Raw genomic sequence first — 72,089 nt, forward strand, 5'->3', positions numbered from 1 at the left:
GCCTATAGTCTCACTTTGCTTCGCAGGTGAGACAAAAACTATATCATCAAATTCTGCAAAAAATCTCAATGCTCATTAATTTATGCATAAAATCTTAAGTTTGCTCTAATTGATAAAATAATGCCCCTAAAATGCTAATTTTTGTTTCACATACTCTAGATAGACATCTGATCAATTTCATTTCAACATCACATTTATTTTCTTATGTATTCTATTGTTTTCTAAATTTCTTATGTATTTGTTTTTCGACTTTTTGCTTTTCATAGTTTTTCCAATGGAAATCGTCAGGGACTTTATTTTGACTATAAAAAAGATTAATTGATTTTAAGCAGTAAAAGGAAAAATAATGATACATTTATGAATTTTGGCTAAAAACACCATTTGCATTGGATTTGTACACAAATTCATGATTTTGAGTAATTTGGGGTCTGCATGCACTTACAAAATGTTGTGTATTTTCGGAACTGCGCACCGGGGGATCAAAATTCTGGTCTCATAAGTTGCAAGAGACTTGAACGTAAAAAGTCATTGAGTGACGCGGTCAAAAAATTTCGCGCGGCGGATTTATCGCGAAAAATGTTGAGGGGGGGGGGCTGCAATCAGCCCCCCCCCCCCAGTCTTCTTAGGGTTGAACTATATCCGACATGCACTCAAATATTTGAGGACTTGTTGCTCTCAGAAAAGAAGGCATTATTGGTGATGGACTGTGAGGTTGTAATCTGTTTACATATTCTATAGATATGTAGATATGTTTATAAACACATCAATACATTTTGATGACATTTGAAGTTGGACACAAAAGTGAAACAATTTTTCAGCTACTTAATCCGTTTTATAGTAATATCTATACAATGTTTGACTTCTCTGCATTGTTGAATTTTCAATAGATATTTGACTACATAGACAACTTGGCAACAATATTTCAGTGAAACATCTGCAGTAATATAAACCAGTTTCGACTGAGCTCAAACTATGTTAAATACATATATGTTTAACCTATCAATTATGAATTAAGGCCCCGTTGATACGTTTTTCCTTGTTCATAACCCTTAAATTTTGATGTATTCTCTTTTCATTGAAAACAGCCAATTTTAATGGGAGAAGTGATAAATCAAAAGCTTCATGACTGTTACAACTTGAAGAGGATCACAGGCAATTTGCATGAGAAAATTTCATATAAGCCAAAAATATAACAAGAGCTGGAAAGTAAAAAGGCAGTCCCCATCTCAAAGTCCTTGATTGATCCAGATGTGACATAACCAATAACTCTCACATTTAGCTATCATATTCCATTTAACTTTCATCCATAAACAATGTAAACATTTGCAAAAATATAAATAAACAATACCAGGTTGTTTGTATGTGTCAACACATATGTTGCAATTTAGTCCAGATATCCATCCAGATGAGTTTTTGTCATTTTCACATTGATACTCTGTCATGGTTTGAAAAAAGGAAGTGACAGCTTTCTCAAAACTTTTGTTAATATTTTTTTTTTACTTTACGAGACGTACTTGACATGTGAGCAACAAAAGTAATATTTCTTGACTTTTGAATTATGAAATACTGTTTAGTCAAAAGGATGCAAGTGACAAATTATAATGGGAACAGATAATTCAATGTATCTGCAGAACCTGATCCCCCCCCCCCCATAATTTGGGAGTGCTCATTTTGTGAAGCAAAACAGAGTAATGACACCTGGCTTTTGAATTATGAGCATTTGTGTTCCGTACCCCCAAATGCTCATTTTGTGAAACAAAACTTGCTTTTCTGTCTTAAGTAGCTTATAAGCTTTCAAATGGTATATGATTTGTCCATTTCAGTTTTGGTTACGGTCTAAGTCTTTAATCATTAACAAGGAGAACCAAGAGAAATCGCCTATTTAATACAAAACTACTGTTACTTGCTTCCTTAGTACTGAATGCTGCCTATTCAGACTAAAATTCCTTCTTGATGTTGCCCAGCAAAGTTCAAAAGCTGAGCAGGACAACACCACTCAAAGCACCGGGAGGCAATTCATACACCAATTGCTGGAGCATATTTGCCATGCAGGAGAACACTGGGTGTGGTAGTCAACATCCAGCACATAGGTTAACTTAAAGCAGACGTCTATAGCTTGCATGATGGAAGTACATGTACACTGGACGGTGTTACGCTCGACAATGACAAAACCTGGCTCGGTTTCCACCGGGTGCCTCCAAGGATCAACAAGAAAGGCTGTGGTTGATCCTTTGCATCAAGATAGGCCAAATAATATTCAATGGATGTTCCTTCCTGTATTGAACAGATGAGATTCAAGGGAAAGTTATAAGTGCAGGCAATTTACTCTGTCATGATCAAAATGTTCTTGCTTTCATAAAATAATATATTTTCAGCTTCTCAATAAATGACACATGAGATTAAATCAACATTTTACGAACACAGAAAAGAAAATATGTCATATTGGATTGCACCCCCAATGGGTGGTTTAGTTACATTTTGTGCTTGAATTCGAAGTAAACTATTTTTTCCTTGTTAACAGTACTATTGAAACTACCATGACATGTTTAGTATCATATTGCAACTGTGTTGGCAAGCTATTAGCCTGCAATGTTTCAATAATGTAAGTCACATTGCCCCCCCACCACAAAAAAAATAAAATAAAGTTGTAAATATATAAATGAATACATAAATTTTAAAAATAAATATCTTGGCCCCTAAACAAGTTGTAGCCAAAATATGATCTCGGGGGAAAAAGCTTGGGGGGAAAAATACCCTAAACACGTTTGGCTAGTCTTAAAAAAAAGCCTTGGGGAAAAACATACCCTGAATATGTTTGACCCTGCGATTGACCTTTAACCAGTCTTTCAAAACCACCCTTTTTCTTGAAAATCTGTGTTTTTTATACCCTTAGCAAGTCCACGCGTGGACCGCGTCCAAAACTGAAAAAAAAACCCCTTTAAACGCGTTTTTTGGTCACGCGTGTGTACAGCAATATGTTTGACTGCCCCCCACCCCGGGATCGGGTAAAGGGTTTTCTTTTTTTTTGTCAACAGGAATTTGGCTGATTAGGTAGTAAGTTTTGAACACATCACCGGACAGGAAATTGACCCCCCCCAAATTAAGGGTTAAATTTTAAGTTAAAAGACAGTATTTATCCATTTATTGTTGTTAAAAATGAATTCCTTGTCCAAATTAACATAGAAATTGACACAACATTGTTTTTCGGACGGTCACCCTTCAATATTTTACTGCAATGCTAAGTTATAATGTGATAGGATGTCAAGATAAACAAAATGTGCCTTGCACACCATTTGATTTTTAGAGATTATAAATAATTCAAGGATTCTGGAAGGGTTGCTCTCCGGTCCACAGTAGTCAACAATTCTGCCATTAATCTCCTCTTCACCCTAAAAGGCCACGGTGCGGGGGGGGGGCCTCCACTGCCTTTTCCGTGGTAATTCCACTACCCGAAATTTTTTGACCGTGCCGCTCACAGAGATTATACTTTCAAGTCTCTAGCATCTTTTGAGACCAAATTAAAAGTTCAACTAGTGCATTGTTTTACATCAAAGGGCTATTGTTTCGAGCTGATTTTCTTATGTTTGCTATCCTTGCATCCACAGCACCCCAAAACAAGAATACAAGATACTTACATACCCTGTGATTCCGTTGATGTCCTTCAAAATTTTGAATTGATCCACAAGGCTGTGCGCAAGGCTTTCCTTCACTTGTGATGGTGGGCTTTCAAAAAAATAGGTGTAAAATAGATTGAATATACAAAACAAGATTTGATTTGATTAAAAATGCAAAAGATGAAATTTGCCAAAAATATTAATAACATGTACTGAAAATATGATCAGAAGTACAATAGAATAAAGAGGTAAAGTCATATTAAGAGGTAGAGATAATGAACTGTATCCCCATTTAAACAATATGTTTAAACTTGAAAAATTGGGCTGGTTTGGACTTTTTGAGACTACATGTAAGTGGGTGGGCCTAGCTTCCAATCTCGTCTGCCAAAATCACAATCATGCTGATATCCGGCACTTGCATTTCATACGTGAACTACAAGTGTGAATTGAAGTTTGTAAGAAATAATTATTAAACAAATTTAACCATGCAAATTTCTACACAAAAATCTCCATATAAACAAGTCCACCCAAATAAAAAGTTGATTGGAATAAATAGAGAAAAATTATACAAGCATAATACTGAAAGTTTAATCAAAATCAGATGTAAAATAAGAAAATTTCAAAGTTTCACTTAATTTCACAAAACAATTACCTACATTATATGCACATCCTGGTAGATATACAAATTAGGCAACTGATGATGTAGGCCACTCACTATTTCTTTTGCATTTTGTTACATGCAATATGGAATATTTTAATTTTCTCCTCATTGTCATGATAAACAAAGTTTTATTCCTTCCTGAACAAGTGGAACTGCCAGTGTTTTAACGTTTTGTGGCTCAACCAAAAGGGGCCTTATTGTAAAATCTGTGAAAATTGAAATATTACATTATTCATACAATAAAATAAAAAGAAATAGTGACATCATCAACTCTCTCATTTGCATATCACTGAGTTGTGCTGTTTTGTGAAAAATAAGCAAAACTAAAATGCCAAAGTACTTCCTTATTTTACAACAGATTTTGATGAAATTTTCAGTTTTATTCTTGTTTGATTTTTTTCTATTGATTTTGAATCTGGGGATTTTTTCTGGGATGGACTAGCCCTTTAATTTCACTTGGCGCATTTCAGGATAATCAAGCAAAAGTCTGGTGTGCCAGATGAACTGCTATTTCTAATCACTTGAGTGAGGTTATTTCATGTTGATGGCAAGGCATGAGTGAAGGTTCCCTTCTTTTTAATCTGAGCTTCAAACAGGTGAGAAAAAACAGAATTTTGAGCGTGCAGCAATCTATAGGGGACGTAATGACTGATCGAAGAGATATGCAGAGGAAATAGGCGCAAATTCAACCCCCAAATTTCACTTACTTCCATCAATGCTCTTCAATTAGATGGCTAACCAACACTCAGTTGAGTTGAATTTTGAGTTGAATCTCTCGCTGTTGTTTAGAATTTTGAGTTGAATCTCTCGCTGTTGTTTAGAACCCATCCTCGAGTTAATGCCTCCAGCAAGCCCCTTCCGTTTCTACCTTTCAACATCCTGAATAGAAATCAGTTTCATAAATCTATTATGATTATCATCATTTTGATTGTTATAGCTCAGCCAAACAGCCCTCTATGACCCATATAACATCAATGGGGCAAGATCTATAAACAAGTATGGTCAGTTCCCCCATATCTGCGCGGTCTCCCAAGTCTGCGCACCCACCTATCTGCACGATTCTAGTAAAAGAAGATACACAAGCATGAACTTTACACATGCAATACATAGACAGGTATTAATAAAAAATTCCTGAATCGTGTGCAAAGTGAAAGAGTGGGCAGTCATGGGGTTGTACCATTTTTTTTTCAATCAGAAAATGACTGCCCGAGGTTTTTTCAAGAAAATTCGATATTTTCTTTCATTTTTCAATGAGAAATTGGGTACACTTACTCTTTATAATATAAGGAACATTACTAACCAAAATATTTTGTGAAATAAGAGAAAATTTATGTTATAAATCTTAACTCAAATTGTTAGGTACGCCGACTTGGGCCCACCATCATGTTTTACCGTAGGCTTAACCATTAAAACAATTTAAAAATAGTCAAAGCAATCAATCAATTGAATCATGTACATGGAATGATTTAGCTACAAACGGTATACATGTAGATCTAACACCCCACATTCATATTTATAGTCTTACAAATACTTACAAATTCATAGGGGCATCTGACCCTCTTTCTTGGTTTTGGTGTCGTTTTATCTTGCAAAACTGGATCCTCATCCTCACTCAGCTCCATAGGCCTCTGAAATTACAAAGTACAAAAATCACTTTAAAAGACATTTCACAGCTAAAGTGAGATCCATGCCATTTTCACCAAATTATGACAAGTAACAAAATATATTGCCACATATTTAAGTTTCCTACTTTATTCATCTTTAACTGTAACTCTAACGTTAGAGTAAAACAAATTTATCAAGAGATGTTGCAATGTGGGAGCGAACGGCCGCTGCAACTTCTGGGTTGCACATCGCATGCGGTGCAATTCAGCAGCACGCATTGACCTTAATTTGAATGTCGAATGAAAGGCGGGGGATGTCGAATGATGGGCGTAAAACAGGGCGATTCATTTCAAGATTTTATTACCTATTGAGATAGAATTATAAAATGACCATTGCAATTAAAAATAGACAAATATATTTAACAAATATTGCTGCAAACATCATTTTCTGAAAAGAAATTTTAGAACAAAAAATATTGCATAAAAGCCTAACTTGATCTAGAAAAAACATCCAACTTAGGCGGCACATGTCGAATTTTGGCGAATCTTTAATGCTTGAAATTGAAGCCTTGATTGTTTCTACACTTGACTAGTAATAGTATCACGGTTTCAATCTAAGTTAGATTGGAACTGAGTGACAGTGATAGAATTAGAAACAATTAAGGCTTCAACTTCAAGCATAGATCTAGAGTCTATCCCCCCAAAACAAGAGAAAATATGCCAAGCCGCTTAGGCCTACCCACATTATTTCACCACACAGGGGTTACTAATAGGCTCGGTCAAATTTGCTCTACGGCGGCCGTACGGCGAGTCAAAAACAGCCGTTTTATTCATTTTTATTCAAACCACCTACGGTACCGGTATATTTAGCTGGTACAAAAATGTTAAAACGACTGTTTTCGACTCGCCGTACGGCCGCCGTAAAACAAATGTGACCATGGTATAACTCAGGACAAAGTTATTCATAACCTTGTAGTACACCGGATAAGTGGTTCGTTCAACCATGCGGTAGGTAGCTAGAATACCGCACCGCTGAATTCGCATCGCCGACCAGCTGCGGACTGAGAAGGCCAGGTACCGGTACGGCGCCAGAATACGCGGTAGCCAATCAATCGCACACACGCTCCACTCGCACTCAGTCATGCACTGTCGATCCAACTCACTGCTCTCTAACGTTAGATTTGTAGCTAAAGCAAGCTTACTTAATTCCACATTCGACCACACTCGGATCCATCACAATCTACATTACACTTTCTTAATAAAAATACTTCCAAAAATCACACTTACCCTCAAAATTTTGACGGCTGACGTGACTCGAACCCTCAATCGCAAAGCAATTCCTTGGCACTCTCCATTTTGGATATCAAAAGTTTGCGTACAAACTTTTATGACGGCTGATTGGCTGTCTCAAGTCACGTGGTAAATTCATGTACACAACTGTTGTGAAACGGGGTGCTTGGCGGGAATTGACGTGAAATCGTAACCTCTTATTGAAGAAACTCTTTACGCAACCAATATTTAACGTAACTCGGGTAAGATTACGCAGGGTTGTGAAAAAAAAATACACAACCGTTCGTACACAGCACCGATTTTACACAGCGGTCTAACAGTGTAGCTTCAGTGGGAAGGGAACTTCATGAATCAGTGAAAAAGGGGAATTTCCCTGAATTATATCAGTTGATATTTCCACCTAAAATTCATTTTCAGATTTTTTCTCATTTCCAACAGAAAGAGTACATATTCCATTTAGGTATTATGAACATAAACAAATAAAAAAGAAATTATGGATTTGAATTTTGAAACTGTGATTCGATACAAACTGCAACAAATTTTGGTATTTAATTATCAATGTTTAGTTGGAAATGGAGAGGTCCACGAATGAGATGAGCTTGTATTAAATCATGGGTCCCTCATTTAATAATTTCAGATCAACAGTTGATCGGGATTTATGATGCAGAACTTGAATAGTAATTTTTTTTGGTTGTATTACATTATACAGTGCGTATCAAAAAAAGTCTACACTTTGAAAAATCCCTGGGAATTAAAAAATATACAACATGTGGGTAAGTTTTTCACATATAATCTTGGGTTTGGGTCTCATCTATCCAATGAAATTAAAAGTTTTGTCAGAATGTTACACATGAGTAAGCACTGTCCATTTTTGTAAAGCTCGCAGAAATCAGTTTTGCGCAGAAATGCTTGTTTTCACGCTGTGTTAAGGGGAAACAGCGAAATCAAACTTACCCTGCGAAACATTTCTCATACATTTCCCTTGCACTTTTAGTCAGTTGAAATAAGACGGATACATTCAAGCATTTTGTAACGATTTTGCCACCCAAATTGAAATTTCGACACTTAGTAAGCACAACCTTTACCCTTTTTGTGCCAGCTGGATCTGAGGACATAACTGAATCTGAACAAAAGTTTATATCAGACATCTCCAGCATTATTTCACTAAATTTTTATCATTGAAAGTGGGTTTACATTTCATTTTTCATTTAATACTTGTTTCTCCACACTTTTCCCAAGCTTGGCAACGATTAACAAAATGAAAATCAAGCTTAAGCCATTCCATGTAAATCACAGCTCAGTGTAAAGCAAATATCGTCACGATGGCCTCGGTATGTGGGGGAGAGGGGTGGGGTGAAATGCTCTCTTCGAAGTGTTTTGGGCAAGGAAACAAGTCAAAAAAGGTAAAAGATATCTTCAAATCAATTCTAATAGCTGAATTATACATGTTCTTCATGATTAAGGTCTACTTTTATTCGCATAACTATTTCAAAGTTCTGCGCAAATCATTTTTCACTAACTTTTCAAAAGTAAGTGGTGCTCACTCAAGCGGAAATATTTTTCGACATTTATATCGTCATTTGATTAAATGGATCTGTACCAATGTTAAAATGTGGAAAAATCTTCAGGATATTACAAATGTATAATTTTATAGGATTTTTTCAAAGTGTAAACTTTTTTTTGATACGCACTGTATAGTAACTCTCAATTTATGTGATAATTGACTTATCTTAAGGTTTATGCAAGTATTGCATGAAGACCCCCCCCCCTCCTATTATGAATAGCAGACCTTATGAGTGTGGTCCTTTAATCTCCTTATGACTTTTCAAAAGTGACTCCCTTTGCCGTCTACAAGCATGAATATTTATGTCTAGCGCACCTGTGCATAGCACATGATATAGAATAATGGTCCTTATGACTTCTGGCTTGCCCCTCCTTCTGTACCTTCATGCATATAAAGTAATGCCAACTGAAAATCAGTCTATTAAAGTTTGGTATTATATCGTTACTGTAGACATGTGGATATTTATTAAAATGGGATTAAAATACAGAAACAACAACTGTAAAGCAAAGAAAATACAATCATTGTAATAAGCATGAATTTGAATATTCTACAAATTTGGTACAAAGTGAACACTATTTCAAGTGGAATGAATGTTTTCTTTTTAGCTGGTACATTTCCTGAATAGATTGATTTTAGAACATGTTTATTAAACTGTTGAATTTTCAGCATAATAGACAAAACGTTGCTAATGATTATGAAGCAGTCACCATGTAAAATCCTGTTACCGCATTCTTGAGGATTGGGCGTGAGTCATGACTCATTTCATACCCAGCAATCAGGATGTAAATAAAAAAAAATCAGGAATTCAGGATGATGTAAAATATTTACATGTACGTAAAAGGCAAACACTACATGTACATGTAGGGTTTTGAAAACAAATATCCTTTTGGTATATTTAGTGCATAAGTTGTATTTTAATTGAGAATTGTATGCAGGACTTTCGAAATGTGATAGCAGATTAGTAGGTATGGATCACATTCAGGAATATGTTTACTCATTTTCCATGGTAAGTCAGCATTTTAGGATGGTGGGGCGCAAAGGCGTACCATAAAAAGATTGAACAAACAATAAACACACATCTTAAAGAACTTTTTTAGGAGAGGAGATGCTAAGCAGTAAAAGAAATAATGAAGTGGGGGTATGATAGTTTTTCAAGAGAATTTTGGAGAGGGGCATGTGTGTGTGTGTGGGGGGGCGATGTGCTGGCCTGCTGCCCTTTGTTCTAATCATCAAATTCGTAAAAATTGAAAGATTGTATAATTCAAACAATAAAAAAAAAACTAATAGTGAGTGAGTGACATTATCGACTCTCTCATTTGGATGTAACTGGCTCGTTCATATCACTATTTTGTTAGAAATAAGCAAAACTTTGAAATGTCATAACTTTCTTATTTTACATCCGATTTTGATGAAATTTTCAGCATTGTGCTTGTCTGATTTTTTCTCTATTGATTCAAATCAACATTTTTCTGAGGTGGACTTGACCTTTAACTATTTTTTTCCAGATTGGTCACAAACTAGTCATTATTTCCTTGTTTCGAGTAAGAATCATGAGCAGAAATTTTTGAAATTTTGCAGTCTCAGTGTTTTTTAATTGGAAACTTTATAATAATGCTTTAAAAATTCAAAACTATTCAAACAATTCAAACAAAATATCCAATAACATCATTTACACTGTATACCTGGTAATATCAAGTATCAAGTGAAAAAATATAATAAAAATGAATTAGTAGTTGATCTGCATTTTTATTAAGCTCTTCTATGAAGTGCAGAGGTTTCTATTGGAAATGAAGGCCTTTTGTCTTTTCAGTAATTGGTAATTTTCCAGTGAAACCGTGGTTGCATTTGCCGCCCCACGGAAATGAAAAACTAGAGACATTTTCCTTGTCCATCCCACAGTCTAATATAGTACTATGGTCCTTATGACTTCTGGCTTGCCCCTCCTTCTGTACCTTCATGCATATAAAGTAATGCCAACTGAAAATCAGTCTATTAAAGTTTGGTATTATATCGTTACTGTAGACATGTGGATATTTATTCAAATGGGATTAAAATACAGAAACAACAACTGTAAAGCAAAGAAAATACAATCATTGTAATAAGCATGAATTTGAATATTCTACAAATTTGGTACAAAGTGAACACTATTTCAAGTGGAATGAATGTTTTCTTTTTAGCTGGTACATTTCCTGAATAGATTGATTTTAGAACATGTTTATTAAACTGTTGAATTTTCAGCATAATAGACAAAACGTTGCTAATGATTATGAAGCAGTCACCATGTAAAATCCTGTTACCGCATTCTTGAGGATTGGGCGTGAGTCATGACTCATTTCATACCCAGCAATCAGGATGTAAATAAAAAAAAATCAGGAATTCAGGATGATGTAAAATATTTACATGTACGTAAAAGGCAAACACTACATGTACATGTAGGGTTTTGAAAACAAATATCCTTTTGGTATATTTAGTGCATGTTGTATTTTAATTGAGAATTGTATGCAGGACTTTCGAAATGTGATAGCAGATTAGTAGGTATGGATCACATTCAGGAATATATTTTCTCATTTTCCATGGTAAGTCGGCATTTTAGGATGGTGGGGCGCAAAGGCGTACCATAAAAAGATTGAACAAACAATAAACACATCTTAAAGAACTTTTTTAGGAGAGGAAATGCTAAGCAGTAAAAGAAATAATGAAGTGTTTTTTAATTGGAAACTTTATAATAATGCTTTAAAAATTTAAAACTATTCAAACAATTCAAACAAAATATCCAATAACATCATTTACACTGTATACCTGGTAATATCAAGTATCAAGTGAAAAAATATAATAAAAATGAATTAGTAGTTGATCTGCATTTTTATTAAGCTCTTCTATGAAGTGCAGAGGTTTCTATTGGAAATGAAGGCCTTTTGTCTTTTCAGTAATTGGTAATTTTCCAGTGAAATTTGCAATTTTGGTTTCAATGTCCATTAGTGTGAAAGGTCCAATAGACATGCACCAGTTCATCCACAAACTAGACATGCATGGATTTTTTAGCCCAAGACAAGCAACTTTCACGCCTGTCTGCTAACAAAAACACTGCACCTGGACCGGTCTTGAGTTTCCTCCCTCAAACAGACCCAGAAATCTAATCGTCATGGGAACGCGTCTGTGTACGTTGGCCTAGCCTTTGCTGGGGTGATGACAGAGCCAACTGGTACATCCGTTAGCACTGTTTGTTAGCTGTCAGAAGGCGGCCATGTTTAAATCATTGGGGGAATGCAAGTGGGAGAAGGATCAGTGATCTTTGAATATGAACAAATTGAGAACAGAAAGTGGTTTCAGACCGACTCGAAGTTTGTCAATTCCAGGTAGTCTCTGATCGGGAAATTTACCCCGATCAGAAAATACCTGGTATTTTGGTAATGTAAAAGCAAAAACGCATAATTTCCCTGAAAGAAAATACCCGCTAAATAGTAGGTACTTGGCGAAATTATGAGAACTTTCGCGGGGATTTTTCCAAGGTCGCAGGTATTTCGGCAATGTAAAAACAATTTACGGGAACTTTTAGCCCAGCGTGTCATTGGGCGAGGGCGCCGTGGGTGGCTGCTGGGCTAGTGATTTTGAATCTTGCGCCTTGCCTGCTTATCAGACCATACTGCGCATGCTCGTAACTTCAGGAACTTATCCGGAAGGGTATGTTTCGGGGCAGTGTAATTGCAGGAATAATTAATGGGTATTTTTTAGCCTAAAAAGGTTCTCGTAATCTAACAGGGATTCTTATGATTCTTCGAAACCACCTACTTTGGGAGTTATTGTGGGGGGGGAGAAAAGCTACTACAATAGTTTAGCATTTGTGGTAGGGTCCATGAGTTTAGTGATGTTTGAATATGAACAATTGAGAACAGAGATGAGCAGATGTGAAAATGAAAGAGAAAGTTTGAGAGTGAATGGGGGGGGGGGGGAAGCTACTTCATTAGTTTAGTGATCTTTGAATATGAATAACTTGAGAACAGAGATGAGCAGGTTGATATGGAAATGAAAAATGGGGGGGGGGGGGGGAGCTACTTCATTAGTTAGATGGAAGAACAATGAAGACATATTGGCAGACTATTTTGATCAATCTTCCTTTCATTATTCCCAAACACCAATTTAGTAAAACAAATAAATACTAATTAACAGTTTTAGATACAAAACTCTAATATTTGTCAAATCGATTGTGATTGCAATGAGAATGAGTTTTGCTTTCTTTGAAATCATGACAGTGCAATTTTGGAAACCTTGTTGCTATAACCATTTCCTGATTCACAGGTCGTTGGTTATAGAATTTGGCTAAATTTAGTCTTGGTTAGACAATGTCATTTTCACCATGATTTTTTTATATCATCTTAAACAAACTTGTTAAATATTTTAACTTTATTATGAAAGCTTACAAATTAATGCAGAATCATTTTGTTCTTTATCAGTCTTTCTTGTGTTCAGTTTCATACCAACCAATAATTACATACTTGGTGATGTCAATGACGTGACTATGTAGGTCTTCTCATTGGATATTTGTGCTTGTGGGGGAGGGGGTGTACCACAAACCTGTTCATGAAAATTTGCCCCGCACATTTTAAAGCGGATGACTAAATTGTTTCGAAGCAGATCCATTTGTTCTCTCATGAATCTGTTATAGATAGTCTATAATGGCACTTTGACATTGCCTGATCACAAAAAATACCCATAAATTATAAGAACTTGTTCAGGCCCAAAAATACCTGATAAATTATTTTGTGCAGTTATGAACCATCAACAAGATGCTTTTAAACCTGAAATAGGGCCTACATATTCTTCTTGTCCCACTCATAAATTTCCTGTCATTTTCTTTTGCATTGCAAAAACCCTTGGAACATGGAGAACTCCGGTATTTTCTCATGATTTAAAAGGGACCTTCAAACTTCAAGGTTTTTCGTTTGGGGATAATTATAGGTATCTTGCATTCACACCGCACCGGTGGAATAGCTGGTATTTCTGTGATCAGTTTGTATGAAAACACCTTTAGATTTGAAGTTCTGATAAATTGCAGGATGACAGGTGCAAGTGACAGGCATATATTCAAATACTTTGCTTTTCTAAAATTTTCCCAAATGATAAAAAATAGATTTTTTTTTTCAAGTACATTGCACTTTGGATACTACACCATTTTTCTGCTGTCAAAATATTACTACCTGTGATAGGTCCATGCTACCACACACCTCAGCTGTTGTGAAATAGTGTCATATTGCTCATATTTGATATCAAAGAAGTGCTTAGCACAATTCGGTTTTCAAAAGTCCTTATTCGGATCAGGGATTTTCTTTCATTAGGAATGTTTTCTTTGCCTTTTCAAAAAGGGTTGCAGAAATACCATAGAATTCCTCTTTCTCTTGATTCTGCTACAATGGCTCAAAGTTTTTCCCCTGTTCACAGGGTTGTTTGTTTGGTACTGCAGAAAGTGAACATTACCCATGCATCAGGAACTTTTATGAGTTGAACCATATAGAGCTATTACAAATGGCTCTATGGTTGAACATTGAATTGATCGGACAGCTAACTGTTCAAGAAACTGGCTTGTTTGATTTTCATTATATTTGCCTCACAAAATTGTACACACAATTTACTTTGCATCATGAATGAGTTAACAAATAATTGACCCTCTGATGAAAGCCAGTTAGGCCCTATTTCTTTTGCTGTGGCTGGCTGTATAAAGAATCAGAAAAAACTAGTGGAATGTGAAAAATACTAGAAGGTGGTTTGGATTGATTTTGAATTAGATGTGAATAATTATTTTGCTTCTGTGTATTCATTAGATCCACCACTTTAATGAAGATTTTGTTATCTTGTTTTTTAACCGAAGAAAGGCAAGCACTATATTGATGTCTATTGGATTGGAACTTTAAACATATTTTCTTACCTTCCATCATGTTTTTGTTAATGATAACAGTCTCTTCCATGTTTATTATTTCACAAAAACATAAATGTCATTCTGAAATTCCTCAGTCTGAATTATGGTTAGACTTGAACTATTCAGGGAGCGACTCTTCAGCTCCTCCCCATCGTAATGGCATCAGATACAATGATGGTCCCCTCAAGTACATGAACTCCAATAACCTCTCATATTGTTTTATTGTTCAGATATCATTCAAGTCATGTCACAGCTTCAAGCCATCAATATTTTACCATCTGATGAAAAACATCCATTACAGATCCCAATATACTGAATCATTGGTTTTTACTATTCATTTTCTTTCCATTTATCTGGGCTTCCAAGCATTATAATGAAGCATGTCTTTCCGTCGATCCTTCCCTTTTGTGCAATATCCACGTTACAATCACGCATCATTAATTTTCTTCTAGAAATGATGTTGCGGTGAATTATTTAGTGGTTTGAAGTTGATCGGTACTTAACTGAATTATATTTCATGTTATTGAGCTTCAGAGCTTCTTTTGGATGTGGAATTAACTGAAAAAAAACTTGTGCATGACAGGTAGTTTTGGAAATGCCTTTCGTCAAATAACAAAGAATAGTATTCGTTCAAATGCTTTCCAGCAATTCCAGAATCCAGCTTTCCAGAATAAATACTTGTTGTTTCTGTTGAAGAGATCAAGCTGTTCTTTATCAATACTAAAGACTAATGTTCACCAGATTATAACATAGTATAGATATTACCATTTTAAAAGTCAAGTGTCCTTATTGTATTTATGTGTAGATTTTCTTTCTTGTATCTTAAAATATTGATTTCATTATTTAGTTAATAGTTCTCTTTATCATTAGTATTAGGCCTATTTTATGCCTTTCCCTTTTGAATTGATCATAAGGTGAAAACTGAGTTCTACTATGCTAAGATACTGTGAGTGTGAATCTATCACAATACAAACATTAAAATTATCATCCATCCAATATTGATCAAATCTTTCTTATTAGAATTATAGCTGATTACACCCTAAAATGAAGTAGGTTTGCATCAAAGTATTTTTTTACTGCATACCATAACTAAGATATAAAGATCACTGTTGAATGCCATATTAAATAACTATATCATTTTCTCACAATTTTCTTTTTTTATTTGTTTAGCATTGATACCATCTGTCATCCTGTATGCCCTGGAGAGTCCCACGTTGATGTTCCAAAGAGGTTTCTTCTGCAATGATGAAAGCATCAAGTATCCATACAAAGAAGATACTGTCAGCGTCGGTGTACTTGTAGCTGTTGGTCTACTTGTACCAACAGTAACGGTCAGTATCATTTATTGAACCACAAAATTCATTAGGTGGTGTTGCACCAGCCTGAGTTTGCTCAATCTTGAGATCCTAGCCCAATAAGCCCTCTTCCTGATAATCTTAAGATTCAAGAAACTCATTCTCCACCAGCGCAAAAAGAGCAATTTGTGCTCGAGGCATCAGGCCCTATATTTCAAGAATGCGTACATTTGGATCTTCAACAGCTTGTGCTTTTGAATAACTTCCAGCGATTGTACTCCCCATCACTGCCGAAATCCTCTCAGCTCAATGGGTTAGTGATATATTGTTTGTGATATATGATGGTTCTAATATTAGCGTACATACCAGTAAATTAAAACACCCTAATCAGGTTGACTCATGTGTTAACTTTTCGAAAGACGAAGATGGAAGTAAAGCCTGAATTTCATTATGGTCTGACACCATGAATTAATAATCCTGATTAATCTTGAGATTATTCGTGAAGAGGGCCGATCGGGCTTAAATCTCGAGATTGAGCAAACTCGGGCTGGTGCTGCACCACCTAATGAGGAGTTGCAAGAAAGTTGTGTTGCAACCCAATATGTGCTTGATTTTGGGGCTATACTCACTTGGGAATTTAACTTTATACTTATAGTTTCTTGCAATGCTCTCTTTGAATGCAATTTTATATGCTGGATATGATGATTTAATATTGTCTGGTCTGAATTTTTGATATGCATGACGTTTTCACAAATTTGCAATTAATTCTATTTCTGTTTCACTCTCGGAGGAAATTGATACTGGTTCATGGATGGTGATAAAGAATAACTATTATTTAAAGTAAATTCATAATGAAATGGAAACTTCAATTCACAGTCTCTTTTGCTTCCTCTTCCCTATTTCTTTCCACCCTTTTAAAATGAATATAGTTATGACTACTAGATTATTACTACTTGGCTAAGCCCCAATTTCTATAAAGCCCAATCTGTCATAGGGCTTCCTCTCAAATTTCCAAGTATTTTTATATCAGATATTCTTCTTATCTTGGGAACCAGAATTAGTATTTGATAGCGATGAGAAGTATTCCTGCTTGTATGTTGTATGCTGTGTTGTAAGTGAAGTACATTGAGGATACAAATCACTTTATAAACATTCAGTACAGATTTGGCAAAGTCGACTTTTTTCTAAATAGTAACAAGAAAACTTCTGGCTACCAAGTACTGTCTATTGAGCTGAATTATTTCATTTAGTTGCAAGAGCTTCATGTCATCTGTCAGGGCCTGGGCAATGAGGAATAATAGATCCTTTATATTTAATTTGATGTGTTATGCAATGTGATGATGTCACATGCGAACGCAAGTGTATGCAGTCCTAGATTTCAGATGATGAGAGAATTTTGTGTAATTACATCTCTTAAAGGACAAGTCCACCCCAACAAAAACTTGATTTGAATAAAAAGAGACAAATCCAACAGGCATGACACTGAACATTTTATCAAAATAGGATGTAAAATAAGAAAGTTTTGACATGTTAAAGTTTCAATTCATTCAACAAAACCGTTATATGCCCATCGGTATGCAAATGAAGAGAGTGATGACGTTATCCAGTTACTATTTCTTTTGTATTTGATTATACAGTGCGTCCCAGAAAAAACGAAACCGAGATTTAGCGATCATTTATCATTACTTAATCATAAATAAAATAGACAAATGACCTACCAATTTAAAGCTTAGAATCTCCTCTTTCATCTGATATTACTTAGATTATTTCTCATTCACGCATGAGTGAGAAAATACAATTTGAAGAAAGGATATCAAAAACTCATTTGGCGGGGGGTATCTGGGTTTCAAAGAGAAAACCACATTTCTGAAAAGTTCAATATCTCCTCTTTAATTTGATACCTAATCTTATAATTACAAAGTTCTGGTCATTTGAAATAAGGCTTGAATTTCAATAATTTCATAAAATGAAGAGGTTCTCCAGGCTGGCTTTCAAACTCACTCGACACTCCGTTTTGTTGACGATCAGCCATGCATTATTTGTTCACCATGCGAAAGCTTCTGTGGGAAACCGGTGAAAACACATTTATCTCATGAAATTATGGAAATACAAGCCTTATTTCAAATGACTAGAACTTTTTTATTTCTTGACCATTTTCTGTAATTGAGGTACCAAAATAAAGAGCAGATATTGAACTTTTCAGAAATGTGGTTTTCTTATTCAAACCCAGATACCCCCCGCCAAATGAGTTTTTGGTATCCTTTCTTCAAATTGTTTTTGCTCACTCATGCGTGACTAAAAAATAACCTAAGTAATATCAGATGAAAGAGGAGATTCTAAGCTTTAAATTGGTAGGTCATTTGTCTATTCTATTTATGATTAAGGTATGATAAATGATCGCTAAATCTCGGTTTCGTTTATTCTGGGACGCACTGTATATATGAAATATTGTAATTTTTTCATTATTTTCCTATGAAACAAAGTTTAAGTTGGTTCTTAATGTCAAATTTGTAAAAACTGAAAAATTTTATACTTCAAACAATGGTGGGCATCATTGACTCTTATATGCACAACTCAGTGACATGCAAATGAGAGTCAATGGTGGGCATCATTGACTCTCATTTGCATGTCACTGAGTTGTGCATATAACTGTTTTGTGAAAAATAAGCGAAACTTTGAAATGTTCTATTTTACATTCGATTTCGATGAAGCTTTCAGCGATTATGCTTAGTTTAAATTCTCCTTATTGATTCAAATCAACATTTTTATGGGGTGGACTTACTAGGGACCCTATATGAATGTGCTGTCATACGACACTAAGATATATATATGGTTTTGTAACGGTAGGATGCAGCCATCCATGTCTACCAAATTATACCTGGAGTTTGAACTGGGAATAAAAACCTGCTTTCTTCTTCTGTCAGTTACAGTAGAGGCCGTCTATCTGGACAAGGTTAATGAAAGATCTCATCAGAATGATTACGAGGGTTGGGGGGGGGGTGACTCTGCAGGTTCTTTTGTTCTCCTGTCCTGAAATACCCATCATGTTCAAAGCCTGCAATTTGTCCCTTTCGTGTCCGCAACCGCTCTGGCAAAAGTGGATATGTCATCAAGCCATTATAGGGGCCTTGGTGTAAACAGATGGCTTCTACTTTAAGCCTACTTCAAGAGATTACGCACACACTCCTTCATTCTCGTTGGATACTTAATTCCTCGGTCAGAGGTTGTGTCCATACTTCTGGAATTACTCTTTGAGTTCATTGTCAACTTTCCATATCAATTCCTTAAAAACACCCAGTATATTTCTAAGAAAACTTGTATTTTTACAAAAAGGAAATAAGCCCTGGTACAAACAGATTTTATATCAAGAGGCTATGCAAACACACTTTCCTTGGTTAGTACCTCATAGAATTCTTGGTCATCTAAACTTTTTTTGCCTTATTTTCTTCAAATAAAATCAAAACAATTAAACTGTCTGGAAATTTAAATGCAAGAAATACTTTGAAGTGTTGACAGATGGGTTTTACCCTAATCCTACTCCAGAGACACACTTCATTCTCCATGTAGTGGTAGCCCAATGCCCTGCTTAAACCGATTGGTAAACATTATTTAAAAAATCTCATTCTGATACCTTGGTTAGAGTTGTATTTTTGAAATAACAATCTGAAAAATCTCTTGATATATATGAACTTGAAGAATTTTAAATCAGAGCCTAGTATGTATTTGACAATTCAATATTCTTTTTAACATCTGCTTCCTCTTAATTTTTATTGCTATGTTTGTTTTAAAAAGAATGTTACTTCGTTACTTTACAAAGGTGTTACAAGTCACACAGTTTGATCACAAGTTCTAAATTCTCTAATTTTAATCAGTAGGCCTAATTGTGACTTGTGCAGATGAAAATGACTAAGTGAATCATTAAATACTGTGGTGTCACTTTTTTCTTCTGCTAGAAACAGTACAGACCACTCTTGTGTCTTGTCGTACTGTTTTTTTTTTCATCTTGCTGACTGACTTAAAATAGAAAGTTCAATATTTGATCTGTTCAATTTTGATCAAATTGTTTCTCTCTGATCTTGGTGACACAGGTTAATTGTTGGATGGATTTCCATATATTTCCACAACACATTTGCTTCTTTAAAGGTATTGTTTAACTTTGTGAGCAGCCGATTTAAAAAGTTCTCAAACCAAGATGAAACATGTGTACAAGTGCATGTATTAGAACTAATAAACCCTAAAAACAACCATTATTGAGAATGAAAAGCTAAAACTACAAGGCAAACCCCGATTTTGTAAATAGGTGTCTTGTGGACGCCTAAATAGTACACATAAGTGTATGGGATGAAATTAAGATGGTGTTTTCAGTCACTTTATATTTCAATTTTTGAAGCACTAAATAATTGTTTTCGAACGCAATTTTTTCTGGGCTTCATTTTTGTAACATATCACAGACACAGGTGACAAATGTGACCTTCTAGCTCAGATTTTTTTAAAGTCAAACCATTGTTAACCAATCACTTTATTGAATATCGCTGTGCAGTACAAAGTTGCCACAGCGAATGCAAGATCACCATTCATGAGTTGGGCGGGGCACACTGACATGCTAACCTTACAAGTAGGCCTAGACCTTGGACTTCCAGGGTTGCTTCAATAGGCACTTCTGTCTGGTTACGGGGTTATGAGCATTGATTGATATAAGACAGGAGATATCTGGGAGTGATGAACGTTGTCCATAAAAAGCCTTGAATCAAGACAAGCCTACTGAAACAGAGACCTTACTTTATTAAAGCAGCAGGAATATATTGTGAATTGACATACCGGTATAGAGGAATAAAAAGGCTCATAATAATTGTTTTCATCTCTCACAACTTTCTTTTATTCATTTTTTCCCCACAACTGTATTTTCCTTCAAGTACCATTATTTTGTGCCAAGAAACACCATATCAAATGGGTATAAAATTATCCAATGAAAAGTCATTTACATTTTTGTTGATACTGTATATAATTACTAATGACCTTGCAGGAGGGCACATTATAATATACATGTAGGCACATTATAATATACAATGAGGGCACATTTTAATATAATCTAGGCTGCATATTATGTAGCCTACATGTTTGTTGATTAGAGTGGTGTGAACGCAGAACCTAGACCTTGAAACACCCAGGGTCGTTACTCAGTCAATGGGTGCTACTGTCTGGTGAAGGGGGTATGGAGTTCCTCAGTGGATAGAGATATATGAAAGAGGATATCTGGAATTGATGGGCGTCTTTATTAGTGGTGATACTAATGGATGGATGATGTATGGAGTGATGAGTGGGGAGGGGAGAGGGGGAGAATGGTATCTGAGGAAAGACCCTTATAGTATAAAGGGTTCTACTTGTGCCTTCTTAATGTGGGTGCCTGGAAACATGGTGGGTTTTTCTATTGGTAACACAGACTAACACTCATTCATTTCTGAAACTTTTAAATGGGGCTTTTGATGAAGACTGGGGGAGGGGATGTTTTTTTTGTAGTAACTGTAACTATATCTGTTATAATATAGGGCTTCCTATGAAGATTGGGAAGGAATTTACTTTTGGATTTCATTTTCAGAACATAATTTGGGTTGTAGATAAATGTTTACTAGGCAGAATAATTCTAACTTTTACCCAAAAGATTTTCACATTGTTTGACAATGAACTAACATTTTGGACATCTTTAGATTTACAACATCTTTTATCACAAGCTGATAGGTTTTAACCAATACTTCATACAGATTTTGGCATGTTGGAAGGTTGGTGCATGAACTGTATAGCAGTTTTAGATTTTTGAAAATTAACTCAGTTAGCCAGCAGTTAGTCAATTTTTCATGTCAAGCCAACTGATAATGAGAAACTTAGAATCTGTTGCCGTAGGTTCTTATGGTTGTTAATGTAGTGAATAAGGACTCTGTAAAAAGGTAAATAAGTCCAGGAGACCATAATACAAAGCTTGCAATCACCAAAGAAATTTTACGATTGAATGTATTGACTACAATGTGCAATTGATAGTGAAAATCCAGCCTACGTTTAATTGGTAACCTGTGGTATGGGACCGTGAACAAGACTCATGAGCTTTATTGTATTCCTCATGTTTAACTCGTTTTGAAAGAAACATAAGATTGGTCATGGGACTACTTTGCAGAAGATACTAGGCCCAGATGAAAAATTAAAAAAAATCGTAGCAGATGTAAAGTAGGCCTACCTTATTTTCAATAGATAGATGATGAAGGTAGCAGAATCGGAAGGAAGATACTCCCTCTGCACTCAGGATGTTTGAATTCTTTTAATAGCAACCTAAACTGTTTATTAGCTCAGGAAATTGGTCATAGAAAAGACTTTTTAAGACTGGTGTATCTTAGACTGCGTTCATAAGCTTTTCCCAGTTTGATATCCAGTGTAAATTGTGTTTAAAACTGTTTTCAAATCTTCTTTAATGAAATACTGTGTTTATCAACTCATCCTACAATCTGTAACTAGCCTTGACTTTGTACAGTTTCACCTGAGGAGGAGTATTTTTGGGTGATTGTAGATCTACACCATGGCCCACACATTCTCTCTGTATGGGATCATACAAATTTGTTCTATTCAAAAAGATTTCCGCGCCCCCATAATCAAAACATGTTTGCAGTTATCAAATGAAAAAATACCCGATTCATGTTTTGAAACCTTAATTCTAGACCAAGAAAGAAGTTGATAAATGCACCTTTAGATACAGAAGGAGATCAATACAAAAAGTAGCAAAGAATATCTGGGACTCAGAGGCTGAAGAATGACTTTTATACATACATTGTAGCATGTTTTTGTTACTTTTTGTATTATTGTAAGGAATGCAAGGAGGTGAGAAGTGACTTTAAGATATGGTTGAATAGATGCTATGAATGAAAGCAGAAAACCTCATTTTGATTGCAGTGGCATGAAAAAATGACAGAAGGGACGCTTCTTTGGGCATCATTGAAGCAAAAGACTTCACAATAATTGGAAGTGATGCTTATGACACCAAACACTGTGACTAAGCGTGGATAAATAAAACTCAGGTGGGGAATGCATTTTGTAGGATGGGGATGGAAGATGGTTTACCCTGGTAACCCATCATCGCAAGGAAGTTGTTGCCTTGACTTCAATAGCTATCAGTTAACGCTCTTTTGATTTTGATGCTTGTTAGGGGTTAACTACTGCTTCATGACAGGGATCTTCTTATAGTGCAAGAAGGGTGCTAATTTTAAGTCGACTTGATACCCTCTGGCTTACAAGGGATGTTTGGCGGGGGTGATAAAGCGAAAGCAAATTCGGGAGGGTTTATGAATGGATGTTGTGGGATTGCGTGTGGCTATGCGCACGGAACCTCAAAATCTTCCAGCCTATAAAAGGGGAAGGTTACTGCCATAGGTGTCGATTAATGGATAGTCATTAGGTGGAACAGATGAGATTGAAGGTGAAGCGTAAAACTACCTTCGCCAGAGCAAAATGAGGCAGGGTTTATGAATGGATGTTGCCGGATCAGGGCTTTCCTCTGGAGAAACAAACACAGAGCCTTGTGTCATCCAGAAGGGAGAACCCATATTGTTGAAAGTGTATATTAATGGGGAGTCATTAGGTGTGACGGATGAGATTGAAGATGAAGCGTAAAGCCACAAATTGAGCAGTGTAACAACAACTTAACAACAACTTACGTTACACTTTCAGATAAATAATATAATGAGAAGGTGAGGTAAATCTCCTGTATCCTGGAATAAATATTAATTCTATGGTTGGTGATCTACTTGACCTGGTTTATTATGCAGCAGGGAATTCAGGGGCCTCCAAGCTACCCCTTTTGCTGAGTTCCCCCCTAAGTTGTTCTTTGCTTCAAGAGAGAGTTTGAGACTTTGACATCTCTCTGATCCCTTTTATATATTTTATTTGTTGCTTATCCTCAATAAACTTCAAGATTTTGTACACCCCCCCCTGGAGTGATCAATCCAATAATGTTCTTTACAGCTGTGAAATGAATATATGATGTTAATGGAATATTCGTGATGATAAATCTGTGTGATATTAGCAAAAAATTGCTTGTGGCATTCATGGTGTTTACACTATTAGGGAGCAGTCATAAAGGTCTGAAGACATAATGAAAATACAACATTGTGTAGCTTTTATAAGTATGATGTGATTGAAGTTCAATGTTAAATTCTATGATGTCCTTTATTGTCAGGAATCTTTATGAATTGATGTCACTTACAATGAAGAACCTTTATGTTATTGAATGAAAATATATGGTGAAGTTGGGGAAATAACAAAAATTTGAAACACAAAGTACAACAATTTTCTTAAAACAATAATTGAGAGAAATTAAATTATTAAATGATTGTTTTGTTATGGTAGATGTAAGTCAGCACTGAGTGACAGCTGAGTGTTTGTTACAAAGATTTTGAAATTTGACTGACAGAGGTGATTCTAGATCAAATAAGATACGACTCAAATAATTTTACACATGTAAAATCAGTGCTGTTTGAGACCATGTTGAGACCAAGGACTTACCAGCACTTGGTTTGTTTACTGTGCAATTTCTGTTTTTGCCATTCATAGTTTTTGGCAACATTCAAGGCCTATCCTCTGCATAGCAACCTAAAACAAGTAATTGGATCAGATTTATTTTGGTTTGGAAATGTCACGCCCCCATTACTTGTTCAAACTCTGCAGAATGACACTTGGTCGAATGTCAGGTTCAATTGAAGTAACACAGCCCACATATCAATTAACATTTCTGGTAGTAACATTTGTTGCTGCACACCTGGTATCCAGAGTAGACCCCGTTCTTATTGCAAGGGTTTAATATGGGTCACTCTGCTGTAGCACAGAACCTATAGTGCAGAACCTTCACCTGTCCTGTTGAAGTGGTACTGTATTTTGTTGTAGCAGTATTTGTATCAGGTTATGCTTCTAGTAGTGCCATTTCTTAATGCAAACATGGTATAAACCCAGCACTGTTCTTATTTCAGTGCTTACATTTAGGTCATGTTGTTGTAGAACAGAAATTTCTGTGAGGTCCACACTATATTACCATACCTGTATTTTGGGTCATGGAGGCAGCAAATTTTGGCTGTACTTTCAAGAGGTGGGGGAGATCACTTAAATCGGTTGCCTCAGGGGAAACTCGGGCGATGCTGGGGAAAAGTTTTCTAAAATCACAAATCTCTGCGTTTGAATAATAAAGTGGGTGAACTTGAATTCATGAAATGTAGATTGTTGAATTTTCTTCAAAAGCCACTTATTCTAGTGTACCAATTTTTAATACTTTCTTGCTCAAAGTTGGATTAACAGTCAGTTGCTTGTAGTCAGTCAGTCAATCAATCAGTAAGTTCTTTACTATAAACAATCCACCAATTTATTAACAGCTTGTTCAATCAGCAAATAAATAAATCATCCATGAACAAATCGATTTGACCATTTCAATAAATCTATTCGTAATCAATTCCAGTTTTTAATAGGCCTACAATGTATCCCTACATGTATCTTCTGTTCAGGTTTCAAAGAGAGCTATATTTAGTAACTCCTTTCATATGTGGATCTCATTATATCAACTCCATTGATAAAACTGAAAATAAATCCTGCACACCTTGTTAACTGACCTATTTATTTAGAAGTATCTGACAGAGCTTTCGAGTTTCGATTGTCCAACACAAATACTGTGGATCATGGAGTGACAGCTCACAAACCAGAAAAACAGACCAAGGAGGAAATGTTTGTTTTGTAGAAAGGTGTGGAAACTTTCTTGACCTTGACCATGCAGGAGGAGAAGAGCACTTTATGTATTCTGTATATTTTTAATCCTTGCATGGGGGGGGGGGGGGTAGGCCTCCCCTTTAAAAACTCAACAAAATGGTCTTGTTCGCAAAACCTACTGTAAAACTATATATTTTCATTCTGAAGACAAAATTTCTCAAAAAAATTAAATGGATTTTTATTTAACATTCTTGTTCAATTCAATATTTGTTCTGTTTTTATTTTGTTTTTGTTTTTTAGTTTCAAAAGTACAAAAATATAGTAGCTCAAACCTCTTCACCAGTGTAGGGACTCGAGAGGGCTTTCATTTATAGTAGAGCATGCATACCTCCCTACCACCATGACCATGGTTTTATAGGAAGTAGTAACTTGTGAAAAGCATGAATTATGATCCTGGATGTGGCTAGTTAACCCACATTCAAGGTTAGCAGATTTGTAAGGTGGAATGGAGTAATCAGGACTGAGTCATGTTCAGTTGGTTTCTCTTTTATAGGGATTTTCAGGCAATTTTTTTCAGTCAGGGTTGACAAAAATCCCAGAAAATTGAATCATCTTGGATTATGTGATATGCTAGCCTATGGTAGCTGACTAGCTGTATATTAACAGAGCATCTTCTATCCTAAGGGCATCCCTCATTATACAGAAATTACAAAGGGACAACTTACAAATTATATTTCTACTCAAACTTATTTTTAGTTCACAGGTTTTTGTGTGAACATTTTGCATCTGTTCACCAGTCTCCTCATGCAGGAACTTTGCAGGGCTTTGTACCTTGATGGGCATCATTGAAGCTAAGGAAATCTCACATGATCTGCATCTCCATATGAGGTTATGTGGTATCTGGAACTGTCACAGCTGTACTTCCTCTGCAACCACAGTCAACACTGATCACATTTGTATGTGATTGTATTGTAGTCAGTTGCAGCATAGCTCCATGGTTGCAGGGATTTACAAATTTCAGTTTCAGTTTGGATTTATAATAATCAGTTTGGTTGGCCATGATCTGTTTCAGTAAATTCAAATGTTCATGGCTAAATCTAGATTGCATGAGAAGTGTTTTCAGGCCAAGATAGACATGTGTTTGTTGGTTGCAGCCTTGCAATTACTATCAATAGAATATGGTAGCCATATGTTAATTTGAAATATGGAAAAGAAGCATTTGAATAACTGATTCTGTGAGAATCAGTTATCCAAATCGCTTTTGAATGCTTCAGAGATGTATATCTATACATATATACAATTTGCAATGAAGTAACACTGCCAGAAAATGAAAGGTCAAACCAAATTAATGAGATTTGGATGACTCTACTCCTTAATTTGAACATAATATTCCAGGTGGGTGTTTCATAAAGATGTAAGTTAAGAGAGACCTTAAGAACGACTAGTTGTCCTTTATTGTGGTAATTGTTATACACCAAAATGTTCATTGGCGATGGTTTAGTGTGTGAGAAAGGATCACCAGTCGTTCTTATAGTCGCTTTAACTTATGAACAGCTTTATGAAATGACCCCCAGATATGTAAAATTGTTATGGCTTGAATGGAAAAAAATGATTTCTTACAGCTTACATTTTAAAAAATCAACATGGATAATATAATAAAGGACAAAGATACAAATGGATACAACACTCCTCAGATTCAATTCAGCTAGTCCATCTTTTGTTATCAATTGAGTAACAAGAAAAAATAAAAACTATAATTTTTACTTGCAATAGGTCTTTAAATGATATATATTTGCAAATTTCATAAATTCTCATGGTAATCTTTATTGTAGTATTTGTATATTTCCATGTGCGTGCAGCGGCTTCGATATCAGGGATTTTGGAGCAAGCTGGCTCACCAGAAGGGCCAATTTGCTGTGTTTATGCTGAGTATTAACCTTCTCCAGTTACTCTCATGTGGCATACCACTGCTGAGGACTGCCCTCATTATTCCAAGGATGCGCTGATATACCAGATTTGATGTTTGTGTTTGAAACAATCAAATAAATGAAAGCTTCCTGGTGATCAGTTGTATCCACTGGTTGAGAGCCAGAAAGACTTTACCTTTATATTAAAGGATATGGGTAAGTGTCATTCTGGTACTAGAGTGATGACACCGGACTCCCAGGGGGTTAGAGCTGGAGTGATCACCAATAGGCCTTTTAAAATAAAGACTGCAGAAATTACCAACATGTTTAGAGCTAGAAGGACATACCATAATCCATTACAGTATTAGATATTTGCCTGTCATTTTTTAGTAGGAAAATTGGCCATTGCAGTGATGACAGTGACTTTGTATTATTTTGTAGGTTTTTTTGCCAAAAATAATTTAATTTCTTGCCAAGGAGTAGGCCTACTACTTTTTAAAAATAGAGTAGTAAAAGTAAAAAGAGTAGTACTGTATTATTTCCCCTGGTTTGGATGTGGCTCAGTAAAGAATGGTAGAGTTAGAATAGAAAACCTACGGAAGTACAGTGTGTAATAGTTTAATGTGAAAATTAAACTGTGCTATTATTTTTAACATCTAGAACACATACTTCAAAAGCCAGTCACATTTAAAAAAAGAGGTTATTTCTTAGTATGGAGTAGTAACAGATGAATGGAACAAGCGATCATTGGCCTTGGACCCTCTAGGGAACCCTTCAAATCAAGTCCAGGACCCAAGTGGTATAAATCATTGAAGTAGCCCAATTGTAGACTTGTAGATTGATTGTTCTACAGATGACCTTATGAGGTCATTCCTCCTGTTAGGTCAGACAACTTGGTTGGTAGATCCTGGTTAGTCTAGTCTTTAGTAATGAACTTTTTAAAATTTACATTTATTAAAATCTCATTTGATCGCTGACGTGTGGGATCTGAAACAAAGAATGTAGTTCATTTTGTGCCAGCACTTAGTATACAAGTCTCTAGTTTCTTCTGTGTAAGTGACCAAGGTGAAAAAGTTATGTTAGACCTACTGAATTATACCTCATTGTTTCAAAATAGTTTTTTCTTGAGACTACCTGAATCAATCCAAGGTATATATCCAAGCACAGATTATGTAACAGGATACACATTACACAGATGTGCCTTTGTTGCTGAATGGAAAAAGACTGGAAGTTTTTCTTTGAGAGGACCTTCGTCGTTTTACTCCAGGCAAGATGATTTGATATATCCTTAATTTGAACATGAGTTTCACTTGACCTAAAATGGAGTCAAGGGCTTCACCTGTGATGCTAATAACTTGAGAAATGGAGAAAGGAATTCTACAACTTCATATGGAACAGGGCATGTACACTTAAGGTCTTTTAATAGTGTTTTATTAGCCAGTTGTTGAAGCTAGAATACCCTCCATGTAGCGCAGTCATATTTCGCCTACTATCGGCCCGTGCGGCGCGAGATCAGCTGTTTTTATAATTTGTGTACTTCCTGTATGTAGTTTGTATATAAATTTTTGAAATGGCTGTTTTTGACTTCTCGTGTAGACAGGCCTAGTGGACACTGTAGGAAAATATGACAGCAGCATTAGTAATTACATTTATAGATACTGTAAAATACCTTGCCTAATATGATCAGTAAAAATGCCTCTTATACCCTTTTTACACAGGCTAAAATTTCCTTAACCCCGTACTATAGGTGGGGCTAAATTGCCATTTAGCCCCACCTATAGTACGGGGTTCAGCTTAGCCCACTTTCTTTTTACACAGCATTTTTGCAAAGTGGGCTAACCCCACCTTTAGTACGGGATAAAATTTCCTTAACCCCGTACTATAGGTGGGGCTAAATTGCCCCACCTATAGTACGGGGTTAAGCTTAGCCCACTTTCTTTTTACACAGCATTTTTGCAAAGTGGGCTAACCCCACCTTTAGTACGGGATTATTTGGCCCTGCAAAATAGCAGGGTTATCCCAGCAATTGCGGTGCTAAGAGCGATAGTACGGGGTTAAGATCGCTAGTGTAAAACGAAAGTGGGCTAAGCTTAACCCCGTACTATAGGTGGGGCTAAATTGCCATTTAGCCCTACCTATAGTTATAGTACGGGTTATGGAAATTTTAGCGTGTGTAAAAAGTGTACAAGTGAAGTACTTGTACTACGAATGATCGACAAAAACCACTAGTCCGGGGTTAGCGAGTTTCGTGTGTGAAAAGCAAGCATTCCTTATCCGGGGTTAGCAATAACAATTTGGCATGTGTGAAAAGGAAAAAAAAATAGTACGGGGTTAAGGATAGTACGGGGTTAAGGATAGTACGGGGTTAGCGATAGTCCGGGGCTAAGAAAATCCTGTGTAAAAAGGTATTAGGCTCTTCTTACCTTTGATATTTTACCTGTCTGCCATTTCTTTCAAACATAAAACCACTAAAAATTTCTTGTGTTGAGGGGGGACCAAAAAGCAATAAAAATAAACAGATGAATTAACTTAAAATATTAAGATGTTCAGTTAGTAGGCCTATAAAGATCTTGCCAAATTGAAAAGCTTTTTTCTTCAACTTACAGTATACTGTGATCTGTCTGTTTCCAGTTTATCTTTTATTTGATGACGGACTGATTTTTTTTCCTTTGTATTATATCATGGTGCTGCCTCACCTATACAAGTTTCTTATTATTGTTGGGTTATTAGGATGAAAGATAACTGATTGATTATTACTTTCTTTTCTACAGGCTGTATAATAGTGTTTACCCCATTGTGATATAACAGTGTAATGATGATAACCAGGGTCCTGTAACACAAAGGTTAGCGATTAATCGTACACTTGATAATTACAATTGATTGTACATTGTAGTCGATGGAATCAATCATATGAAAATATTCTACGATCATTGTTAAGCTTTGTGTTCCTGGCCCAGGGTTGGCAGATGTCATTTTCTCTCATCCAGGCCAAGGCTGACCCAAGATGTCAGCACAAAGCAATAACTTCACTGATAAACTATTTCAAGTATTGAAGCCTTACCCAATTGGGTCTATTTGATTATCAATAACTGTATTAAGTAATAAATATCTTTATTATTGATTTCTGTATCCTTATTCCAGATGGTGCTCTGTGAATGGTTTATTTACCGATATTTTGTGAGATGCTCAGAAGAAGGGTCTCCATGGCGACCGTACAACCGGAAAAAGCTGTGTTGTTGCTCAGTTCACCCTTGGGCAAACGCTCTCTATTCTACCCTTGGACCCTTTGGTCTTGGCGCTGCCTTCACTCTACTTCTGACAGACTCTGGAAAGTATCTGATTGGACGATTAAGGCCACATTTCATCTCTGTGTGCCAACCTGATTGGTCGATGATCAACTGTACAGATAGTGATGGGTATTACCAGTATGTTCAAGATATTCCATGCCTTGGCACAGATAATCATCAACTCACAGATGGAAGGTAGATAGTTTTTTGTTTGTTTTTATTTGTTTATCTGTCAATCAGACTCTGTTTCTTTTTCTTCATTTGTGCAATACCTCTGCTATATGTTTGTTTTTGATAGTTTCTCTGTTTTTGTTAGTCTGGTTTTTTTTGTTTAGACAGGATTCAAAGTTTGAAATCAGTGTTTATTGTATTCTGTTAATTTGCAGATTAAAAATGTAAAAGGGTTATGTTTCCACTGTCATTTAGAGACAGCTCTCAATTTGCTTACGTTGAAATTTTCAATTGATTTGCCTTCTCTATGTTTTCAATACTCAAAATCATTACTGGATATATAAAGTTCTCATAGAAAAAAATACACCAGTATCCTACAAATTCAAGCCATATGAAAACAAATTTCTCAAGTGCTCTCTGTTTCTGTCCTGTCACAAAGAATTGTTGTCACCTTTGTAATTGCTTGTCAAATATTATTCTGTCAGGTCTTAAAACACACAAATGAATTATATCCAGAAAACCAGCCGCAAAGGGTTCAAATTCTGAATGGGAAGTGGTGCATGAAATTTATTTTCCATGGCATCTGCCCAAACTGAAAGAATTGTATCACAGAGAATAGTCAAGATGTCATTAAATCTTGCATGTCTAGAGTGCATTTCATTGCAAAGATCTGTCTCAGAATCCTGGACTAGAATTCAATTCTTCATGAAAAGAGCTTGTTGTTTGGCAAATTAATGAGGTTTCATACTGCAATAAACAACACATTTTGTTTCACATTCGGGAATGTTATTAGACTTATTCTTTCTTATTTTTTATTATTCCATAGAACGTCTGCTCAAGATGATACACATATCTCTTTTTTCCATTTTAAGAGAATATATTCTTTACTTTGGACAATACATACAAGCACTTTGGTGGTAATTTCATTGGATTCTGTTCGAACTCATCATTTGAGATTGTTATCACAACTTGTGTTTATCTTTAAAAATGGCCAATTTGGTCATGTTCATATGTATATTTGACAGGTTCATAAATTCATTAGAAGTTTAATTATATAAGAATTGGTCTGGCACAATGAATATAAGCATTTGAACTTTCTCCCTAACTTTCAAACACCTTTAAACAGCTTTAATTTTGGGCTCAGATAAGCACCAATTTCATGTAAATAAAATATGATATTCTGCGAGTTGCTATCAAGTTTCGTAGATCTACATTTCCCTCTTTATTTCATGTTAATGACATTGTATACTGTGAAACTTCTGAATATCCACATTTTCTGCATTATGAAACCTGTTCAGAGTTTCAATTTTGTGGACTTAGTGGTGGCTCATTGCAAATACCATGAGGATTTCTCCTTTTTTAATGTTGTATTCTGTAACTTGAAGATGTTTGTGGACCTAGTGTGACCTGCATGTAAGACAAATAGACATCCAGATGTTCCTTGGATGAAAAAAAAATGATACATGACTTTTTGAGAAAGAGAGAGACAGGGTTATCATGAAAAAAAAATGATAAGTCATCTATGAACAGCCGCACAGCTATATCTTGCAGATCTATGTTCTGCTTAAGTTTAATTAAAGTTATGCTCTTACAACATCCATCAATTATGTTTGTAGAATTTATGATTCTTTTGTTTCCAACTTACCAGTGATGGCCCTGAAATAGAAGTATTTTCTTATAAAGCTTTTGAAATATCTTCAAAACTTGCAGTAAACAGTCACATATATGTAATGATCTGTTGGAGCTGTGCTAACTGTGTCTTCAGAATGTATCGTCTTTAAAGGGGAAGTTCACCCTGAAGAAAACTTTGTTGTAAAAATAGCAGAAAAAATAGTAAAAAATATTGGTGAAGGTTTGAGGAAAATCCGTTAAAGAGTAAGAAAGTTATTAGAGTTCAAAGTTTTGGATTTGTGACGTCATAGACGAGCAGCTGCCCCATGTGTTATGTAATATAAAATGCATGAATTTCAAATTTAGTATGGTTCCTGATGACTTAATTTGGTTTCTACTCATGATCGGGTGTGAAATGATTTGTCTATTGATATACAAAAGGTACAGTGAAAACCATTTTCAATTTTCTGAGAAAATGACATTTCATTGATTTTTTACCATTCGCTATGTAGGATTGCTGCTCGCATATGACGTCACAAATCAAATAATTGAAATTCTAATAACTTTTTAATTACTTGATGAATTTTTCTCAAACCTTCGGCAATATTTTTATTATTTTTTCTGCTATTTTTACAATAAACTGTTTGTCAGGGTAAACTTCCCCTTTAATAGAAGAAGAAGAAAATGAAAAAAAAGAAGGAGGAGGAGAGTATTTTTTGTTGTATTGTTATTATTCTTTTTACTATCCTGGATCCGGGAGTATTGAGTACTTTAACTCGGGTTCACTGCTTTCATCTTGTACTTCACTGCAATCAATATAGGTTTACTATCTGGAGTGATAGTTTACAAAGGAAGAATTTTCAGAATGGAGATCTTGACTTCACTGTATAGAATGTGATCCCCTCCGTGTGGTGTACTATCATGCACAGAAATATCTAGAGAAGCCCTGCAGAATCTAGATATCGATGTATAAGTTGTATCAACTTTCTCTTAATCTGAAACTGGAGTTGCATTGCTATGTTACTCAATATTCCGAAACTGTTTGCAACCGTTACAATTTTCATCAAACAGTTCATGTTTCATATGATGAATTCATTAGAATGCTTGATTGCATTATTCCTATCCACAAACAAACTGGTTAAAGAATGTCTTTGTCCTCTTTAGTTTTTTAACGATGAAAATGAAATTCGACTCTTGATTGATTTGGTATAAATAACTCCTTTTTTGAAGGAGCTGAATTGTATCCTAAGGTAAAATCTAACTTTTCAATGATCTTGGAAAAATGGAGCTTTAATGATTTTTACTATGAGCATATTAGAAATGAATTGAAATTGATGGAATTTGTTATGTTTTTGTTACATTATGAAACTGAAACATAATGTGATAATTCTCAATTTCATAGTTGTATTGTGCTCGCCCTCGCCCCCCTCCATACCCCCTTTCAGCTTTGGGCTATACCTCCTCATCTGAAAATGAAAATAAGAGTGGAAATCACTCACCTTGACATAAATTGTTTAGTCTTTGAACATTTCATTTTTTAACTGCATATATGTTTCCATACTGGTGATGAAATAAGTGAATTCTCCCTACTATCTCATGAAACATGTTTTAAAGATTCTGTAATTGGTGAATAAAAGTATGGAACATATTTTTTAATAGAACCGATGTCTCACATTTCTGTCTGTCAGTTACCACCTTTTTGCTTGATGCAATTCTCATGTCCATATAAGATGTATTTAGTTTTATCAAATGTAATTAAGTTTGCATGAAGGTTATGTTTATGTAACATTTGAGAATATCTTTTGTATTTTGAAATGGACAAGATATATTCGAAAACTTCTGTGGTGATTTTGTCTGCTTTTTTGTCAAGAAGAAAATTGGTAAACCATTTAAGTGGGGATATAAATACTATTTATCAAATGACTTGGTGACGGTGTGTCCGTTCCACTCCAATTTACTAAGATTTAATGGCCTATTAGGTTGTTTAGATGTCGCAGTGAGGGAATCAAATGAGATCTTGATGACTCTCATTATAGGATTTTAAAATAGTTTTCTCATTCCCTGTTTTTAGGTTGCTGTGTGAAAACTAACTTATCCTACTTGCACTATGAGAAGAGAATACAAACCAAGAAAATACTTTGTTATTGAAGCAAAAAATATTTCTGTTTCTACTTTCAGCATTCATGTCCCAGTAATCTTCTTGCATTGGGAATTTCATTTTACTTCTTTTTGAACAAGTAATTGGAAATTTGTTTTTCTCAAACCTGATCAATGCTAGGGATTTGTATTATTTTTTTTATGTTGTTACTACATGACATTTTAATAGATGGAAGGTTTGAAAAGAAGATGACAAAGGTAAATACATAGTCTGGAATTTTGATCATGATTTTCATTTGAAAAGGGCATTTGAATTTCAGGTGAATGGGCAAAGGGAAAAGGGTTGACCATTGAAGACATGGAATAAGCAAATATTGAAGGAGAGTAGAAGGGTAGGACCAAGGAGTTTGGATTGAAGGAGAATGATTCAACAATTCAAGGAGTTGGGGTATAAGAGCTATGGCACCTCCATAATTGGGAACCAAACTTGATTATTTGAAACCTGACTGGATTACTGCTTCCAAATTACCTTTTGTTCCAAAATTGAAATTTTTTACCATCCACAAATGTTGTATGATTTTGGCTGAGATTTCAATAACAAGAATTACTAATAAATACACATCAAAATGGATACTATCGGTCTAGTATAGATTTAGTATGGTTCTTGTGAAAGTTTTGCATTCGAATGGAAACAAAACCCATGACAACTTTCAATGATATCAGAGTGAGTTAAACTGCTTTGACCCATTTTATGACTGTTCAATGGAAATAATTCTTTTGGAATTATGTAATCAGTACAGACTTTATGATACACTTTGTAAACTCATCATCCGTTTTCTATTCTTTTCAACAAAAGGGATGAATATCCAAGGCTGGAAAATGCCAACTAGGTCTTATATGACTGAATGAGCTCAATTTATTTTCATTATGCTGGAAAGTGAAAGGTCTTTTGAAGCTTCATGGTAGAGTTGGGATTTAAAATCTGCTAGGAGTAATTGAGTAGGGCAACCATTGAATCAAAAGTTGATTTGCAAACAACAAAAAATCGCCATGAATTGGAATTTGAATAAGTTGAATAATGGTGGAAAATAGCAGACTACCACTATGTTATATCTTTTCAGACTGGTTAGCCAGAAAGAAGAAGAGACCCCATTAGGTGAATAAAATGAGATAGGAGAAAGAACTTATAAGAAATGTAAGTTGGTAATGAAGATCCTGTATGATTTGGATAAAAAAACCTCTGTCCTCTTCTATAAACAAGTGGCTATTAACTCTCTACAAACGTTACATTATTCAAGCAAAAATTTGTTGTCTTATGTCTCAGCAAAAAAATGCAGTTGCATGGTAGATATTAACACTAAAGAGGAAAGTTCAGGAAACTTTGCCAAGTGAAAAGTTGCTTTGAAATGATAACAAAATCAGAGGAAGGGTAAGTGAATTGAAGAATGTCATAGGCCTATATTTTGATAGTTGTGAAAAGTTGTATGGAGATATTGCATCGGCTGCACAGATGATAAAGAAATAAAATAGACAACAAATTTGGTTTGCATAATTATCATAGCAAACACTCGCGTTATCCAGTGAAACCCTTTTTTTTGGTAAAAAGATCAAACCTAAGTAAGTCTTAGCTCGTGTGTGAACCTTGTAACTTTTTTCCTTTCCACACCAAGGTATTGCATGGTGAAATGATACAATGGCCATGTTTCCTACAATTTGCCAGGGATGTTTCAATGATAGGGGTAGGTAAATCGTCCATGAAATTAAGTGGTGACTTAAATGAACAGTCTTTTATCAATTCAACTTGTGGAGCTGTGTTTATTGGATTAACAAATTTACATAAATGAGAAGAAATAATATATATTCCAAGGAATATGAGTGCTTTGAATTTAGTTATCTCCTTGTTCTTGTGTTTAAAAACATGCTCTTTCGACCTCATTCTCCTTTGTGAATGGGATTTATATGTTTAAGACTGGATGCATTGGTCTAGTATGAGTAAAGTTCCTCTTCACCTGTGAATCAGCTTGATGTTTTGCCAAATATTTTTTTTGGGTCAAAATGTCTCAAATTTCTTGGGCTCCCAAGATGAAACATTTAAAACTATCTTCTAATGGCATCTTGATTACCGAATAATCTGAAATTTGTTCTGATCGGAAATGGGAGGATAATTTGGAATCATAGGCTGGTGTTGACGGGCCTAATGATACCACCCGACGATGCCAGAGGCACCTTGAAGTGAAACCCTTAAAGAACTGTTTATCTTTGAAGATCAGAAAGGAAATGTTTTAATGGGTCCTGCCTATTACTCATGTTCTCCGAGCTCATGTTACTTTCTTCAAAGTTTTTCCAACAGCAAACATTTAACATGTAGGCCTACATGTATGTTACAAGAGTATGCTTTTTCCTGAAAGGCACGTCAGTCAATGCTTCTGATTTTTTTTGCAAAAGTCATCATTAAGGTATTTGTTATATTCATTCAGTAGGTTAGCATCACATGATTGTGGAAGTTTTAGCTATAAAGCCCTTTAGTTTTGGAAAGAAAGAATTTCTCACTTTGACCTGGATTGAAATAAATATTTGGTACTTGCCAATGGTGAGATGTTGAAAGGTATCAGACTTTGTATACATTGGCATGGGTCAATTCCATAATTCTTAACTGTTTATCACAAGTAATATAAACATCCACCATAAACATGCCTCAATATTGAGGCAAAAAGATCAGAATGAGTTATGACTTTTTAAAAAACATTTTGATATATTCCCTTTTTCTCCCAATGAAAAAATATTACATTATTAAATAACTGAAATATGACATGCAAATCTACAAAGCCTTGATTGGGTATAACAATGGAAAAAACAATAGTATCATCTTTCTTTCAACTCTGTCTGACAGACATCACACCTGCAAATACATGATTTGGGAGAAATGAAAATGAAAAAGAGTTACTGAAATCATTTACAAAGATCAAGGATCCATTTTGATCAAAAGAATACTGATAGAAGTTAAACTTGAGTGTGTCTGACAATGAAATCAAGGAGAAAATGAAGTTCAAAATTGAAGGTTTAGGAAGCCACCCTCTTGTAAAGGATGGTCGATTGAAAATTCAGTACCTGGTAATCTCTGCCAAAGTTCACCACCATAATTGACGTAATTGCTATTACAGTGTACCGGTTTTTGACGTATTCTGGCACAATTCCATGCAGTAGTATACCCTGGAAATTGATAACAGAATGAAGCAAATGCAAGACTTTATGAAGAGTGATGATGGCAACTTGGTTGTAAGGTGTTCAAATTACCATATATAATTTTCAATATTGAATATTAGCTAGAGTTTAAACTCATAAGGGAAAATGAGAGGAACATCAATCTGGTGTGGTTCAGTGGTTTCCAGGACCATGATCAATTGGGCAAAATGAGTTTTCTGAGGATTTCTAGAATTCTGATTTCTGAACAGTTAAATCTGGATTATTTATTTATGAACACATTTGGATTAAAAAACACTTAAATTAAAACACAATTTGGTAACTCCATGACATACTTTTTCTTTAATTTCCTGTTTTGTATGCTATTAAGTTCAGTTATAAATATTACAAATAGTTTTCAGAAATACAATAATACAGTGACAAGTGCTAAAGTGTAAAGGGAAAATATAAAACTAATATTCACAGGAAAACAGATTAAAATGACATTTCATGACATAAAAATGCAGTCAAATCTGCTTCCTTTTAATAGAGAGGGACATTCAGAACTAGGGTTAGATCGGGGAATTCTCAGGAACAATCTGATTGCAAGATGAACAAGGAATTAATAAAAATCAATGAAACTCCCTGTAAATCTTCATCTTGAAACCCGTCCAAAGTATTTAGTGATGAGTGCCCACAGGTGCTGACATTGTTTTGAATTGAACCTCAAATTGATTTAAAGTGATGCTCAAAAACACAACTCATTTCCTGTCCAGTCTACCACCTTCAAATAAACTGAGTGCTCATTTTTCTGCATGATCAATTAGATATGACATCTTACTGGAAGCAGGGGTAAATCTAATTATTCATCAAAGGGGCTGTGTGTAGTAGTTTGTTTGCTAATCTGTTAATCTCTTTGAAAGATTCGTCATGATCTATTAACTAATCCACCAAGTTAAGTTTACCAAATAAATCCAACAATGGATACTTGAAGAGTGCACAGGAGGCGTAAGTTTAGTGGTTCTTTAGAGCGCAAGATTTAATTATTGATCTGTCATGCTTGTAGTAAGGAAGTACAGATCCTTTGTATTGTGTTGGAAAAATATTGTCACCACAAGCCTGGCTTGGTAAATCATGCTTTGTTTGGTTTAATGCTCATAAAATGGATGCAGATCAGCAGATCAATTATGAAATAAATGTGTTTTTTTAAGGTTTATCGATAGCTACTTTGAATGGAAAGAGTTATTTTATTTTACAAGGTAGTCCTGCATTATACACCTACCTAATGCCTACAAGGATGTAAGCTGTTTGGTATATTACCTCACCATTGACCTGCTGTAATGATAGCATTTGTTCCCTACTTCCAGAAAAAGAAGATTTTAAACTTTATTTAACTTCAGTCACTTGTTATTATGGTGCATACAACTCAAGAAGGTAGCAATATAACTGTGACAGTTAACTCTTAAACATTATTTGACAGTGTACTTAATATCAGTTGTCATAATACTAAGGCCGTGTTTATGCTTCCACTTTTCAGGCCAGAATCAGCGTTTCCAAACGTGATTAGTCCAAAACACGGTTGCGTCCATGCTTACTTTCATTTAAACGCTGTTTCAAAACGCCAATCATAAACTCACAAAAAGGTGCGTTTGTAAACATTGTTTGACCAGAATCGGGCTTTCTGGGGAAGTGTAAACAGAACCACGATCGTAAACGTGTTTAAATGACGTCATTTGGTACATGCTTCCGGTGAGATGAAAATCCGCGGGCAAATACAGTCGCTGGGCTATTGCTCCATGTTATCTCTATATAATAACAACAATCAGAAAAAAAAACTTTCAAAAAAAAGGCGCGCCCAATTTGACCTCGCTATACGACGCGAAGCCAGCTGGAGATCATGATTTGCTTTGAAAAGTTAAGCATAAACAGCACTCCCAGAACCACGTTTACGATCGGCGTTTTGAATCGACGTTTGAAATCACCGATTCTGTCCTCGCAATGGAAGCATAAACACACCCTAAGCTGCATAAAGACAGTGCACTCCCATTCAGAGGGTACCTGTATTGGTTATTTTTTCCTTGTTAGTCTAGGTGGGGTTCCATGACCTGCTTGCTTCTTCTCAGTGGTATTGACTGAGTCCATGGAGCCATCAGGGTCAACAGAGACAAAGCTAGATGACACTATAGTTTTTGATATTTTTATTTTGAATGTCATTGTACTGATGCTTTTGGAATGGTTGAATGTGAACATAGTTCACATTGTAATGATTGGTTTCAGATGTCGACATAGAACTGAAACAAAGCTTGCAGAGCCAATCAGATTGGGGTTGTTGCAAGACCAGTGAATCTTGTAGATTTTATCTTTAAAAATATGCATCCATCTTCGGAAAATATGTTCCAACTTACATTTGTATTACTGGTAATTGCTTTAATCTTAATTATCTTATCCTCACATTTTTTTGGGTCTAATTGAAAAGATGCAGGGAGAAAGGGCTATCTAGCTTTGTTTGAAAGGGGGGGGGGGATAACCTGTTTCAATGAAAAAATGAATAAGTGCCATCTTGAGACAGAGTTTTCAGTTTAGCTTCTTTTACAAACGTAACTAATTATTATGTGATAATATCTGAGCACAAATTTGGTAGGATATTAATAGAGTTGCTTCTCTTTTGTATTCTAGTGATCACTGTGATGTCAAATATGCAGTGATCCAAGGGTTACAAATATAGGCCTATGTTTTCTTTGTATTCATACATACAAGATGAATGCAAATTTACCACTTTTTGCTTGATCAGTGAAGTTAATACATTTATTCGTGTACATCAATAATTTCTTTATTCCAGTTAACTCTATTTTAGTCCAGTGCATGTGAACTGTCTAAAAAGTGGCTATGCAAAAGAAAAGTGGGTCAATTACATTACCTGTTAAGAATCTTGACAGGAGGGTGTCTAAAGTAGCACCCTCGTGCAAGCCAGATAATCCACTATGTCAACAGGTACCATGCCTACTCAGACACAATAGGATGTGAAGGGGGAGGGGGGTAAAACAAAACAGGGTCAGAGAGAAATGAATCCGCATTAACTGATGTCTCTTTGCATTACATATGGACTTATGAGCCAGTTGATCAGCCCCATCATAAATCCTGACCGGAATCAATTCAGATCCAAAATGACATCCCTCATTATATTGAAATGATAATGATTCACACCTTTTAAATTGCGATGTGGTCAAATCCTAAACAGTTTTTTCTATACATACCATTTGGTGTGATTGCTAATTCCATGGAAAAATCTGGTCACCCAGTATTAATACCCTGGTCATCTAGTTTCATCTTTTGAAGAAACTCAAAAGCAAGTGAGCGAAGCGATCAGGTTTATCATGGGGTGCGCTTTCGCATGTTCTAGAGTGGAATCGAGGATTTCTTGCACACTTTTGGGGGATATTGTGGAAATTTTCAGTAAAAAAATTGGAGGGAGGGGGCACCCCCCCCCCATCTACTGTGCATGGCCATGCATCTAGCTGTCAGATTAAGTGTGTAATATGTAATCACCATTTGAAGTGAGGCTAACTCTTCCAAATCTCAGGTGTTCTTTCGCTTGTCCTTTCAGTAGTTCCACTTGTATGGCTTGTTTCTGTATGCATAGGTGTTTCAGGCTTGTGCTTCTTCACAATGGAACACTTGTTTTCAACAAAAGTGCAGATATTTGGAAGCTACTAATAGGGTATTTGAAATAGAATGAACTATTCTGTATACTTTTCTTACCTGGCATACAGTATACCTGCTTTTTATTTACTCAAATGATCACAGATCTGCTTCTGTCATTGTCTGATTTTATAAAAGAAAAAAAATCTTCAGTAGTGAAAATGTGTTAGGCCATGGGTTGCCTTATGATTGGTCTACGAACCGACTTTGAAATGAATTATAATGATACATGTAATTGATGAGAAGATTAAATTGTGGAACAATTTACAGCCCAAGAATGTAAATCATGAACATTTATTTCTATCAATTCCTCTCGATAGGCATAAAAACAAATTCAATTCAGAATTGTAATGTGATCTAGCAATCGTATGCTACAAGTTTTAACCAATTCGGCCGTTTCTGCGAACTGAAGGTTACAATTATCTAAATATTTTGATACTGTTTAATAGTTTAAATACATTGATATGTTTGTGTTAGTAGAAAAAATGTAAAATGCAGGTTTTTCTCAGATCAGTTCATAGACCAGTTGTAAGGTGTGCTCAGGCCTTTTGAATTATTTAGTGAGATCCCACTTAACAAATTTAACAGGATTCAAATTCTGAGATATTTTGGCTTGAATACTTGTACACTTATCATTTAGCATTTATTTTTTTTTTTTCTGAATTTTAATAAATGAAGTATTACCTGTGGTGTTTGTAAATGTAATTATTATGTTACAGATGTATGTGCCACAAATATGAGAATGTGGAAATCTTACCCTTTTTTAATAAATCACTATAGTATGCCCTACTGAGTAAACAGAACCTTGGAAAAGAGTTGATTCTTGTGTTACTGTAACTTTATATCTTTCTTATTTCTATAAGATTTTTAAAACATTCACTAAATTGACAAATTTTGAATTTCATTCATTGTTATTTAATCAAATAGTAGCAGTTAATTTATTGAAGTGGATATCTATTTGTTCATTTGTTCATTATTTGTATTCGAAGTATCCGTTCACTAATTTGTTTATGTATTAGTATTGATTTCCTTATTATATATATCATTACCATTGCTAGAAAATTACTCCTTGATATTACTCCATGGATTCAAACATCTACATGGGAGGACTTAGCCCTTAAACATGTTAAATTACAACTACCTGATAATTAATAAATGGTGAGAACCCATGATCTAGTTTAACACCAAGAAAATCTGTTTTTGGGAGCAGATTGCAGCTAATGAGCTTGATAGATTAATTACAGCAACCACAGACTGGAAAATGATAAATTTTCTTTTGCTTTTCTTCTGGCGTGTGCTGCTTTCTTGGTGCCGAATTAATGGCCGATTCTGGCTTGCCGGCAGCATTATGATTTATTTCCCATTAACCATCATCACTTAGGTGGAATGAGTGGGATGAGATACAGCCCCAGGGTGGAAGATGGGAGTCTTCCAATTTATTCAGTTTGTCTGCTGATGGTTGCTACTATCCTCACAAAGGAAGTGAATAGACAGTTTGAAGTGAGGATAGATTTAAAGGCAGTCACTTCACTTGTATTTGTTAAAGGGGAAGTTCACCCTGACAAAAACTTTATTGTAAAAATAGCAGAAAAAATAATAAAAAACATTGCGGAATGTTTGAGAAAATTTCATCAAATAATTAAAAAGTTATTAGAATTTCAATTATTTGATTTGTGACGTCATATGCGAGCAGCATTCCTACATAGCGAATGGTAAAAAATCAATAAAATGTCATTTTCTCAGAAAATTGAAAATGGTTTTCACTGTACCTTTTGTATATCAATAGACAAATTATTTCACACCTGATCATGAATAGAAAACAAAATTAAGTCATCAGGAACCATGCAAAATTTGAAATTCATGCATTTTATATTACATAACACATGGGGCAGCTGCTCGTTTATGACGTCACAAATCCAAAACTTTGAACTCTAATAACTTTCTTACTCTTTAACAGATTTTCCTCAAACCTTCACCAATATTTTTTACTATTTTTTTTGCTATTTTTGCAACAAAGTTTTCTTCAGGGTGAACTTCCCCTTTAAAGGCAATTTTTGTTACTGTACCGTGGAATAGTGAGACATAATGACAGGTGCTGAATAGACCAATATTTTGTCATACATGTATTAAAAAAAATACTTATTCCGGGTATTTATGAGTTGATATCCTCATGATTTTAGTTTTCTAATGAGAAGTCCATATAACAACATTTTACATTGTCAAAGAATGAAGGAAGAAGCACATATTGGCACCATAAAAATTGGAAGTATAAGAATTTTGTTCTTATCATTTGTACTCACTGAAAGGTATATTTTCTCTCAGCTTTATCTCTCTCCCCTTCTCTCTTCCCATCTCCCTGCTCTTTTCTCCAATCAGGGATGAAATCTAATTGTACTTTCTACTTAATAAATACATTGTGTATTAATTGGAGAGCACATAATTATAGAAATTATTGCAGTAGCATGCGCAGCATTTTTGTAAGGGGGGGGGGGCTCCAGCTGAATGAAAAGTTGACAAGCAAGATTTTTTTTCCGGGGGGGGGGTTAAACCCCTGCATATGCTACTGAATTATTTATTGTTTCATAATGTAGTAAGCTGAATTTCGATACTATGCGTGCACATATCTCAACCTGATTTGGGTTTTAGAAATTACATGCTCATATTATCACTTTGGTTTTATCAAGTCATATGAATTCTGCAATTTCCTTATTTATAATGATTCATTGAATATTTTTCTCTTAGAAATGATTATGAAATGGTCTGTTTGGAAAAAAAAAAATTTTCAGTGAAAAAAAATCACAATTCAAAAGTTAATAGCTCTGTTATTCCATTAATGATATTTGTCAAACCTTCATTAAAGTACATTTTATCTCTCTACATTTAATTAGAAAAAAATGATGCCTTTAAGACATAGAGGGAATTTCAGGGAAAAGACATGGAATGACTAGTCAGAACATGGACCTACGAGAGATTTATGCTGTCCAAATTTAAACTGGGAAATAGATTGTCAATAGAGGGCGCATGTCTATAATTAAGAATGACCACTTTGATCCAAAGAGAGTTTATCTATTTTACTTGCATATTTTGAACATTATAACCATGTTATTCTTTTTTTCAAGAGTTGAATCAGATTAAGAGATCTTTGTTTGAATGTGAAATTACCTGTGTCAGAGAATCTGAAGCTCTATTCTAAATCCTACAGCAAAATAAGTAAAATGAAAATAAAAGACTTTATTATGAAAAATAAAGTTGATTTTTTTTATTTGGGGACCATAATTTGGAAAAGCAAATCAAATTATAAATATTGAGTATGATGGTTATATTTTAAGAAATATACAGGATACATATTTATGATACTAGTATGTCACATGTCTTCTCTCTCTCACACTTTGATCCTTATCAAACTTTGACCTTACAGTTGAATGACCTCTACTGTTGAAATGTTGAGGTTCGTATGGGACCTCCACAACTCAAGTTTATTTCAACTTTTTGCCATACAGTATTGCAATGATTGCTTGATTTCTAACCAGCCAATGGTTGCCAAGTTCTCATTCAATGCAAATCACATTTTAGATGACAGTTGACATAAATCTTGACATGGTCATCAAATCTGTCAACAGTTATATATTTCCAATTATCCATACTTCATTTGTAATTGGTACATTAAGCTTTTCAAGTTTTGATAAATATGACAAATGGATGGATAATGGGCAAACAAATGTCACTGATGATCATCTAAACTTTATCTGATCCTCACTGGGGATCGACAAAATTGAATTGAAGAAGTTTTATTTTGAAAAACATATCTCCCATTCATACATATTCTTTTTGTGTTTATTTATTTACAGATTATCATTTCCATCAGGACACGCATCTTCTGCATTCTATTTCTTCACATACTGGGTAGTAAGTATTCAATTTTCATTTACAGTAACATCTCATGTCCCTACCAAGACATGAGCAGCAACAATTTCACTATCACTTTACTATAATTCCTTATTACAATATCTTGTGACCTTCAAAGTTTGAAAAACCTTTTTGCAAGTGCCTCATTCATACTTACCGGTATGTATGTCCCACATTGTATTATCAGAGACTTTATACTTCAGGATGGAAATCTTCCCACTTGCAGAATGTTGGAAAACTATGGGTTTTTACTTTATTTCACTATTTCTGCTTTATTAAGTAATGGCATCTATATCATAGTGGGGATACAAGAAATGTTGCAAAAAAAGGTAGTGTCAGATCAATTCATTTTGACTATATAGAAATCGAAAGAGGTGAAATTAAAAACAATATTACACTCCTCTCATTGATGTCAGAAATATATATTAACACATCTATTAGATTTTCCTGAAAAATAAAAGTTCATTAAAAAGGTTTTGAACTTTCATGATGTAATGTTTATTTATTTTCAGATATATCTTCAAGCCAGGATGATACCAGAAGTTTTTGGAGATAACTTATTTAGGCCTGTCCTTCAGTTGGCCGGTATCCTCGCAGCTATGTTGGTTGCTCTGTCAAGAGTATCAGACTACAAGCATCACTGGAGTGATGTGTTAGCTGGAAGCACCTTAGGCCTCGTTGTAGCCATCTTAGTGGTACGTTACCTAATATCTTTTTAATTTTTTTTTATTAAAACCAACATTTATGTATTAATGTAAGTTGTATGGGTAATGTTTGATAAAAGTTATTGCTTTTAATATAGAGCTGTTTTATTCTGACCAGAACCCTTGGAGATTCTCATTGTCATATGGTTTTAACTACATATTCCCTTGATCTCTATATGAAGATATAAAAAGACTAGACCTTTTTTTTTCTACATTTTTTCAAGTAATAGTGTGACATTGCAAGTAATTTCATAAAATTACTGTTTTATCCTTCCAGACATACAACATATCTGTGTATGCACACTCATGGTTTGAACATTGCTTTCCCTTTGTTTTTCTTTTTAGGCGGTCTTTGTCAGTGACCTTTTAAGAATACCCATCTCCAGAGAGTCTCGGATAGAGAAGGGCGAGGTGATGCCTCTCTACGGCTCAGGGTCAGCCATCAGTGATCAACTAAGCAGTGACAGTAAGGACCATGCTAATAATGTTGTCACAGCGATAGCCTGAAAACTGTGTTCTCTAGCTGCACCCAGGTCTCCTGTTACTACCACCATCACTTCCATCATCATCATCTTTGTGTATTTGATGTCTACCAGTGATGCGGTCGAGACCAGTTTTAAATTTGGTTTGGACCTTTCCATTGAGAAATAAGGGGAGGGGAAAACATGTCAGCTAGATTAGAAGCTCTTGTGAAAGAAGGCAAAAGCATGCAGGAGTAAGATGGATTGAGAAATGGGGGATGGAAATAAATTAGAAAGGTGAAGAATGAAGGAGATAAAGATGGAATTGGAAGAGGTAGGATATGACAAGATGGAAAAAATAGAGGGAATATAGAGAGATTTATGTATTCATTAAACTAAGTTCTGGGTGTCCATCCATGTTACATCTCATTAAATTACCCACAAATTTTAGAATGACTGGAATACGAAGTGCTGTTAGGTCATACCAAAGCTTTTCCTGATAAAGCATTAGCAAACCATGATTATTTATTCGAAATTGAGCTGAAAATTGTACTTCCCACTTAAAATATGGTATTACTCTTTAAAAGGGGTTAATCTGATTAAAGTAATGTGATTCAAACCTGTTAAGACACATTTAGCTTGCCATATTCCACTTTAACTTTAATTTATAAATACCCTATGGAGCACTTCATGGTCTGTTCTTATCTGGGCTGCATCACTGGTTGTATACATCTATAGTTGGCACTGTGAATCAACAATTATTCGACTAATGATTTGATCACTCACCTGAGCACCTTTGCTGCAACAACTCTTAACAAACTTCCAGCTCAGTGATCTCTAATTAATTTTTTATTCTTTTGTTGTTCCATAACGTAGTCATTATCATGTTAAGAATTGAATGGTTCACTTTGTTTGAATATGAAAACTAATATTTGACACTTCACATTAATATTCACAGTGATGTAATCCCTTATATTTTTAATGTAAAACTAACATTTGATACTTCACACTGCTTCACACTATTAAGTTCAGAGTGGTATTTATCTACATTAGGTATAATGATGCTGGGTTCATGATGAACCATCAGTCCAGTAAAAAACACAATGGTTAGGGATTAATTGTACGATTGATTGTACATTGTAGTCAATGCCATCAATTGTAGACAAATGTTCTACAAAGATTGCTAAGCTTTGCTTTAAATCATATGTGTAAATCCAACCCCCTGTAATCGGACCATCTTGAAGAGATTTATTACTGTACGTATGAAAGATTGTAATGCTCTCAAATTGTAATGGCTTGAGTGAATTCATGTAGTACAGAAATAACAGAGGAAATGGGAAAAGGACATGCGAAAAGGTTGATTAGTTGTAATGGAATTACCGAAAAGCAAGACATTTTTTTTTAGAAAGCCTGTGAATTCTTGGCCTAATCCAGTTAATAAAGATAATTAATATAGTGTATTATTTTAAAAGTCAGAATCAGTCAAATATAGATTTGCAAGCTCATTAACTCTATGTGTGTATTTCTGTGTATATTGGAACTCCTTAAATCCTGCATTTTTGTTCTTTACGATGTACATTTTTCTTTTCTAATACAGCAGTTTTATGTTTAATTTATATTCATGGTGTACATGTTTATTTTTATTACTGAATGTATAGAAAGGATTCTCACTTGAAATGTTGCCACTTGCCACATGATATTTAATTCACACTTCTAATAGCTCTCTGATTTGCTATTGGAAATTGATCAAAGCTCAAGCTTCACTGATCTGTTGCTGGGCTTTTCCCTTTTAAACAAGATTCATTGTATTAAACCTTTAACATTATGTAGATTATTGTGATTGTATTCTGTTCTTCATACTTCTGTATCTTGTTCAGTAACCTGTAGACTCTAAAGGGTAATTTGTATTCAGTTGTAATAAAGATGATAATATATTATCACTCTCATCATTTTGCCAAGGCACATGCACTTCCTGCACTCCCTGTGGAAGTAGTCAAGCCATTGTAAAACTAATCATTAACATACATTTCTTCAGTATAAAAATTAGTAGTGTTAAATCTATGTACAACATCCCTCGGTGTAATTTGCACTGTCTTTGGTACTCTTATTACTTTCTAATTTTTCATTTATCATGTTATAGGGATGTTATCTGATGAAGGCAGTGCTGTAATCACACACAGTGACGAGAATAGGAGAAGAAACTCTGGGAAATATCTGTCTTGTTCATACAGTGGAAACTCAGTGTAGCCTGGTCTATAAGCTTATTTTCCTTGTTTTTACAGTTTATTCATGATTCATATTTGGGATATGTGTTTTGTTACATGATCTCCATACACAGAATAGGAAATTAAGTAAAATACAGTGAAAACGAAACTACACAAAAATTGATGCTGACAGTAGGCAAGAATCCTGTCATACAAAAAAATGAGAAGAACCTCAAATAGAATTTACAGAGCTGGGACCAGGAATATAGTTTTGCTATATTAAACAATGTACTTGCTACATCAGGGATATTACCACGTCATATCAGTTATGCTATTGCCTTGCTATATCGGGATTACATGTACATTGTTAATCAAGATTACCTTTATATGTATGTGGAATATCATATTTTGCCTTGAATATGTGTTCCCAGGTTATCAAAACAGAAAATTATCATCTTTATTTTCTTTTAATAATAGGTCCAATTTATAGTGCAGATACTATATGCATATATTCTTCTGCACTTAAATCTTGGCATTATAATATTACCCTGGCTGTAGCTGAGCTGAAATTGAGGCACTAAAGTGTTTAAGGAAGAGATCCTACATCTTAAAATCAATGTGTCTTGCTTGACTTGACTCCAAGACTAACACTTGTGCCAACTGCCGAAGTCTCATTGCAACATACAAACCAGTTTTCCAACTGTTCCCTGATTCTTATATACCGCTTGTGGCAAAAGTATAATGAAATAGATTATATATATTATTATATGGATACCAAAATACATTTTGCTCAAAACCGAAGCAATTCCACATATATCTAAATCATGGTGATGACTTATAAGTGGTGCTAATTATGAACAATAATATTCAAATTAAAACAGTTTTGTATTATGTTCACATAAAAATTATATATTGTTTTATTTTAAAGAAAATGACTGAATACAAGTGATATAAAGATATCAGGTTACGGCACACAAAGTGAATACAAAGGAGAGAATAAATGTAATGCATTGTAGTCCAACTTTACCAAACTTGTTAACTAATGTCACGGAACAAATGATTACAAATAAAATCTGAATACTTTGAATTAATCTTCAGTAGTTAATCTGGTGCTATATTGGTAGATAATTACTTAAATTTTTTTAAGAGCAATATTGAATTTTCAGATAACCTTGTAATACATGTAAGCCTTCAAGACATGTTATCTTAAAAAAGTGTGACATTGCTCATTGTGAAATGTAGATGCATTGGTGAGTTGGCAACATCTTGCAAACATGTAGTTTATCTTGAAACAGTAAATAGGCATAGGCATTAACAGCAGTATTCAGTGATTGTTCACTTTTACTTTATAACAGTATCAAGTTTGAAAGGAGTAAAGACATTGTAAAATAAATAATTCACGTTCAAACACTTGGTAGGGGGTATGTAATTTTTGTAAAAAACAATATTTCTGTTTTCTTCTGTATCCTAGATAAAGATGAGTCAGTCCAGTACGGTACCTAATTTTATTTTAAACCATATTATATAATCAAGCTACTAACAAAAGGGAATTTTGTTTTTGGTTAATGAAAGACATGATTTCATACACCTTTCAATGGAAGAGCAGAGTAATCAATGACTTCATACATTTGACAACTCATCACAAATTGATCATGTGAATATATTCTTTTCCTATAGGCTTGGGTGTAAATACTTTTTTTTCTTTGTGAAGACATCATTGCAAATGAATACTAATTATCTTGGAAAGTGAATGTGTTTTGAATATTATTTTCAATCTAAACCAAGTTCATTGACCTCTTATTTAAAACCATATTGTTTCTTCTACTCTTATCCAGACTAAGAACTACTGAAGAAAAAATGTGCCCATCCAGAAATGAAACTCTGGATAATTTGCCTCTAAATTTTGAATATTTTCTAATAATGTAAATGTATTCATATTACAATTTGTAAGCAGTAAAGTGACCTCCATTGTGCCCTCTTTATGAAGAGAATATCAACCGATTCATTATTTGTTACTTTGTATGTATATATTTCTCTGTACAGCTGAATTTACATTTCATAAAATGAGATGACATTATATTTGTATATATAGAAATGTCTGTATTTGAAGAATGTTGTACAGTTGGTTTTCTTTATGGATCTAATAATTTTTAATGATTGATAATGTAAGTTTATTTCTGGTACTAGCTAGATTTCTTTGAATCACTATAACATGCAAAGCACCAGGAATAGACTTGGGATTGATGATATGATAGTATCCTTGTAAGGACTGCCTTTCGTGTCATTGATTTCTTATGGTGCACTGTGTGAGAGACCTTTATTTTAACTATTTAGCCTACTTTTATAAAATTAAAGAGTTTTTTTTACTTTAATGGATGAGAAAATGTTGGCTTGCAAATAATTTGTTCCAAACTTGTCTCATTCAGAACTTTTATAATGAATTTGTTACACAAAAGATGATCCATGCAAAAAAAACTTATTCATGCAATTAGCCCATGGTTCTATGAACATGATCTGTATTTTAGAGTGTCGGCTGGTACTAAATGATCAGAAATGTATTTTTTACCTTATTTTATGAAGATGCCTCAAACACTGTAATTGACTGCTTTTCTATTGCAAAAAAAAAAATTATATAAATATTGCCTTTTACGATTTTCAATATAAATGAATCAAGCCAATCATAAAGAAAGGTGCATTTTGTATTGATTATAAGTACAATATGATATATCAAAATGAAAAAAAAACAGCGCCTTTTAATACTTTCATTACTTACTAAATACTAATATGCAATTATGAATGAGTTAAATATAAGATAGCAATAATGACCCATATTTTAACCTTTATTCATGACTTTTTATACATTCTCTTTTTAAATAATTTGATGTTGTAAAGAAATATGTATCGTTTATGACTATTGTATATGTAGTGTCACAATTGGACCAATAAATGCTTGTATAAAATTTCATGATCTTTTTAAGCCTAATTTTTGCATATTATGTTTACAGTCAATGGCCCATGAATATTTGTATTCAATGTTGTTAGCATGACCAAGAAAAGTGGGTGTTATGGCACATATTGGTAGTTATCACAATGTGTAGTAATTTGTCCTATTAGCAGCAAAAGTGAAAATGTCCAAAATTTTCAGCATTGTTCAAATTTCCAAAATTATTTTGGGGTGATCACTTCACCTGCCTTCCACCCCCCCCCCCCATTTGATGCCTCTGCCCGTAAGAAAAATACTGAAATTTAGGTTTATTTTAGCTTTGTTTTCACAAAGTAGATAAGGAATCTCATAAGGCAAAAATAAATGTGATTGCCATCATCTCAATCCAGATGACAATGATGTCATAATCCTACATGACTTTGTAAATATATTTGGAAATCCCTTTTCAATGAAATTAACTTGAGAATTGATACAAAAAGTGTTAAACTAACATAACATAAATTACTGAATAGGTGTTTTGAAATGGATTGTAATGCAACCCTTGTAGGATTATGACATCATTGACATCTAGATTCATTCCTTGCAGTCATGCCTTACTTTGGTGCAAATCAAAATTTACATCACTGCAAAGAATACCTCCTGATCATCCATGCATTAACACATACCACATAAATATGACAAAAAATTATCTGGAAGAACATACTCTTTTCAGGTCATATATAATGATCATGTGTTCATGACGTATATTTTTCTCACATTGAGGATTTGTGAGGCACTGGCATAAATCTGGTCTGAGGATTGGGGGTGGAGTAGCCATATATTGACCTGAAATTTCAAAATTTTGGGGACACCCAAAACACGATGTATATTACTGTGTACATTATACTACTATATTTTTGTACAAATTTTCCCTTGCCTCCACAATGATGCCAGGATATGACCCCCCCCCCCCTTCCCGGCCTAGTCTGCAGACACAGACCCTGATTGAAACTTTGATCAACAAATGTGTCTCCACGCAAAGACTAGCATATACAAAACTTGCTGTTTCAATTTAGAGCGAGAGGGCTTTCAGTACACAAGGCATGTGAGTAGGCTGCAATTCAGACCCTTAACTCGAGTGAAGGGTTTGCACAGCAGACTACCCCGGCCAGTGTATTAATCAACATTTTTATTGTTAAACTAAGGATTTTCCATCACCCGATTCTTGTAAGAATAGATTGAACGCAGGAACGAAGCGACCAGGTGAATAAATTAACATTTTTAGATTGCAAGGTTGGGCAAATTCAGAAACTTCTACTGTATTAAAAGATGAATCCATGCATTAGCCATGAATAGCTCCATGCATTAACAGTAGTATGAACCATTTGATATATTGTTTCTGTCTTGGAAAGTGGGGAGATGATTGTACATGCCGTCCCCCCTCTCTGAAAAGTGGGGGATATACCCCTCCCCCTGCCGGATTTACGCCCGTGCAGTGTCAAGTTTTTTTTTTTCATTCACACGGTAGAATGTTTTGTTACAAAAATATTAAATGAATGAAATTAAATAAATTTGATATTGAATTCAAATTTTAATCAGCATTATGATGTGTGTTTCATAAAGCTGTTCGTAAGTTCAGAGCGACTTTAAGAACGACTGGTGAACCTTTCTTACGCACATAACCATCGCCAATGAATATACCGTTTACCACAAGAAAGGATCACCAGTCGTTCTCAAAGTCGCTCCTAACTTACAAACAACTTTATGAAACAGCCCCCAGGTGTGAATGCAACACCATTGAGGCAAATTCAATCAGAAGCATGAGGCTTAAATCTGAATCATCAACTATTCTCTTTAATTTTAACATAACAGGTTACAATGTACATAATTATGTTGATAAAACTCATTTCTTTACCCAATATAGTATTTTGGTATAAAAAATTGGATTGATAAATATCCCCAAGAATTACAAAAGTATCTTTTGTAAGATTATGTTGCAATAATCATAAAAACATAAGTTTTAATACATTATCATGATTATTAAAATTCTTTGACTTAGAATTAAGATATAACAAGAAGTGCTATAATATCGGAACGATGTCTCTAAGCGCTTTATTACCCCAGTCATTGGATCCTTACATGCCCACATACAATGTATGCACCTTCTCCACTTCCTGGGGAGCATTTCAACAAGAGTTCCAAGACTAAATTGCTAGGCATACTACATAGGCCTTCACATCCTACCAGGTACCCATTTAACACCTGGGTGGAGAGTGGCAAAGTGTGGATTGACGTCTTGCCAAAGGACGCTAGGCCATGGTGGGATTCGAACACACGACCCTCTGATTACAAGGCAAGAGTCAGAACCGCTACACCATGGCGCTTCCACATATTGGAATAAAATTAAAATACGTTTACAAAAAATCAATTTCACAGAATCTTCTGTCATTATAATTTCCTTTATTACAAAAAGTCTAACTGAACTTGAAGTTTAACCCAAAAATTATTCCACTTATGATTTTTTTTGTGAAAGATGTAGATGGCAATCATGGCATTAAAGTTGTATGAATTTATTGACAAACATATCTTTTCACATTTTATGTCAGCTGACAATCTAATCTATTAAACTGAAAAAATATTCAATCTATAATAATATAATATAATATAATATATTCAAAATCAAGGAAAGAAATTGGTAATTAAGTCCAATTATTCAACATATCACTATATTTCAAGGGCTCCTGCCTCAGCTCTTGGCACGTAACAATTAATCATTTGAAAACTTTCATTGACCTTTATTAATCCCAGCCTGTAAAATGGCAAATATTTGGATTCTTTCAAAATAAAGCAGTACCTATATCAGTTAATCTCTCCCTCATTTCTAAACATGCATAAAAATATCATGGAGCAACGCCCATGTCTAAACCATCTATTTCTAAGGTTTAATGATAATTGTCAGTCATCTGCAATATGGGCTGAATAATTGGTCGACAAAAGAGATAATGGGTGTCACGTAAAATTTACTAAATACCAGACTTTCAATAACATCTCAATTACAATATTTCCAGATCTTCACAAGCGTTTTTCAGAATCAACTTAGGAAAAGAATGGGTAGCTGGGATTGATTTTTTAGAGGATGGTAAATGCACGCGCAAAGTGCCAACATGTACATGTAGGCCTACAGAGCTTGCTAAGCTGTGGGTGCAGGGAGAAGTTCCCACCCCCCCCCCCCCAACATATCAAGTTTTCAATAAATAAATGGCATTCTTGGAGTTATATTAAATGCCTCCCTGGATTGGCAATGGAGCATTTCTAAGGTGTAAATAAATACATTTATACTTAATAGCAAACATCCACAGGAAGTTCACTCATTTATGATAGTCACGTATGATAGACATAGAATAAGACATTTTTAGGCTTATATTTATTTTTTTTAAATGAAACTCTTCTCAAAGTATCCTTCAAATCTTATTTTTTTTTATCTCCTCCATGCATTTTGAGATAATGATGAGCCAGAGTACTTCTTTTAGAGAAGCATGTCTTACATTGCTGACATTCATAAGGTCTTTCTCCTGTGTGTAGTCTGAGATGCTTGGTCAGACTACCTTTTTCAGAAAATGTTTTCTCACAATGAGAACATTTAAATGGCTTTTCTCCCGTGTGTGTTCTGATGTGACGAGTCAGATGAATTTTCTGAACAAATCTCTTCTTACAATGTGAACATTCAAAAGGTTTTTCTCCTGTATGTGTTTTTATATGCCGAAGTAGATCAGGTTGCGTAGAAAATCCCTTCTCACAATGTGAACATTCATATGGTGTTTCTCCTGTATGAAATCTGATATGCTGGGTCAGATGAGACTTACGATTATATGTCTTTTCACAGTGTGGACATTGATGTACCTTTTCTCCTCTGTGAGTTAAGAGATGAACGGTTAAATTACTCTTACTTGTAAAGCTCTTCTTACATTCTGAACATTCATATGGTTTTTCTCCGGTGTGCGTTCGAAGGTGATAGTTCAAATCATTTCTTCTTAAAAAACTTTTCTCACAGTATGAACATGCATGAGGCTTTTCTCCTGTATGTGTTCTAATATGACTATGTAGAGCAGCTTTGTCAGAAAATCTTTTTTCACAATGAGAACATTCATATGAAATTTCTCCTGTGTGAGTTAAGAGATGAGCGGTTAAACTACTTTTAGCCGAAAATCTCTCCTTGCATTGTGAACATTCGTATGGTTTTTCTCCGGTGTGCATTTGAAGGTGAAAGATCAGATCATATCTTGTAAAATAGCTCTCCTCACAGTAAGAGCATGCATGTATTTTTTCTCCTGTGTGTGTTTGAAGGTGATTGGTCAAATCATATCTTGTAAAATATCTCTTCTCACAGTATGAACATTCATATGGTTTTTCTCCGGTGTGTCTTTGAAGGTGATTGGTCAGCTCACATCTTGTATAATATCTATTCTCACAGTACGTACATTTATGTGGTTTTTCTCCGGTGTGCCTTTGAAGGTGACGGGTCAAATCATTTTTAATAAAAAATCTCTTCTCACAGTAAGAACATTTATACTTCTTTTCTCCTGTGTGGCTTTGGAGATGACGGGACAGATGAGACTTGAGATAGTATCTCTTCTCACAGTGTGTACATTGAAATGTTTTTTTCCTCACATCTGTTTGGAGATGATCAGTCTGGTTAAGTTGGTTAGAGCATCCCTCTGGAATGTGTGTAGAATCGGGATGTGTATGATGCGCTTTGTGATCACATTTACAAGAATATTCCTGTTTGCAATAGCAGCATTCATTCCTCTGCGTGCATGATCTCAAATATGTGAAGGAATTCGCATCATCCTGACATAATTTCTCTTTGCAACGACAGCAACAACACTGATGTAGTTTTCCTCCTGAATGTACAGTAAGGCAAGATTCATCACCTCTGTTGATAGACTTACCACGATCTATGGAGTCCTCTTCACCATAAGCAATGACTCCTATAAGTAAAAGATAGAAGAATTATTCTCATCAACTCTTCTGCTCTGCAATTATTACACATAACACGATTCTTACTGACATCCCTGAAAGTTCCACTAATTTGTACACATGATCTAATTTGTACATATGAATACTAAATCACAATGTGTACTTGAGTTATACATGAGCAAATGGAAATGGGGTGCACAAGACAATGCAATTCATTAATGCAGGTGCATGACAGGTAGGACCTCCTGGATCAATGTGCTCTGTTGATCCAGATACGATGTGAGCATGAGGGATTTTTCTTTTTGCTTTAAATACTTCTTTTTTCATGATGACAATTCCTCAAATACCCCCAATATGGCCAAAGTTTGTTGACCCTAAGTGACCTTTGACCTTAGTCATGTGACCTGAAACTCACACATGATATTCAGGGATACATGGTTGCTCTTATGTCCAAGTTTCATGAACTAGACCCATAAACTTTTAAAGTCATGATGAAAATTCCTCAAATAACCCCAACATGACCAAAGTTAATTGACCTTAATCATGTGACCTGAAACTCAGGCAGGATCTTCAGTGACACGCTATTACCCTTATATCTAATTTTTATGAACTAGGTCTATATACTTTTTAAGTTAGGATGACCTTTAAAAAACTTAACCTTGGTTAAGATTTCAGTATGGAGTCCCCCAACATGGTCCAAGTTCATTGACCTTTGACCTTGGTCATGTGACCTGAAACTCAGGCAGGATGTTCAGTAATACTTGATTACCATTTGTCCACGTTTCATGAGCTTGGTCCATATAATTTTTAAGTTATGATGACATCCAGTGCAGCTATAGATGGAATGGTGGTGATTTTGTTTTTTACCTGATTTGTAAGAAAGCAAGAATGCTTGTAAGCAAGCAACCAAAGGACCAACATCTTATAGGTCTTCTCCAAGGGACCTGGTAAATGAGGATGAATGCCTTATCAAAGGGCACAAGCACACCAAGTAGGAATTGAGCCATGGGTCACTGGAATCAGAAATCCCTGTTTATCAACTGAGCTATTGTGCCCACTGAAAGAGATGACTGGAATCATAGTCTATTTGGCCTGGTCCAGGAGAGATTGTATCAGACAATGGTCCACCATTTGTTGGGAAACCATTCCAAGACATGTGCAAGAAGTGGAATATCAAGCACACCACTTCATCTACCGGTACACATTATCCACGATCCAATGGATTTAGCTGAGAGAATGGTTTGTACAGTCAAGAATATGTTGACAAACTGTTCTCAGACTCGCCAAGACAGTCAGCTAGCTATGATGAGCCTGAGAGCAACATCAGTTGATAGCAAATTGAGATCACCAGCGGAAATCTGATTTGGTTGACCCATCAGAACCACATTGCAAAGTCACTACTTCTCGAGAGATTCTACTACCAATGATTTTCTTTTGAATGGGCAAGACAAGATGAAGGAAGTGCATGATCGACATGCAAGTTCTGATTTACCACCACTGAATTCTAATAGGACAGCCAGTGAAAGTTTTACATCCAATAGACCACACTTGGATACTAGCCAAAGTATCCAGAGTCTGTGAGGAGCCCAAGTCTTACGAAGTATCAACGCCAAAGGGAGGAGTTTTGAGAAGAAACAGATCTCACTTAAGGGAAATTGATCCACCATCCATCAGAGTCTAGAGCTACTCAATCTTAACACCCATCACCACACTCACAAACTACGAGATCTGGACACGCTGTTCACAAACCAGCAAGATTCATGTTTGAAGAATGAATGCTAGAATATTATTAATACTCTAAACTGTCAGAGAAGAAGAAAGAAGGACACTGAAGTCATTAGATTAGTTAAAAGTTTATTAAATGCATGTATAATCTTTGTACATTATTTTTGGTATGCCCAGTGAAGTTTACTAAATTTATCAAATCTATTTTCACCAAAACTTATTGTTTGGAAATTGATTTCAGAATCAATTCGGTTATCAAAATATCAGTTTGCACGAGATCAATAGTTATGTAAAATTGAAGATGTATTCAGATTATCACAAATTATTATCGTTATTCTTTGTATATATTATTTTCTGTTATATTACAACCAAGACAAATTAACAAAATTTGCAGACTACCAAATGTATTGTTTGAAAACAATATCATAGAAATATGAAATTCTAAATCTTAACAGAAGGGGGATGTTACGATAGACGACATCAGAATCGATATCTCCACACAAGCTACCATGGACACTTGACCTGCGTGAATAAAGTTCATCTGTATATATCCATAAACCAACAGAGTCAACCTTCTTTCAACCTGTTGAAAAAAAACATCCGAACAGTATTTACATTTATATTTTTGTTCGTTCGGTGTGCAATTTGAGGTGACAATTCAGATCTTTTCTGCGAAAAAATATATCCTCACAGTGTGTACACTCATATGATTTTTCATCTGTGTGCGTTCGGAGATGATAATTCAAGTTTCCTTTTTGAACAAATCCCTTCTTACATTGTGGGCATTTATATGGCTTTTCTCCAGTGTGTATTTTGAGGTGACGGTTCATACCACTTTTTTCAACAAATCTCTTCCCACAAAAAGAGCATTCATATGGCTTCTCACCGGTGTGTCGCCGGATATGATGAGTTAATAACTTTTTTCCAGAAAATTTCTTTTTACATTGAGGACATTCATATGGTTTTTCTCCTGTGTGTGTTCGAAGATGGCTGGTCAAAATACCTTTCTGAGAAAATCCCTTATTACAGTAAGAACATTCATACGGCTTTTCTCCTGTATGTGTTCGAAGATGACTGGTCAAAGTACTCCTTTGAGAAAATGACATCACACAATGTGAACATTGAAATGTTTTTTTCCTCACATCTGTTTGGAGATGATCAGTCTGGTAAAGTTGGTCAGAGCATCCCTCTGGAATGTGTGTAGAATCAGGATGTGTATGATGCACTTTGTGATCACATTTACAAGAATATTCCTGTTTGCAATAGCAGCATTCATTCCTCTGCGTGCATGATCTCAAATATGTGAAAGAATTCGCATCATCCTGACATAATTTCTTTTTGCAACGACAGCAACAGCACTGATGCGGTTTTCCTCCTGAATGTACAGTAAGGCAAGATTCATCACCTCTGTTGATAGACTTACCACAATCTATGGAGTCCTCTTCACCATAAGCAATGTCTCCTATAAGTGAAAGAGAGAAGAATTATTCTTCTCAACACTACTGCTAAGCCCTTTTTTATGTATTTTAATATCCAAGTATCATACCTTGAAATAATAATCATCATAGGTCCATTTATATAGTGGAGATACATGCTGGCAAACTCTACAACATACATGCATACAACCCTTTGTATCATATTACAACCATGGCTGTAACTGAGGTGCCGTATGGTTGCTTAAGTATTCTGGGAATAAACCCTACCAGGTACCCATTTACCTCACATGGGTCAAGAGCAGCCATTGCGGATAAATATATTGCTGAATGAAAGTGATGCCTGAAATAGGATTTGAACCCATGACAATCTGACCGAAAGGCGAGAATCAGAACCACCGCACCATGATGCTTCCACAAATGTAGAACAAAACTACTGACACATGGATTCTTGCCAGTGGAAAGTCAAAATTAATGACTCCATGGTTCCAAGATCTAAGGTAGATATCAAGTTAGAGCAGTAAAAATACAATGCTTTAAGTACTTGAATACAAATTTGAGTCAAATTTATTTGAGTACTAATTTACTCAGGATACAGTATATCCAGTCTTATCCAGAAATTAGCAAAATCTTTATTTGGTAGCTTTTGATATCACGTAAGACGTGGAAAGGCACTTCTGTGTCAGCAAGCAAAATCATATATTATTATTGGAGTTCCAAGCAAAGTGATCTGTACTTAGTGATCCAGACACTAGAGTGAGATGGCATCCCAACATTACCAAATGCTGGTCATAGGCAGAAGGCATATGTGTAAGAAGCCTACTCATAAACTTTGGCAGGCTGTTTCTGCCACCAAAACTATGAAACAAAACCTCTTATTCGCTTGAAGACATGAGCTGGCACCATCAACAGCAAACAAGAGAAAGAAACAGGAAGTCAAGAGAAGTTTAATAGACAACAAACAATTGATGCTTAGAAGAGCATTAAATGACTGACTTGGAGTCATATGACAAAAGTTTGGGCAGTACCAGATGTCAAAGTGAAAGTTTTGCAATACTTTGCGCAATAAGATACATGCAACTCATCAAAGATGCCGTAAGAACCCCAAGGAATTTTGAGGACAGTGAGCGATACCCCCCCAAAAAAAAAAATTACAATGAGCTTTTGGAGAAAGATGATGTGTATATTTCAATTATCATTTTTTTTTAATGTATTGCCATACTATGCAGTTACCATGGGAATGAAGCACCAAACATATAATAAAAGGTGTCTTCCCATGAGCATCACATAAAAAAAGTGAGAAGTTTTTTCTGCAAAATTCAATTTGCATAAAAAAAAGGATAAAACAAACCATACTTGGAGGAAAAAAATGCTGAACCCCAAGGCCAAACAGAACTACCGGTAGACTAAACCCGAACATGGCGCCAGATTTGCAGCACTGTCTGATTCTTATGCAAGATTATCAGTGACACTTGATTACCAATATGGTCAAACTCCACTAAAATAGGCCCTTGATGTACTTCATAAGTTATGACATTTGAAAAACTTAGCCTTGGTCAAGATTTAAATGCTGATACCCATTAAATGGTAAAAGTTCATTTACTTTATTGCCTTTGATCTTGATCATGTAACATGAGACTAATGCAAGACGATAAGAGAAACTTGATCACCCTTACGTCTAAGTTTCATGAAATAGGTCTAAGTTTTGATGTCATATAAAAGAAAATAAAATCAAATTTCAATGTAGAAACTGCCGCTTCTCTAAGAAAAGCGGTTCTTATAGCCTTGCTCTGCAATGGAAACATTTCCTTCACTACAATAGAATTGGTTCACTGAACCTAATGTTCTCTGCTTTTATGGTATGACTGGTGGTGTATGAGCATTTAGAATGAAGGGAGTTTTCAGAGGGAGACATTCCACTTTCCAATGTGAATGCAAGTTGTACATGCCAGATCAAAGAAATCGTAGAATGTGAACATTATTGGTCATTGAAAGACAATACATTGCTATGAATAGGATTTTGTAGCTGGTAATTATAACATAGAAGATATTGTACAGGTGTGACAACCAAAGCTCTCTGAAATTAAAAGATACCAACGGACCAAGAGTCCAAAATTTACCAGATTTTTAACAAAATCAAAATTCCAGTGGCAAGAAACAAATTACGAATAATGTGCTAAAAAAAAAATAATAATCTCTAATTTATTGATCAAATTAGGATTACTGTGCAAGGTAAGCTCGAATTCGGTTTAACGTCAAAATATTTTACGTTTCTTATCCAATTCTTAAGAAAAACTATTTTCTTGGTAATTTTGATTCTAGAGAAATTTTTAACAGTGTTGCATTTCTCAGGATCTGCAATAACAGGTTGGGGTTTATCTACCAAATCTCAGAAGGGGTGGGTGTTCCAGAGTGTAGACAGCCCGGGTGACTTCACCTTCTCATAATTACGTGTAAAAGTTACCTTTCGATGTTGAAGGCTGTTCAGGAGCCACAAAATTTGTTGTAAGAGTTGAGCTATCCCTTGCTTGGTTGATCATCCCTGCAATAAACCATCATTATTAGGTTATCATTTCCTTGCTTTAATGACTGTCTACATTTAGGCCTACAGAATATTAGCAAGAAGTTGCAAATTTGAAGCCAGCTAGTATCTTTTTATCAAAAGGTGGTCCAATTTAAAGCATGAAAATGATGAAAACTGATCAATATTAGGCCAGGTAGTTTGATTTCCAACCCCCCTATCCCCCTTTCTTCATATGTCAGGAAGTCAGCCACTGTCTAAATAGTCACACTGGAATTTGCAAGTAATTATCTAAAAAACTGTGTGTTAATCTTCTGCAAAATTGTGTGATTTAATTGACTATTAAAATAAGAATTCTTCTAGAAATCAAGAAATAAAATATGATAGTTTGGGAATCATAGTATTTACTCTAAAATATTAAAATTTTAAAATCAATTACTTGACATTTAAGTGTTTCACAAACATTGTTTTTCAAAATAATTTTTTTCTGGATAGAATTTGACACTACTTCATTAACTACATAACATAAATTAATTCTAAATGGTAGCCAAAAATTAAAGATATATTTATGAATTTCGGCAAGAAAGAGAACTAGCATGTAACTTCTCATTAAGAGTAATTTTCGTTGAAAGAGGGAAGAGACTGTCTGGATAGGACATGTTGGAATTCATTTTCATAGATTTGTTGTTGGGTTGCATGCTTGGTGCAGCTAGCAGCTGCATGAGTTGGTAGCGAATTGAGAAGTGAAATTGTCCGACTCACCATCACCGGCATAATTCCCTAATTCACCATCAATCACATAAATTTGTTGTTCACTAGAGCTAGAATTTCCATCATTAATTTCTGCTTCATAAAAATCATCAATTTCAAAATCCAAATCTAGATAAATTCTGGGTTTTCTTCAGTTTCGTGATCGAAGTATTCAGTGACAGTGTGAAGAAATGTACCTCAGCAACAGAGTCAATCGCGACTCTCATACACACATACATGTCATAAAAATGGTAACCCCCAATATCGCAGACGTAATCGTGTTCAAAGCGTTCAGAGAGAGAACTTTTAAACTATCAATTAACTGACTTTCATCGGTCTCCATGATAAATTAACTATACCATCGTGTTCTTCTTATTTTCCCCTTTAATTTGATATACGATTCTCCATTTTTTGGATTAGCAATATATTTCTACTTCAAACAAGATAATATCATTTAGACATGAATACCTTCTACACCCGATGGAACAATGTCTTCATCATCATTCTCAGAAGGCTCTTGCTTGATGTAGAACTTTGTGGGAAAGTGTGCAAATTCATCATCATTGTCTTCCTCTTCTTTTTGAGAGTTAATTTCTCTGGCTGACAGAATGTTTTCACCTACAAGAGTTTGGTCTTGCAAACTTCCATCATCCTCTGCCTCTTGCTTGATCTCCACCTGAATGACTGTATTGTGCAATTATCAAATTATTTTAAGTACCATACAAGAAATATGTATCCCAAGAAATTGATGATGAAGAAAAAATATTTCAAAGGTCAGCATAACATTACAACTTCAAAACTCTGCATAACAATCCTATGTAACTTTGCAAATATATCTTCCTGATTAGAAATCAATTGTATACAGCTATAATCATCGAAGCTAGAATATGAGTCTTAGAAGCGAGATAGAGGAATGCTTCATAAAACCTCAGTACCTCAGAACAATATGCTTAACATACAAAAAGAAGAAAGAATTGTTTAAAAGCTCTAGCAGTTGGCTCAACCATGAGCAAAAAATTGCTTTCAGGTTTAACAGTAGCATGATAAAAAGCAAAATAGCAATCATTTGAAATTGAAAATGGCAATGTCTAATCATGGACAGAAATGGGGAACTTTGAGAGAGGTGAAACAAGATTGAAAATAATGTTGGGGAGGAATTTTCAATTACACTATCAAAATATAATAATATCTTTAATAAATTTTTTCTACACAATGAAAAAAAAACACTGGAAATGAAACACCATGATCCCAGTAAAATCTTGAAAATCATATCTCTGTAAAATGTACATGTACTTGTGACACCACAATTTTTGTACTTACCTTCATTGTCTGACATCCAACCACCAGCTGTTAACCTTTCACAGAGTCCATCTTCGTTCTCCTCTTCATCTTCTTCCTCTCCTACCGGCATCCAACCTTCACCTGTAAACCCATCAGAGTTTGCATCCTCATCCTTCTCCTCCTGTTCCTCTTGCTTAATCCTAATCATCCTGCTATCATCTATGACCTGTCAATACAACAATTATACAATAGCTCTATCAAATACTAGAGATGATAATAATGACTGTCCTTGAAGTAGATGTAGGCCTATGGACATCCACAAAGTTTGGCCTTGGTTGTTGGACACACTGCCATAGCCAGGGACCCATTTCTCAACACCGCAGTAAGTCTAAGTTGCTGACTAAATCGGACATAGTAAGCTACTTGTCCGCTGGTTCATGAAGCCCTCTTTGCCAAGATCGGGTACAAAAACCTGATTAAATGTTTATGACACCTCTGAACCGGTAATAACTTCTTCCTTAATGAAGAAGTGGCATCACATGGGTAGACTATGACATGCAAACTTGCCTCAAAATTTGAAAATTGCAATCTTACGTAGAAGTTGAAATTACATTGCAAAACAAGAGGGATGGACCGTTCAGTAGTAATTGTAATGCACAGAGACTAGATGAAAACTGATTTATTTTGAAATAGTATAATAATTGAATCGATAAAGATTCTACCACTTCAGGCCGTCCGTAACTGGATTTGCATTTGTTGTTTTCAGACCCTTATTAACATTTCAATAAATTTTACCTCTATTTTATGCATAGAATTTATCAAATCGCATGTTTCAGTATCTAAAGATTTAAACAATTTTTGTAACTTCTGAAGGTTTCCATGTTAAAGAAGAATAGTGTAGTAGGTTTTACGGTACAACATGTATCTTTCTTGGGCAAGTGTTGGTCCTAAAAAGGACCATCCAATCTCAACGTTTCGACAAGTGTGTTATTGCCATCTTCAGGAGTGTTCACTGGCTGACAAGTTCACAAGCTTTTGACGGTCCTGGGGATTGGTATAAAGAGACTACCCGTTATCAGATAATTTTTGTCACTTGATAAAGAGTTGCAGCGGCACTCCAAAGCTTGTGAACTTGTAAGCTAGTGAACACTTTTTGCGAGAGTGATCACAAATTTCCTAGAAAGCTAGTGAACACTTTTTACAAAAGTGATCACAAATTTCCTTGTTGACCATAATAGATTGCGAGACAAATGAATACCCTCTAGCGATTAAATGTGAACTGTTCGCACTGTCCACTGCTAATACAGGGGAATTAAGGTAATTAATATGTATATTTCATCTACCCCTCATTTCATTCTTCTTCTAGACCACTCTGCCACTTTCAGACAGTTACTTATTCCTGAAAATAAAAATTACACAAACTTATCTTTTTTAAAAGAACGCTTTAATATAAAGATATTTGATGAAAAACAAACCTGTCTTTATTTGGTCTCCTTTGAGGCCACTATCTTGTACAAGCTATGGAAGATAAACCATAAATTTATGCACAGTAGAGGCCTCGAAGGAGACCAAGTATAGCTTTAACAATAAAATTTAGAAATTTTGGCTCGCTATACTTGGTCTCCTTCCAGGCCACTATTGTGTAAAAGTCTATGGAAAATACACAACAGTAGTCGCCTCGAAGGAAACCAAGTATAGCTTGAACAATAACTTTTTGGAAATGTCGGCTCAGTATACTTGGTCTCCTTCCAAGCCACTACTGTGTAGAAGTCTATGGAAAATACACAATAGGTTTATACACAGTCAGAAGTGGCCTTGAAGTCTGAGACCAAATAGATTAGCCCATAGCATAGTAGATTACATTAGCCACCCGTTGGAAAACGAAATAAACCACAGAATTTGAAAGAAATTGATGAGCGTGTTACATTTCACTCCCAAAGTCAGGGATTTCCAAACCCCGCCTCCCAGTCATCATCAAAAGCACTGTGTGATCACTAACTGTACCATGTTTACTATTTGTGTCTGCGATGGTCTGCGTATTACAGTCACACACGAATTGGGCAGAGCACGGCAGAAGCGATGACGCAAGCGCATAATATCCCTGGATGGATGGCCAGTTTGCTGAAAAAAAGACTTTAAATTTCGAAAAGTAGGACATGATTTGAATGTCAAAAATCAAGTGTCCGAGGGAAAGAGTCCACTAGTGGCTTCGATCACAAAAATGCCCGGGGGGGCCACTTACATTGACGAGTGGATACCATGCGCGACCAAAAAAACACATAAAAAGGATGTCCTTTTCACGATAGGGCACGTTACGTACGTAAAAGGGTATCTATTTCGCTAGGAAAATTACGTGTTTAGGGTCGAATTTGCGGGATAATAAAACAAAATTAAAATGTTTTATAAAGGATGTCCTTTTTGTCCCAACACTTCGTGTTTATAGAGTCCGATTTGCGCGAGGTGTAGAAGGTGGGGTCGTACTAAACCAAATAAGGTAAAGCCGACGACCGAAGGACCCGTAACAATAAAACATTCCTGTACTTGTTTAGGGGTTCATTTCAGGGATTATTTGCCAATAGTATCGTTTTGTTTCCAATACTTGTTAAGGGTAGGGTTTCACACGCCAATACTTGTTAAGGGGTGCATTTTCAGAATATGGAAATTACGTGTTTAGGGTGCTTTTCGAGACCCCATGGTCGCGCATGGTATCCACTCGTGAATGAAAGTGGCCCCCCCGGGCAAGAATGTCATTTTTTTAAATATCTCATAAAAGGACATACATGTAACACTGTCAGTTCCCCCACTCACTGTCAGGTTCCAATAAAGCTATTCATCATGTAACTTGGCTCCTAAGTAAATTTGACTCTTTAATTTCAATTTTTTTTTTCTTAATCAAAAATAGAGATTAAAAAACTACAATTGTCTTGTCATATTCCTTTCCACCAATAGAGGGCGTACACAAAAATATGCCTAAAATTCAAGGTTTTGAGCGCTCTGGTGAGTACAAAAAATTACCAAGTTACTATGAAAAATAAATTGCAACTGTATGGAAATTAGTATTTTTGATTATTTTTTAAATTGTGTGCTTTGTTCAGCATTGCATTGGTTTTGGCAGAGGAATGGCAGGCTGAGTTCTAGACCAAACAAAAGCTTCGGTCTCTGTTATGTTGGTTGTTCAGCTGAACTTCGTTGGCTTCACTCACCAAATACGAGGAGAAATTTAAAAAATGTTAAAAAACTCCTCGAAACAGACGGCTGCCAGCTGTCTAGCTGAGTTCAAGTCCCGGGGGGGGGGGGGGCACTCGACCAAAAAAGTGGCGGGGGTGTGCCGCGGGCAAGACAAAAAACGGGGGCCTTGTAGCGGGCTTATTGTAAAAAGGAGGGTCCTCGGAACGACAAATGCTTGTGAAAACGGGGGTCCTTGGAACGGATCGCCAGCGTGTGAGCGCGTATGCCTCCCTACGGACAGTAGAGGCGCTGGTCAGAAAATAGGGATCGTCCCAGTTTACAGGGACTGTCTCAGTTTATAAGGATTTCTTCACACAAGAAATCTAGGAAAGTTCATTCACCTGTCAAGTGCCGACACCAATCAAGTGTGCTAGTCAATGTAAACATATCAGGTTTCATAACAAGATTATTGGAAGACGGTAAGTCATGAAAAATAGACGGTCAACTGGGGGGAATTGAGGTCACTGAATCTATTTTTAGCACTCTCAATTTCCGTAATTGCTGTCTTTGTCCCGTAGGGGGAAGTGAAAAAAAAACGTCCTCATAAACAAGAACAGTCTCAATTTATCAAGACATGATTTGTCTTGGCTTATGAGGATATCCTTGTTTTCTGGGACAATCCCAATTTTTGGACCAGCGCCTCTACTGACGGAACGGTCATGCGTGCATGATGCAGCTAGCGCGGCCTCCGCCGGGGAGCTCTGCGGCCGCTTTTCACCAAAATTGCAGCTCATTCAACGCGATCGGAGCGGCGTAACGAAAAATATGCGAAGCTTTGGAGCGGATTTCTCTCTTCTTTTTTCTCGATAAGAAGAAAATGCTATCGGCTTTCTGTGTTCTTTTTCTCAACAAGGCAAAAATGCTATGCCTTGGAACGGAAATTTGAGTGTAAAAATGGGGGTCCCCTCCGCGGCACATACCCACTATGCATTATATACTGAGTGCCCCCCCCCCCCGGGGTTCAAGTTCCTGTAGGGCACACGAGTGTAATTCATCTGCGCGCAATGCATGCCGGACAGGCGTAAGTAAAGATCACATGACTTTGTTGATTAAAATAATTCATTAAAAATAGATCAAATGTTTGTATATCAAAAGAAAAACGATAAACATAATGCTATGTTCATACTCTTTCATAATCAAGGCGTTTGGGAAGGCTAGACTGCATTTTTGTATTTCATTTTAATCATTATTACCCACAATGCAGTTCTGGTTTTTCTGGCGATGAACTGGCCGAAATTATGGTTAGTCTTATTTCAGGCCATTTAACTTTTGATTGAGCTGGTCAAGTACCTGATTAACATATCAAGTCTTAATGCACTGTTAATTGTGACTAATGTCAGTGAATTAAAGCAAAATCTATCGAGGGATTGATTTTTAATGATTTTTTGATGAGCTATGATATAACACGTGAGTGAATGGGGGTCTGTATTACTCATGTGTGCCCTACATGTATATCGCGACTACACTTCTACACTGTCGTTGCTATGGCTGGGCGTCGTCTGCTAGAAATCGGTGGTGAGAATGCTTCAAACAGTTTTATGTAAAGTGATATAGGTTATGTTTAACAACAGATGATAAGTATATTACTCGGCATTTAGTGCATTTATCGCTTACTATGCTGGAATGACGCTTTCAAATGTATATTAAATGCTTATCATTTATCATGCAGAAATGCGAGTTTCTACTGCCAATAGGAGATCTGGTTGGTTTGAGAGTGTGAAATGAAACAAGTACTAGTAGGAACTTCAAAATGATGAATAACTTCTAATTATCATCAGGATTCCTATTTTCAATATTTAGAGCACGCAGAGAAAGAAAGATGAACAAAACATTAAAATACATAAACTTGTCTCAGTCAGATACATCATAGATTGCGCACTTGAATACTATTCACTTCGTTGAAAGCTACAGGAGAGGGGGGGGTGCTGAGTCGGGGTACATACCCCCATCCTCCTGGCTTGAAAGCAGGGCGGGGTTGATGCCTATAACACCCCCCCTTCTTCCTCCAAATTAACGGTTATAATAGGGAAGAGTGGCGAATGAGCAAAAGAAATGCTTACAATCTTTGTTTGTTATCAATTTTCTTTTATTTACTTTGTTTATTCTTATGCGAATACATAGGTAATAAATCACCTCGAACGAAATTAAACATGTAAACAAGAAGTTATAAATCCACACAATACATATTTAGCCAATTGATGGACATCAAGCAAGTAGAACTTGTAGCTGCAATACCATAGGAAGCGCACAAAATATATGAATGGAACACTGCATTTTTACATTAAATTGAGGGGTGTCTAATGAGACGTTTTCTTTTCTTTTACGCGTTTAGTCAGATTAGGTATTGAATGCAAGGTATCAATCTCTTCAGGAGAACTCACTCTTTCTTTTGAGACCAAAATTTTCAACTTTTCGTCATTTGACCCACAGTATAGGGCACACGAGTGTAATTCATCTGCGCGCAATGCATGCCGGACAGGCGTAAGTAAAGATCACATGACTTTGTTGATTAAAATAATTCATTAAAAATAGATCAAATGTTTGTATATCAAAAGAAAAACGATAGACATAATGCTATGTTCATACTCTTTCATAATCAAGGCGTTTGGGAAGGCTAGACTGCATTTTTGTATTTCATTTTAATCATTATTACCCACAATGCAGTTCTGGTTTTTCTGGCGATGAACTGTTGTTGTTGTTGTTGTTGTTGTTTTAGCTTATACGGCGCGTGTCATTCAGTAGTGAATATTTGCGCCAGCATAATTTGCGGTAATTTTATTTATAAACTTTTCTGTACTTAAATCAATTCAGTAAAAGTCAGGTACGGCGCTGCATTATTCGCGCAATTTTGGAGATTCACAACAGACTGTCATCACAAATCACTTAACCACTTCATATGTATTTTCTGGCCAAGCCCGGATCGGTACATTGATCAGGTTTCTCAGCTACTGCATGATGCGCATGCGTAGCCTTAGGCCCCCCCAATACCAGTCAAGGCTGTGTGATGTCTGTTGACGAAATGATCTCCTTCAACCGAGTTTCAAAATAGCTCTATGTTAATACAAATGGTTAGGTTCGAGACAAAACAAACGTTCTGAGTCTTGTGCAGTTATCGTGCATTGGGTTAATTTTCACATCTCATAGTTTGTTCAATATATCAAATATTTACAAATTAATAAGATCATACGGAAGATATATGTAATGCATTCATATCTAACACGTATATAATTATATATATATATATTTTCCAACATGGGTTTATAATACTCAACAAACACATCAATATTCATATATGAATGGAACTAATACAACGTTCAATTATTTCAATTAACAATAATGACTCGAATATACTATGTGAATCTTTGGGTCCTTCTTACGAAGGATACCAAAGCTTTTTGATGCGAGTACTCTGCTGAATTGAGAAGTCTCTTTATATCCAATTCGATTTCATTTATTTCAAGTAAGAGCCTTTCCCTTTCTTGTGAGTATTCTGGACATTTTGTGAGATAGTGGAGAGTTGTTTCCGGCACAGCACAGAATGAGCATAGACCTGTTTCATGATTGTTGACAAGCCGTCTATTCTCGTTAAGATCAATATTGTTCATTCGGAGACAATGTAAAATAGATGTGCTATATCTCTGGTTTAGAACACATTTGAAAGTTTTCGAAACTGATTTTTGAATGTCCTTCAAAGGTGATAGTGTTTCATCCCATTTTTTTTGCCATATTTCTGTGAAGTACGTTTTAAGAATGCAGTTTGATTCATGCTTACTAATTTTGTTATTTACATCAATTTGGCTGTGCCGTAAACCTTGTTTGGCTGCGATATCCACCACCTCATTGTTCCTGATATCACAATGACCTGGGATCCATTCAAAATACACTGTTATTCCTTTATTATACAATTGTGTATACATTAACAAAATTTCATTCACAAAGTTAGTTTCTTTTTTAGTTTTGATTGCCTCTAGTGCGCTGAGTGAATCACAAAATACGACCGCTCCTGTATAAAGGCCAGGTAACTGGTTCAACCAATTTAATGCTAGTATAATCGCTGCAAGCTCTGATCTATAAGACGATGTATTATCTTGGAGTCTCATTGAATGTATATATTTATAATAGGGTACGTGAAATGCTGCTGCTGCTTTTCCTGTTTCAGGAGACTTCGAACCATCAGTGAAGATTTGTAAGAAGTTAGACCACTTCTTGTGTATTAATTCAAGACTTGTTTGTTTCTGGAATGTTAAATTGTCACTTTTCGATATATAATCAGATATCTCCGTGGATATTATTGGTGACCGGTAATGCCAATATGGTATAAAAGTATATGAGTACATATATTCAATTTCATATTGGAGA

The 72,089-nt window shown here is 35.3% G+C and overlaps 3 protein-coding genes and 1 long non-coding RNA gene across 5 annotated transcripts in view; 1 reads left to right on the forward strand and 3 right to left on the reverse strand.

The window, feature by feature from the left end:
- Positions 1-381: 381 nt before the first annotated feature.
- Positions 382-7,468, reverse strand: LOC121408984. Of its 2 annotated transcripts, none has more exons than XR_005969103.1 (5): positions 7,167-7,468; positions 5,811-5,903; positions 4,983-5,154; positions 3,640-3,723; positions 382-2,274 (listed from the first exon to the last, which is right to left on the reverse strand). It is a non-coding gene; the product is annotated as an uncharacterized LOC121408984 (long non-coding RNA). The 2 variants fall into 2 exon arrangements; XR_005969102.1 differs by having other exon boundaries at positions 3,636-3,723.
- A 7,332-nt stretch (positions 7,469-14,800) lies between these two features.
- LOC121406950 (phospholipid phosphatase 1-like) lies at positions 14,801-51,857 on the forward strand. Its single transcript, XM_041597825.1, has 7 exons — positions 14,801-14,831; positions 15,815-15,975; positions 30,714-31,054; positions 45,466-45,523; positions 46,036-46,218; positions 46,573-46,693; positions 48,829-51,857. The coding sequence occupies exons 1-7, from the start codon at positions 14,801-14,803 to the stop codon at positions 48,933-48,935; spliced, it is 1,002 nt and encodes a 333-aa protein (XP_041453759.1). The 3' UTR covers positions 48,936-51,857.
- A 2,517-nt stretch (positions 51,858-54,374) lies between these two features.
- On the reverse strand, positions 54,375-57,099 carry LOC121408986 (zinc finger protein 605-like). Its single transcript, XM_041600744.1, has one exon. It carries the CDS (start codon positions 56,067-56,069, stop codon positions 55,284-55,286), a length of 786 nt encoding a protein of 261 aa, XP_041456678.1. The 5' UTR covers positions 56,070-57,099; the 3' UTR covers positions 54,375-55,283.
- Positions 57,100-57,609: 510 nt separating this feature from the next.
- LOC121408985 (zinc finger protein 41-like) overlaps positions 57,610-72,089 on the reverse strand; it is a 19,396-nt gene continuing 4,916 nt past the window's right edge. Inside the window, exons 2-5 of the mRNA XM_041600743.1 lie at positions 64,542-64,728; positions 63,690-63,905; positions 62,415-62,492; positions 57,610-59,979 (exon numbers count right to left, since the gene is read on the reverse strand). Of these exons, the coding sequence (XP_041456677.1) occupies positions 59,135-59,979; positions 62,415-62,492; positions 63,690-63,905; positions 64,542-64,728 (1,326 nt within the window). The 3' untranslated portion in view covers positions 57,610-59,134. The remainder of the gene's footprint in view (positions 59,980-62,414; positions 62,493-63,689; positions 63,906-64,541; positions 64,729-72,089) is intronic.

This window comes from Lytechinus variegatus, chromosome 2, assembly GCF_018143015.1.
Source record: "Lytechinus variegatus isolate NC3 chromosome 2, Lvar_3.0, whole genome shotgun sequence".
Taxonomy (NCBI): Eukaryota; Metazoa; Echinodermata; class Echinoidea; order Temnopleuroida; family Toxopneustidae; genus Lytechinus; species Lytechinus variegatus.

Coding starts and splice junctions, on each gene's coding strand:
- LOC121406950 (XM_041597825.1), top strand. CDS start 14,801: ATGGCATCAGATACAATGATGGTCCCCTCAA. Junction 45,524..46,035: donor ATTTCTTCACATACTGGGTA/GTAAGTATTCAA, acceptor ATTTATTTTCAG/ATATATCTTCAAGCCAGGAT. Junction 46,219..46,572: donor TCGTTGTAGCCATCTTAGTG/GTACGTTACCTA, acceptor TTTTCTTTTTAG/GCGGTCTTTGTCAGTGACCT.
- LOC121408986 (XM_041600744.1), bottom strand. CDS start 56,069: ATGCACACCGGAGAAAAACCATACGAATGTTCACAATGCAAGGAGAGA.